The following is a 72,089-nucleotide window of genomic DNA, read 5'->3' on the forward strand; positions in this document are numbered from 1 at the left end:
ATAATTCCCCCAAGTTTTCAGTCAATAGGGTCTGTTGGCTGAAGACTTCAAATTAAATCCATGTATGGGCCGAAGTGGCGGTTGTTCAGAGGTGGTATTTGTATACCCTACATTGAAGCTTTGTAGGTGAAGCTTTGCAAGTAAAGCTTTGCAAGTAAAGCTTCGAAGCTAGAGCTCTGTAAATGAAGCTTTCGAAGTTGGAGCTTTGTAAATGAAGCTTTCGAAGCTAGAGCTCTGTAAATGAAGCTTTCGAAGCTAGAGCTTTGTAAATGAAGCTTTCGAAGCTAGAGCTTTGTAAATGAAGCTTTGGAAGCTAGAGTTTTTGTAAATGAAGCTTTTGAAGCTGGAGCTCTGTAAATGAAGCTTTCGAAGCTGGAGCTCTATAAATGAAGCTTTCGAAGCTAGAACTCTGTAAATGAAGCTTTTAAAGCTAAAGCTCTGTAAATGAAGCTTTTGAAGCTAGATTGACATGAGCGATGCTCATGAATGTTTATGTTGATTGACATGAGTGATGCTCATGAATGTTTATGTTGATTGACATGAGTGATGCTCATGGATGTTGACATGAGTGATGCTCATGAATTTTAACATGAGTGATGCTCATGAATGTTGACATGAATGATGGTCATGAATGTTTATGTATGATTGACATGAGTGATGCTTATGAATGTTTATGTATGATTGACATGAATGATGCTCATGAATGTTTATGTATTATTGACATAAATGATGCTCATGTATAAATTTGGAGTACTGGACGTACTTTTGATCACTTGGTTGATGATAATAGCGGCAAGGTGCCGAATAATTTTGAAGTACTGGACGTACTTTTGATCACCTGATTGGTGATAATAGTGGCAGGGTGCCGAATAAATTTGGAAGTACTGGGCGTACGTTTGATTACCTAGTTGGTGATAATAGCGGCAGGGTGCCGAATAAATTTGGAGCCATAGAGCCTGGCTTTTTTGGGCATATGGGCCTTTGCCCTCCACATAACATTGCATCCCATTATTTTGGGCTTGCCTTTTTTTTTATGATTACCCTCTGATGGGGTTATACAGATATCTCTGAAAGATAAAAAAAATAAATTACATCATTCAAAAATAAATCTGACCCTCTGTTCAATGGGTCATGCCCATAATTCCATTTTCTGCATGCCATCACCACCGCAATTATGTCTGCTTTTTTATCTTCTTTTGCTTTTGTTTTTTTGCTTTGCGTTTGCTTTCTTGCTTTGCTTTTGCTTTCCCATGTGCTCTGGCAGAGCAAAGCTTCCCTTTATTCCTTGCTTTTGCATGTGGGTGGTCGACAGCGCGCCCTCTTTTAGACAATGGAGTGGGTGGGCAGCCATGCTTGCTTTCTACTTCCTGTCCATTATTCTTATATCTTTTTTTCTTTTTCTTTACTCCAGTAAGATCAACTTGCCGATGTTACCTTCACAGAGCATAGGAAGCTCCCACGGGGACCAGGCAAAGTAGGACCCGCCATCGTCGCCGTACATCTTCTTGACCAACTTGGGTGAAAGATCAAGCTCAATTCTCACCAAATTTGGAGCCGCAAGCCTCCTTATTCCCACAAAACACCCAAGAATCACACAAGCAAGGCCCATCAGTCCTAGTACACATGGATTTACACGCCTTGCAGCATTCCTCAGAAGAACTGAACTTAAACTCAGAACCCCACTTCACAGCAGCCCCCCACAGCTCCAAATTCTCCGTCCTTCTGCAACACCCGCCTCCACTCTCCCCCTTCACCCCAACACCGCCGCCCTTCTCAACCAACGTCAACAACTCGAGCTCTGAGAATCCGTCCGAGAATGAAGAGGCGTCACTGGGTTTAAGCACTGCAGAGACGAATGTGTAGACCAGAGCACAGGAAACCAAAACCACCAAGAGGATGACGAAAGAGAAGTAATGGGTGGCTTCTGGGTCATTTTGCTTCTGACCCATTTGAGAATTGGGGGAGAAGAGTGAGACCCGGAAGGTGATTTAGGGTATGTGGTCTCGATTAAGGGTAAAGAATTGAGCTTGGAGATTATGGTGTTGACTTTGGAAAAAGATTGATCATGGAGAGAAATAGAGGAACACCAGAATAGGGAACTAGGCAACTGAGTCAATGCTCGCATCCAAGACCTCCCTTATTGCCAAAGGCTTCACCATGGAAAATGTCGGAAGAGGTGGTACGGAACCAGGGGAAGGAACCCTCATGAGATAAACTCTATCATTCTCCTTCACAGCCCTCTACAGTCGGCGTACTTAAAGATCATCTGGGCCCCACATTGACAACCGCATCAAGCTCAACGTTGGCAGTAAGTACTTCGAGTTTCTTCTCGAGGCCTCAGTTCCTCCGCCAAGACTTGGTTTGGAAGTCGAGTCTACAGGTCCGCCCGAAGTCCGGACGCCAACTCCCTACGGCTTCCCAGTCTCCTCATCCATCTTCAACACCAGACCCCACTCGGCAGCCCTCTGCACGACGTCGTCGGACGGCTTGTCGTTTGCATCGACAGAGGAGGAGGAGATTGTCTGCTGAATATTGGACAGCGGAGATGGGGTTGAGGAGTGGTGGGCCACGTCCTTGAGGGCCATCCATGAAGTTGTGATGTCGGCGGCGCTGGTGGACTTGGAAGCGAGGTTGGGTAATGGGTCGGGTTACGGGGTGGTGGCAAGTGGGTTTATCTAGCTCTGCCACGTATGCTGGGAGCGGAAGGTCGATGAACCGGTTGTAGTTTTTGTTGGTTTGGCAGCGGAAGAGAAGGTGGAGGGGTTGAAGACTTCGAGAGAGTCGCGGGAGTCTCTTGGGAATGACGGGATGAGGGAGGCGGGTGGCGTTGTGTCTGAGAATTGTTCATTTTCCATCTCTTGCCCTCAATATATGATTGAGCTTCTGGTATCTTTCTTTACAGACTGGAAATTGGTTGGCAGCAGCTAAAACAACAAAGGTAGGCGCATAAGTAGTAGTAGATCTAGGAGCCCTTCATCCGACCCGTATAACTCAATCATCAATGCTTCTTGTGTTTTTCTGTCGTACTAGATAGAAAGTAAGATTTCTATAATTTTGCACTGGGAAAGCTTTGGGTTGTTGGGTTTTTGCAGATTCACGGCGGAGATGAAAAATTAAGAGAGAACCGACATAGCTTTTCGTGTTGTTTCCCACAGATGGCACCAAATGTTGATGCACAAAACCGGAGGAGTCTTGGAACAACATAAATCCGACCGTGAATCTGCAAGAAAGTAAATAACACGAGAAGTATCGTGGTTCACCCCAATGTTTGGGTTACGTCCACACTGATATTGTATTTCTCTGTTTGTGAGAGGATTGTAAGGGAAATGGAGCCTCTGAAGGTGAGAGAATGAGAGCTTCTAAGGGTGAGAAAGCTCTCCCGAGTATTTATACGAGATCTAAATACGGAGGCCTTAAGTATGGTACAAACAATGCTTAAAGGTATTTAGACAGCTTTTTTAATTAATTATTAAACCCATATCAGCACATAACAATTTTTTTTACATAATTATGGCAGAAGGATCATATTGATTTGCGACACCTATTTTCAAGGACTACATTGATTGATTTTCAATTTTAGAAACCATATTGATGGTGTGGGTCAATTTCAGATACCATTTGTGATAAAAACTCATAAATCTTGTGGGGCCATTTATGTGTCACATCAACACTTAACGGAATTTTTAACAGAATGGTGACGAAATGACCACATTGATTTGCGACACCTATTTTCAGGGACTACATTGATTGATTTTTAATTTCAGGGATCATCTTGATAGTGAGGGTTAATTTCAGGGACCATTTGTGATAATAACTCAATTTTTTATATTTTTTAGATCTTTCAAAATCTCAATGCCTAAAGATGCTTCAAGCCACCTAATTTATGTTGTTCACTTGTTTGCTTACAAATCCGCTACATTAATAGGTTATGTGTAAATGTGAAGGTCAAAGTCTCACGTAGGTGATGGACTAAACCATGCAGTGGTTTAGAATGAGTTGAACTACTACTAACATTTCCATTGGGTTTTATAAAGAAACATTAACTATTTTAATAGTATTAGAGCGTAGGTTAGCCAACTACCACATGTGTTCCACGTCATTCAACTTGTGTTCTTCATATTTTTTATTTAAAAATTTATCAAACGTGAAGAGATGTGTGCGAATGTGAAAATGCAGTCTCTCATTAGTGATGTACAACACCTTACAAAAGAGATTTAAACGACTGTTTTTCAGTCTTTGAAAAGCATATTTGATTTGATAAATTAAGTTTTGAGACACTTGGCAATTCCATAAGCCATCCTTTCTTTTCTTGCCGAAATAAAAAAAATAAAAGGTTAATCTCAATTTACTTTCATAAATTTTCTTGGCTTTTAACATTTCATATATCAAATTTTTTTGTTCTAGTTTGGTACCTAAAGGCGTAATTTTGAAACGCTTTTGCACATCCGTTAAGTTTTTCTTCAGAGACTCTGTTAAGTGATGACATGACGCTCACGTGATTATTAAAAAAAAAAAAAAACAAAAAAAAAAAAATCACTCCTTCCACTCCTCTCTCCGCCTCCCTCAAAGCCCATAAGCCCCTAACCATAATCTGGTCCTCCCAATCCAAACCACCACCACCCAAGAAACGAGCCGCCGCCCACCACCACCCAACAACCATAATCTGCAAATGATAACAGGGGGCAGAAGAAGAAGAAGACTTGATTTTTTTTTTTTGTTTTTAAATTAATAGCTAAAGTTTTCTTATTAAGCGAGCCACAACCTTTTTGATTCATAAAGAAAGAAGAGCTCCACTCTTTCCTTTCCTCTACCCCTCTAATTGGCTAACCCCACCGCAATGGCGTCATGGGCCGTGGCTCTCGCTCTCAGCCCCAACTCCACCTGCCTTGACTCCGATTCCGTCGACCACGCCATCAAGCTATACATGTTTCTAGGTCAATATCTTCCTCCCATTTCTCTCGATTTTGGTTTTTGGGGTTTTTAGAAAGTGGGTTTTTCAATTTGTTTGAGTTTGTGTTTGAAACTAATATCAATAAGCAAAAATTAGATCCCTAATTCGATTGCAGCAACCGATCCATGGTCTGAGCCAGAATCCGACTGACTCCGAAATCGGAGATCTTGACCTAGTTCCTCGCGTTGATCAGAAGATTCGAGCGTTTGATATCGCGTTGGACGATCTTCCGGCAGTGGAGGTAGGCGAGGCCGTTGAGAATGGCCCATGAGCAAAAGAGAGGACAGGCGATGGTGGAGAAATTGGGGAAGAAAATAAAAATTTTTTTTTTAATTTTTTAATATTTACGTGAGCCAGATTGACACATTTCGTCTAGTTATTATCTATATGGTACCATGTCAGTTAACGAAAATTTTGACGGAAAATTTATGAAGTTCTAAAATTATGTATCAAACTGGATCGAAAAGAATTTAATGTATGAAATGTTAAAAATCAATAAACTTTAAGATAGTAATCTGAAATTAACCACAAAAAAAACAACCAAATCCAGTTAAAATGTAGCTTAGTCAGTGGAGATGCACGGCTACTTCGAAGCGTTCAGACAAAACATGAAAATAGCATATTGAATTCAATTTATACTAACAGTTGTTCCAATTTAATTCATTCGCTTTTCTTGTAAAGATTCTTACTTTCTCATTTTTCTTTTGCATGTTTGACGTTTCCCGTTATATATGCATTGATTCTTCTTTATAAGAATAAGAAAATATCTGTAAAGAAGAAAAAGTGAATTCGAAGATCACTTCCCGTTACTTATGGCCCCGATTCTGCGAATGCTGGGCCGCATCCCGCAGCATAGCTTGAATCATAGACAATGATTGCTGCAGCCATGCGAATTCTCCTTTGATTTCCCAGAGAAGACTGAATTCTTGTTCGGCAAGTGAAGCCACCCTCGTCAGCTTCCCCTCGGCAGCAAAAGTAACAAGTTCTGCCATCTTTCCTTACAAGCTGTTGAACGAAAAGAACACAGTGAATAATCTCAGTTCTGCGGCTGCCGGCACGTGGGTTGTCAGCAGAAGAGGTAGAGGAGCTGTCGGCTGGGCTGACGTCAGGAGGAGTGGCCCAGGCGCGGCTCAGAGGCGCCGAGCTGAGAGAGCTGGGGCGCTGTTCAGAGGAGTTGGGCTGGGGCGCTGGGCTGGGGCCATGTCAGGAAATGGACCAGCGGAAGAGGAGGAAGTGGGAACTGACACAGACCGCGCTGGCGCAGTGGGCTGGCAAGAGGATGGCCCAGGCAGCAAGAATTGATCATAATGGAGCATAATGATAATGATACTGTTGACTCGCCACTGCTGAAAATCTCAAAGCATATCATAAAGACAGAAGTCCGCAACAAAAAATACCGACAGAAAAAATCAGAGCATTGAGCAATGGAATTCCCAAATCAAAGAAACCACCATCACCGTCATCATGATCAGAGGGACGATGAAGAAAGACAGAGTTACCCGCCACCGGGAACTACGCTGTCTCCCTTTGATCAACCTCCACCTCCTCCAAGACCTTACCACTATGGAGAGGATCAACCTCCACCTCCTCCAAAACCTTACTACTATCGAGACGATCAACCTCCACCTCCTCCAAGGCCTTACTACTATGGAGAGGATCAACATCCACCACCACCACCTTCCTGCTACAGAGAAGATCAACCACCACCGATTTCATACTACGAAGCAGATAGACCACCACCGATCCGTGTGAGCCATGTGTCCCACTCTTCCCATGGTTATGCACCTCCAAGTCCACCCTCCCAATCCCAAGGGCTTCTCCACCACCAACCACCAGCGCCACCAGTACAGAATTACGACTACCCATCGTCACAAGCTACTCCAAGCCCACGGCCTGTTACCGTACACCATGTTGCTCATCAAGTTCACCATGAATCCCCTGCTCCTCAGTTTGGAACTGAAACCCATCACACCTCTCACTTGCCCTCTTCCTCTCCCCACAACTCTTACCTCTCGAACAAGCCCACTTTCAGAATCTTCTCAAAGGCCGACCCCAATTTATCTCTCAGCATCAGAGAGGGCAAGGTCATTCTTGCCCGATACCAACCAACCGATGACTTCCAGGTCACTAGTCTCTCTCTCTCCGTCCCTCCATTTGATTTATTATTTCTCCTTGTGTGTGAATGTTATTGGATTTGCTAATTTCTGGATTGGATTGATTGCAGCGGTGGTATAAAGACGAGAAGTACAGCACACAAGTGAAGGACGAAGAGCGCTTCCCTTCCTTTGCTCTCATCAACAAAGCCACTGGCCACGCCCTCAAGCATTCCATCGGAGCCACTCAGCCTGTATGATTCTTGTTTCCAAAACTTTATAATTTGCTGAATGTTGTTGAAACTTGTCAAGATTCGCCTTTTTTTATGGTTCCATGTATTTTGTTTGCCATTGCTAGTAGTAATATTGAAGGTCTAGCGGTTGTTTAATATGTCACCATCAATACCCCACTTGGACACTGTGTGGAAGGAAATCTTCAGAATTTCAAAGCCTTTCTCTTTTAAGTTTTTGTTTTTCCTGCCCAACATTTTTGTCTTTAATTGGTGTATGCTTTGCTCTGTGTTTTAGACTTGTAAAAGTACCAATTTCTATGCCAAAAAAAAAGAAATTTATAAGTGGAAGAAAAAGTTTCTTCACAGTGCCTCCAGTCTTGTGCACATGCAAATTATATTTCTTGGATTCTAAAATCTTTCATTGCTTGGTGTGGAGCCTAGAGATGCTATGAATTTTAAACTATCACTACTAAGTCTGTCTTGTTTCATGTTGCAGGTGCAGCTGAGACCTTATAATCCAGATGTTCTTGATGAGTCTATGCTGTGGACTGAGAGTGCGGACTTAGGTGACGGTTTCAGAACTGTTAGGATGGTTAATAACATTCACCTTAATGTGGATGCTTTTCATGGTGACAAGAAATCTGGGGGTGTTCATGATGGCACTACCATAGTCCTGTGGAATAAAAATAAAGGAGATAACCAGAGATGGAAGATTGTACCTCACTGTAAGTTTTCTACATATAACTCGAAAAACCAAGCAATTTCCTTGCAAATTTTTCATTATGCTTACTTGCATCTTTGGATTGCTTAACGGTTTTCCCAAGCAATGTTATCTCTCATTAAGTCATAAGATTCCTAGTAACTAATTTCATTCCCTTTTAATGATGCTAAATGCAGGATCCTTTTGCAGTAATGCTGCCATGAGTTATTACAACATCGCATGCTTAAAAAGGTATTAAGTTTGGAAGACTCCTCCTAGTTCTCATGGTGAGGGATTTGAGTTTGATGTTTATGATGTTTGAAACTATTGATGTATGATTAAGTGTCAACTACTACAACTGTGGCTCATACATATAATGTGTTAGCGAAAGCAAAGAGTTGATTATGTATTATAATCTATTGAAATAATTATCTACTGTTTTTGAACAACTTGTTGCAATGCCTAAATTTGTTCGCTGTCATTATTACTTGTTTCTTTACTTAGGATGCTTTTAGTTACACCTCGAGGTACCAATCATAAAGGCATAGGTTGATGTAGCGTGTAAAAGATAAGTATTGAATTCTTGAGGTGCGATTGCTCTTGATTATGGATCAAGTGCATGTGCTTGGGTTGCCTAAATCTCTCCTAAACCAATGGTTCCCAAGGTTCGGTTGAACCACCACAACCAAGGTCTTGTGACTGAAAGAGTTTCCGAGGAACTCATGCAGACAGATCAGTGAAGATACATGACTCGAGATGTTATTGAAATTTGATGCTTACCCATTTAGGTTAGTAAATTTTTATATTTATGGTTTTAGACTCTGTAAGGTATGAGAAGTTCTGGTGTTGAATCAAGAAAGATGATCTTACAATTACTGAGTGTCGGGCCTGTCTTTTCTTTGAATTCTTTTCGAGTGTATCATCCTTCGGGAATACTTTTCCCTTTTGAAGTCAATGCTCTGGGATGTGTTCGTTTTCCGTTTTACCGTTTTACTTGAAAATCTTAGTTACAAGGTACTTCTGAAAAATATTATACAGAGATCTGCTTCTCCTAATTCTGTCTTTTGAATTGGGATAACGTACGGAAGACCGACTTTGAGCTCTGTTGTCATATGATATGCATGTAAAAAGCCTCCTACTTAACCAGAGTCGAGCTCAAAGAAATCTTGTTTATTCATAATTTAACAGCCACCATCCTCTCAAAAAATGATTTAACAGCCACCATTAGTCGCTGTGTGCGGTTACACTTACAGCTACAAGCGTCATCTATTTGTACATGATTGAATCCCAGAAAAAGATGCCTAAAACGAAACAGGATGGATAACTTGGAGTGTTCGTGTACTCGTAAGAATTCGGACCCATATATGGCACGATCCATATCGGACCTAGACATCGGTCTGGACGTGGACTAAAGTTGGATCTAGTTAAACTTGATGGCATTTGCTATTTCTCTCCTCTTTGTAATGTTGGAACAAGTCGTTAAGTGGATTTAGGGTAATTAAAACTTTCGTCTTTCCTCTATTAGTAGCGTAAATGTGAGCCTTATGTGTGAGGCTAAGTTGGTCATTTCATCATCCTCATTAATGACGCTCCCAATTCCAAAGCACAAACATAATTATTTGATTGAAATCAAAGGTTTGTTTGTGTTTGAAAAGCCACTTCGATGGCTAAGAGAAGAGGATGATGTCGCACCAAAATACTAAGATATTGCTGCAATCTTGATAGCTTAATGTGATTTTTTCTGTTTTGAAAATGGTTTATTCGTAACCACCTGGTGTGGTCTTCTGCTTGAAATTTTTTTTCCTTTTTTTCCAGTCGGCCTTCTCCTTAGTTGGGTTGGATTAGAGTGGGGACAATATAGTGGATATATAGGAGTTTATGTCTACGGTTTTCAAAAGGAAGAAGGCAACAAAAAAGAACCAAGCAGAGCAAATAAGAAGCCAATTAGTTAATATGCTGGTAGAACGAATCCTATTGCTTTTTGGCTTCCACATTCCGATGGAGGCAAAGGATGAAATGAGAATTTCAGCATTCTGAATGGAGACCATGGAAGTGATGAAATGGAATGGATGAAATGACCATCTTATCCTCAAATGTAAGCTACACGTGCAGACTACTAACAGATGAACAACGAAAGTTTAAGTTTTGGGCATAAATCCTAACAGACTTTACTAGAAGGGTTTAAATCTGATTTTTTTTTTACAAAGATTATCTTCTGATTAGGCCTTCAAATTTTGTTGCCTAGTCATCAAAACACCTTCCTTCACTCCTTTATATTTCTCATTTCTATCATATAAAAAAATAAAAAATAAAAAATAAATGGTTACAAACTACCCTTTTGTCTCTAGAAAATCAGAAATGAATTTTACTGCAACTCCGATTTTTTCTATTTTAGTGTTTACTTTTGAGTTATTTACTTGCTAATTCCGGCAGCCTAATACAAAGACATTTTATTCATCAAATTGATTTTGACTCTGATTCCTTCAACTTAATATTAATGTAAACAAGTGCCCATTTGGCTACGCTTTCGAAAGTAGTTTGTAATTTTATCAAACATTGAAACAAATGTAAGACTACCTAGACATTTTTCTATTCTCCAATTATTTGATCTCCATAGAATGTATCGATGTCGCAACTCTAATTTTTGTTCTTGTGTATTGATGAAAAATTAGAGTTGCAACTCTAACTTAATTCAAGTGTTTTTCAATTTCATTTTAAATTCATTTTTATGTCAAAAATGCACTCAATAATTTTAATTAATTTATTGCTATTTTTACGGAGTCTCATCTCTTCCTCAATTTAAGAATTCAACTACATGTAGTGAGGGTTGAGATTAATTTGATGAAATATAATAATCAAATATATATCTAAAATATTTAAGAACTTTAAACATATCTAAATTATTTGTCACTTTGTTTTATACAAAAATTGTTTATAACTTTTTCTTCATTATTGTACTATTGTCGTTAATAGTTATTTCTCATTTTTTATTTTCGTCTCTAGAAATTCAAGTATGTTAGAATTGAAATTTACCATGTACCAACACAATTTATTCTCAAATTGAAACATAACTATGCCAAATTAAAACGTAATCATATTGAATTAAATGTATGCTTACTAAATTGAAATATACATAGCTGAATTGAAATGAACCATATTGGCTTGAAACATACCAATAGGTTTTAGTGTTACACATAACTTGCCGTTAGGTCTTTACACACCAAAATTATGATAATATAAACATATTGTAGCTTGGTATATATCTAAAAAAATAATAATAACATATCAAAAATACTAATTTGTACACAAATTTGGATTATATAATGTACCAATAACATACCAACAATGTAATATCATGTATGTAATATTATTTGGAGCATTGGTACTGTAACATCCTACATTGCCCAGGGGAGTTGATCATATAAGCTTTATATGTATATTCCCATCTCTACCTAGCATGAGGCCTTTTGGGAGCTCACTGGCTTCGGGTTCCATCGGAACTCCGAAGTTAAGCAAGTTTGCGTGAGAGCAATCCCATGATGGGTGACCCACTGGGAAGTTCTCGTGTGAGTTCCCGGAAACAAAACCGTGAGGGCGTGGTCGGGGCCCAAAGAGGACAATATTGTGCTACGGCAGAGTCGAGCCCGGGATGTGGTGGGGGCCCAGGCCAGGATATGACAATTTGGTATTAAAGCCAATCCCTGGCTGGATGTGTGCCAACGAAGACGTTGAACCCCTAAGGGGGGTGGATTGTAACATCCCACATCGCACATGGGAGTGGATCCTGTAAGCCTTATATGTATATTCTCATCTCTACCTAGCACGAGGCTTTTTTGGAGCTCACTAGCTTCGGATTCCATCGGAACTCCGAAGTTAAGCGAGTTTGAGTGAGAGCAATCCCATGATGGGTGACCCACTGGGAAGTTCTCATGTGAGTTCTTGGAAACAAAACCTTGAGGGTGTGGTCAGGGTCCAAAGTAGACAATACATCGTGCTACGACGGAGTCGAGCTCAGGATGTGATGAGGGCCAAGGCGGGGATGTGATAGTTACACTATCACAATTTTTTTTTATTTATTTAACAAAACCATCGCTTCTTTACACACCCACAATTCAACATTTGTTTTCGTTGTTATTATAGAAGTTTTATTTTCTTTTTTTCATTTTGAAATATATTGAATTAAGGGGACATAAAATAACAATACCTTCTTTTGCAAGATTTTAGGAATTTGTTATATAAAGGATTTAATTAGTAAATTAATTATAATGACAATTTGTGTAATTTGAGATTAATTAGTAAATTAATTAAAATTGTAAAAAATAGTTTGATCAAATCTCTAAAAGTCTTAGTTGTTTGGTCTAAGAAATTCGAAAACTAAGCATCTAGATCAATGTCCCTTTTTTTTTTACCAAAAATTGCTTCACTTATATTTAAGTAAAATAATGTAGGGAAAATATACACCTTATTTCAAAAGCAATGTCTGAAATTTTGATATTACCGGCGATATTTCGCCGATAATATCGTTTTTGTGAGACACCGATATTTTCACATATATCCACTGAAATATCATCCAAATATCGTGATATTATCGATAATATCGCGATATTACCGATAATATCGCGAAAATTTAGGCTGGTGCGAATCGGAGAAGAACGCCGGAGCTTTTATAGCTCCGGCCAACTGTAAAAGAGCACCCTAGACTCCGATCTAGGTATCAAAATGAAATACAAGATGAGAGGAATGTTTTTATAATTTTCGTTTACCGTGAAATGGTCGGAGGTGTTCGGAAAGTTCCTCGACAGTCACGGCCTCGTCGGAGAGTTCCTGGGTTCCACTATCCTAGCTGCACCGAGAGAAATGGAGAGAAAGACGAGGTTTAAATGGTGATGATGATGCCGTTGACGGAGTACTACGAAGGGCGTAGAGGGCGTAAAGGTCACGAGAGATGGAGACGGTGCTGACGAGGCGGAAGACGCAAACGAGGAGGAAGGCGAGGGAGGAGTAGAATGCCATGTGGGAGAAGGATCGAGAGACTGAGGTCTCTGTGCGTGTGTGTGGAAGAAGGGAGAAGGGATAAGAGAGAAGGATCGAGAGAGAGAGACTAAGGTCTTTGTGCGTGTGTGTGGGAGAAGGGAGAAGGGATAAGAGAGAAGGATCGAGAGAGAGAGACTGAGGTCTCTGTGCGTGTGTGTGGGAGAAGGGAGAAGAGAGAAGGATCTAGAGATCTCTGTGTGTGTGTGTGTGGGAGAATGGAGAAAGGAGAAGGGATAAGAGAGAAGGATCGAGAGAGAGAGACTGAGGTCTCTGTGTGCGTGTGTGGTCTCTGTGTGCGTGTGTGGTGGCGTGTGAGAAAAAAAGAGCATCCAAATAATTCAAAACCGTGACAACTTTTACAACTTGTACAATTTTTGACAAGACAAAAATAATGGTGGTTTCATCAAGATTCAAAATCGTGTGCCACGCGTGATATTCTTTCACATTCTCAGAGGTGGAGTATCAGATCATCACAAATTTTTTGACCCTTCGAAAATTGAAAAACCTCTATTACACCTTTTCGTTTCTTCTTCTTCCCTTAGCCTTTTCAGAGCCATTCCAGATCCATTCCAAAGCCATTTCAGAGCTTCAAATTGAATAAATGGATCTGCAGCTCGCGCCACTCCAAATTAAATGTTAAATACCTTCTTTCTCTCTCATTTATTCATAGACGGCAAGCTATAGAGGATCGTTGAGGTTTTGCTGCTACGTACGACATCGAAAGTTCCAGATTTGTTACATTTGTGTAATTATTATTTTATTGTTGCTCCACGCAGATTCTATTTGGCCTTTACACAAAGGGTTCCATATTTAAGGTTAGTTTACGAACTTATATTTATATTATTGTAATTTATTCAACAACAACAAAATTTGTGTGGACCCGTGCATGTGATCTAAGAACCAATTAATACTTGCATGTTAATTTTTTGAAGTAATTAAGTAATGTTGTATAATTATTCCCTAGAATAATTTTAATATGTTTAATGTTATTTATTATTTTATTATCAAATTGGATTATTATTCATTAATATTAGGTTTTATTATTCCATATTATTTTTATAATTACTTAAATTCTTACAATCATTTTCTTTACTTCCTATTTAATTCTTCTATAGAATAACTTTACTTCCTATTTTCTTTACTTCCTATTTAATATGTTTCCGTCACTACTATATTTTTTGGCCAAAAAATAATTGCCTAATTTTCATGAAAAATAAATATAGGTACGTTTAAGATGTCCAGTGGAGTTACTAAATGTGATCCAGCTTGGGAACTGATAGGAGCACATTTATGCGACTTAGTTGGCTTGTTCTTGTGCATTTATGTCGTGTTTCCTTAGTTATTTTAATGTTTAAAGTCATTTTCGTGTGTTTTCAGATTTTATGGACAAAGTATGCAAGAAGATGCATTTTGGAGGCCTTTGGAGCATGTTTCGGGCTTGGAACGGATAGCAAATGCATGGGCCAAGTGGATGGACGAATTTGAGAACTAAAGAGGCCAAGAATATGAAGAATTATGGTCCAAAAGATGAAGAAAACAGCCCAAAAATCTGTCACCCCAACTTGCATTCCTTGCCATGCAAACCACATAGAATTCCCTTTGGATTCCATGCCATGCTTGATCACTCTTGTCCACTACATAATTTCTAATTTCATGCTTCAATTCATTTAATTATTACACTCAATTGCTTGATACCTCTTGTTCCCTTCACTCATTAGATTTTAGACAACATTTACATCCATTACATGCACCAATTGATGCTCCATCATTCACATTTGGAATCCAATGCCATGTGCAACACATGTTGTTGCACCTTTGACCCATTTGTTGATACATTTCACCTCCCTTTCCATCTCTATGCAATGTACACAATCATTCATGCTCCCTAGCTACAACACCACTCCATTTTACCCTTCACACTTTGCATCATTACTTCATTTTCACCCTTGGACCATTGCACACCACACACACAAATTGCCATGCATTTCATCCTTAACCTAACCTGATTTTCTAAGGTTTTTGGGGCCTATAAATACATGTTTACACCCCTTGGCCAAAGGGAATCCCCCATATTCATCATTTTATCACAAAAATTCGTCCATACACACCCTAGGAAGCAAAACACCCCAAAAACACCATTCTAGTGCCTAGAAAACATAACAGCCACTCCACCTTCTTCCACCCTCTTTGCCTAGTTCTCCACTACCTTCCAACCATCAAACACTCTTCCACACTCACCCTAAACCCCTCCATATCATTCCCCATCCATTCTACACCATAAATCCACCCAAAAATCTGTCCATAAGCTTCATGCCGCAACAAGGAGGAAGGGAGATCCATTGATGCACTTGCTTTCCAAGTTGGAGCATTTTAGGTGTTTTCTTTCCTTGGATTTTAATGTCTAATTTTATGTATCTTTGTATTGCAAGAATGAGGAACTAAACCCCCTTAGTTGGGGGGGGGGGTGATTCGAAACCATGTACATGCTTGCAATATGATTTGATTACATTCAGTTGTTATTTCATAAGTTGCGGATTCAATTCGTTCATCTACTTGATTGATAACTTATTTGTGTATGTTGATTGAGAGTGCACGCTTAGTTTTCATGCATGAATATGATGCTAGATTATGAGGGAGTTTCACCTAATAGTTACAATCTTATAATCACAAGTAGTGAAGGTCGCTTGAAAACGATCGCGTTGAATGAATTCTTGGCACTAGTTTCATGCTCATCATAGTAACGAATGCCTCGTCAACACTTATAGTTCTCATTGTGCTTCATGATTCTTGATTGTATCTTTATTGTGCTCATCACGTAAGGAACCTTTGAGGAATGCTTTGAATTGTTGTGTGCGCTTTTCCATCCAATTCATTAACTTAAGGAGAACTTGAAGGTTAATTTAAGCGTATCTAATTAACTTGGGGTGTTGAGTTTCATAATTTATTGAAAGAACAACTGAAAATCATTTTGTTTGCAAGTGTGTCATGTGTGGAGAAGAACCTCCTAACTAGCCTTTTATCCATCCTTTTCATCCAAAAACGTTTTACAATCTGTTTTGTTTTCAATTTTCGTCCAAAACAAATCCCCCTTTATTTTGAAGTCTTAGATTAGTTAGAAAGTGTTTTGATTTGTGTTTCTAAGTGTTTTGATTCAAGTTTTCATCCAACTTCGTCCAAGTTCTTGTTAGGTTCTCAAAACTGCCCAGAAAGTGGTTTTTAGGCAGTTTTGAGTCATTAGGTTGCTGTTTTGAGTTTTATGTTTGTTTAAGTATTTTAAAGTATAGTTTTGCATTCTTTGAGTCTAGTTAGTGTTTTAAACTTTGTTTTTACGTTTTCAAGTCAGTTTCCAAGTGATTTAGCAATCCCTCCTAATCCCCGGCCTAGAACGATCCCTACTTACATACTTTACTACAATTGATAAAAAGATGGTTTAATTTTGTGTGTTAACTTATTTTACGCATCAAATTTTGGCGCCATTGCCGGGGATTAGCAACTTTGCTAATCTCTTGGATTGTTTTCTTTCGAATTATTGTATTTTGTTTAAGTTTCTGTTTAAGTTGCTGATTTGTTTTGTTTTCTTTGTTTTTAGGTACTAGTTTATGACCCGTAGCTCACAACCTGTTCGTGAGCATATCTCCGACTTTGACGGTGATTTTGAGAGGACTTTGAGAAGGAAAAAGAAATTGCAAGAGTCTAATCCTCCTAGTCCCGAGCCTGAATTAGAAGAGCAAGAAGTTAAGGTTGAAGAGAAGGCCACGGCACAAGTGGGTGGAGAAGAGCAAGGTATAGCCATGGACAACCGTACGCTCAAGGAGCTTGCCGCCTCGGGTTTGGATAATGCCGCACCATTGTGTATCCAATATCCCATGGCTGCTCAAGGTAAAACCGAAGAGTTCGAGTTAAAGTCAAGTTTGCTCTACCACATTCCAAAGTTCCATGGGCTTTCCATGGAGGATCCGAACAAACATTTGAAGGAATTTGAAGTGGTGTGCTCAAGTATGACTCCGGTTACCGTTGACGGAAGTATTTTAAAGATGAAGGCTTTTCCATTCTCTTTAATGGACAAAGCCAAGGATTGGTTATACGAGTTGGCTCCCGGTACAGTTACATCTTGGGAGAGTATGAAGAGGGCGTTTCTGGAGAAGTTTTTCCCAACTTCTCGCATCATTCTTCTTCGTAAAAAAATAAGTGGAATTCAGCAAAGCCAAGGTGAATCTTTTCCATCTTATTATGAACGATTTAAATCACTTGTTGCTTCTTGTCCACAGCATCAGATGAAGGAAGAGTTACTTCTTCAATACTTTTACGAAGGTCTTTTACCACTTGAACGGCAAATGTTGGATGCTTCCGCGGGAGAAGCTCTAGTGGATAAGACACCTAGGGATGCCAAAACTCTCATTGCGAATCGAGCACTCAATGCACAACAATATGAAGGTGTTGGGCAAAGAGACACCCCACGGCCACATCATGTCAATGAGGTAAGTTCTATTTCTGAGTTACAATCCCAAATGGCTAACCTTACGTCTATGTTATCGCAGTTGGTTGAAGGCCCCAAAACGCAAGGAACTACAATCTGTGGTGTATGCTCCATTCAAGGACACCAATCTGATCAATGCCCTCAATTAATTGAGAATGGAGGATAGGAATCGGCCAATGCTGTGGGTTATGGGAATCAAAACCAACCAAGGAATGATCATTTCTCCAATACATACAACCCGGGATGGCGTGACCACCCCAATTTCAGATGGAGAGATGCACCATAATATGGCCAACAAAGTGGATTCCGACAACCCCCGGGTTTCTTTCCAAGGCCAATGGAACCACAACCACCTCCTCAGGCACAATCTTCCCAAACTAACCCAGGTACGTCTATGAATGATGATAAAACATATCAGTTACTAACCACCATGGCGCAGGGAATGCAGAACCAAGCAAAGGAGGTTAATGAGCTGAAGAAGCAAATGGGCCAAATGGCCGAATTTTTGGGGCAATTCCGAGAAAATGGTAAGTTACCAAGCACTACGGTGGTCAATCCAAAGGGTGGCTTCGAATCTGCAAAGGCTATCACATTACGAAGTGGAAAAGAGGTGAGAAACAAGGAAGATGAGAAGATACAACTCGAAGAAGATGAGAACACCTACCCCACGACAAGGGTACCATCACCCATGCCGCAGCCATCTAAGACATCCCATCCATCCACCTCAGGTAAGAATGTTCCAAATGTTGTGATTTCGAACACTAATCTGCCCAATGTCCCCTTTCCTAGCAGATTTTTGCAATCAAAGAACGAAGAGGAGGAAAAAGATGTTCTAGAGACATTTAGAAAGGTGCATGTCAACATTCCCCTCCTTGATGCCATAAAGCAAATCCCGAAGTATGCCAAGTGTTTAAAGAAGCTTTGTACAACAAAGAAACATGTCCGGGAGAAAGAGGTGGTACATGTAAGTGAGAATGTCTCCGCCATCTTGCAACATAAACTACCCCCCAAATGCAAAGATCCGGGGAGTTTTACAATTCCGTGTGTCATTGGTAATACCCGTTTCAAATCTGCCATGCTTGATTTAGGTGCTTCTATAAATGTTATGCCATATTCCATTTATGCATCTATGAACTTAGGAGCATTGAAAAATGATGGTGTAATCATACAATTGGCCGATAGATCTAACGCTTATCCAAAGGGAGTTTTGGAAGACGTTTTAGTGCAGGTTGATCATTTAATCTTCCCGGCAGATTTCTATGTCCTCGAAATGGATGAATCGGACCATGCCCCTTCATTGCCCATCCTCCTTGGAAGGCCATTCATGAAAACGGCTCAAACGAAGATTGATGTGGCCAAAGGATTAGTCACTATGGCATTTGGTGGTGACATGATTAGTTTTAAAATTTCTGAATCCATTGAGACTCCTAATGTTGTTCATTCTTGTTGTGCCATTGATAAAATTGAAAAGATAGGACTGGACTGTTCAGCACCAGGCACAAAGGATGCATCAAGAACCATGTAAGACGAGGGAATTGGAGTGGCGCACAAGGACCATACGGCCACTGCTCTCAAAATGCTCAAATTGGCCGAATGCACCATGGGGAAGAATGTTCACGTTGCTGCCACTTCATCACAACACATAGGTAAGCCACCTAATCCAAATCCAATTTCCATTAAAGTTGATAGGTGGTTCCCTTCTTTGGTGCAGGTACCCAAGCAAATCCCCGATGGTGGGCGTATGAACATGAACCTTAGGCAACACAACGCACCCATCAACAAACATCACTATCCATTTCCGTTCAAGGATGTAATCTATGAGAACTTTGTTGAGCATGTTGTGGAAGACATTCCCTTGCATGCCGTGGGCTCCAGTGGCGAGTAATTGTGTTCATCGTCCGGCTGGAAGACGTTAAAGCAAGCGCTTTAAGGGAGGCAACCCATTTATTCTGCTTGATTGTCAATTTTATTACTTGTTTAATTATTTTTGGTTGTGACTTTCTATTTTGAAACATTAACAAATATGCAAAGGATTTTAACATTAAACTTCGTGGAAATGAACAGCAAACTGGGAAATAAAGAAACATAGCATAATACAAGAGAAAGCCTTCACAAAGGCTGCTTGGGAGAGGTCGTAGTAGTCGGCGGAGTCTCAGCAGTCGGTGGGGCCACGGAAGGAGGAGGTATCGGAGGTTGATCAGTTGGAGCTTCACTACGCGGTGCCGCCCCAGAAGACGAAGGCAGATGCGGTTGGAACAAACCCACAAACCTCCGGTGATCAAGTAAAATATGACCATCATTTTCCTGCAGCTGGTCAATTTTCCTCTTCATGTTTGTGGCATAATTGTGTGCAAGCTTGTGCAATTGTTTATTTTCATGCTTAAGTCCTCTAATCTTCTCTTTGAGACTCTGTATTTCAGCCACCAACGATTCAACGTGACGAGTTCGAGCAAATAGGCGTTGAGCCATGTTGGACACAGAACCCGCACACTGCACGCTAAGAGCCAGAGACTCCTTAACCGCCAATTCATCAGACCGTCTAGCGAGCAGTCTGTTATCTCTGGGGGTGACAAGGTTCCGGGCCACCACCGCAGCAGTCATGTCATTTTTCATCACCGAATCCCCAACGGTGAGAGGACCAGTAGGGGATATGAAGGACGGGCGCCATATGTTGTCTGGAGAAGGCGGGGCTGCACCTTCACCAAGGTTCAAATCAAAACGACGATCAGAAGGGCCAGACATTTTTCAGAGGTTTTGGAGAAAGAAGAGATCGGACAGATTAAGATTTCGGAAGTGCAAGAAGGGAGTGTTTACAGGAGGGAGCTCAAGTGTGTTGTGGAACAAAATTAATGCCTCTATAAAAAGAAGAAATCAAAGAGGCGCTCCTCAGAAATCGAAGAAGCGTCCTCTCGCAAATCGAAGAGTCGAGGCTCATTTCTCAAAAGCCGGATTCTTTTCTCAAAAGAGGCGTTTCATTTCTCAAAAAATGGGCTTGCTCAGAAACCACGAGCCGAACCCCGGATTTCAAAAGATCAATTTGTCCAGACGTGTCGTCACTCGTCACATGCAACTTGCAGCTTTACGGAAATTACGGGCAGCTTTGTCAGAAAGCGCGTAATTTGAACTATTCATCCATCCACCGGCTGCCAACAATGAGTGAGAGAATAGTTCCGGTTGTGAAGAAAAGCCCTATAAGTATCTACCTTCGCCTTCCACAGCAAAGGCACACCCTCTCAGCACTTCTTCATCTCTCTGAAATGGCTTTCCAACAAACCCTCTCAAGTCACTCTGTATTTTTCATCCCCTGGGATACCCCTGCAAACAACCCATCCAGAGCACGAGTATTTCATATCATAAAGGTTGAGAGCACGAGTATCTCATATCATGCTTTCTCCCTGTCCTTTCTCCAGCCAGCACCTGCTCTCGAGTACTCATCATCTTATGTTTCCACTTCGTCTCTCACGTATAAGGGAAGTGAAGATGATACCTCGAAGCATGTGGAGACAACGTGCTGATTCATCCTCAACTAGGGACAAGGAGAAAGAAAGCAAGAGGTGGGCACTTGGAAAGATTGAAGAAAGAAACAGACCAACACCTCTCCCTCGTGCCTGCCCGTCGTGCAGAAGAAACAAGCAGAGAAGAATGCAGCTTGCACAATCATCCCAGCGGAAGGAATCTGAGATGAAGAACTAGAGAAGCTGCCACATCTGCTTGGAGAACAAATAAGGAACTGCAACATCACCAAAGAGCAAAGCTTCGCCGTACAATTCCAATCCAGTTCAAGTTCAAAGCTGTGGAAAGTCAACAAGATCAACTATCTCCAAAACCAGATTTGCGTTCTTAAACTCTACTCTGTCTGGTTTTTACTTTGCCATATTTGCCATGTTTATTTGTCGTTTATTATTTGCTTGTTTTTTGTGTGAGTATATGCTTGAAACATTGAGGACAATGTTTGATTTAAGTGTGGGGGGGGTAACCATTGTTTTGCATGAAATTCGTAGAGATTTATCACCCATTACTTCTAGTGTTGCTCCTTGTTGTTTTAAGTATTTTTTTTTTTAAGCTTTTTGACATAAAAATCCGAAAATTCATAAAAATTTGAAAAATTGTTTTTGAAAATCCAAAAAAGAGTTGCTTTTGTGCACTTATTTGTGTTTTAGGGTACCTTCCAACACAATGATGAGGATTCGGTTTGTAATTGCATGACTGTTAAAGAGAGTTATAAACATGGATGAAAGTTTGATTTACTCTTTATTTATGCGTGGTTGTGGTTATAACTTATGAAATCACATGTAATCATAAAAGAAAAAAAAAATTAGTTTTTGTAACATGCTTGAAGGAAAGAACTCAAACTAACGCTACAACCTTGTGAGACTTGAGCCTAAACGTTATTTGGAGAGTTGATAATCTGTGCATTATTGTTTTCTAAAGTCGTTGCATGATCTCATTTTTCTTTGCTTGGTTACTACTTAGAAGGCGTTTCATCATTTAGTTCCAAATGCTAGAACTCATGCCCATTTCATTCAAAGCATGATATTGATTTGCATAACACATATTCAAGATGAAGTTGTGTAGTTACCACCACCAAAGCCAAACTGCCATGTATCCCATATCGTTATATGTTTAAGTTAACCCCATTGAGCCTTGTTAGCCTACATTCTTTGTTAAACCACATTATCCTTACCTAGCCTAGTTTAGGACCATCTATACCCTTGTTCTTGAAGCATAGTAAAGCATGATTCAAATTGAATTTCTTTTGATTAATGTATGGCAGAAAACAAGTGTGGGGGAAGTGTGAGTTATTATGCTTGTTGAAAAGAAAAGAAGAGTTGAAAAAAAAAAAAAATGCGAAAAAGAGTTTTAAAGTGCTGCTTGTTGAAGAAAGGGTCCAAAACATAGAATTCGGCCCTAAATATTGTTTGAATTTTCCCTTCGTTTCTAAAAGCTGATTTCTGCAATCTAAGTGAATTCTAAGTTTCAATTTCATTACTTTACTTGCTATTGCTTTAAGAACGATTGTTATCCTTATCCTTCATTTGTTAGCCATCACCCCAAGCCCCGTTACAACCCTTAACTTCATCTTGAGTGTCATGCGTTTCAATATGTGGAGTTTGAAATTGATATGAGCATATGGTGTCACTGGTTCTCGCATCTAAGTAGTAGCATTCCATTCATGAGATCATATCTAAACATGCTTATTAACTCCAGAAATTGCTTTCTTTGTGATACATATATGTGAGCGTTCGTTTTCATATCTACATCAATCTTCTCACATATAACTAGTATAGAGTGTGTAGTTAGAAAATCTGAGTGAAAATTGAGTGCATATCTTGTAAGGAATTGAGTGAATTCTCTAAGGCATGTTACTACATCAAAAACATTGTTTTAATTGATTAATTGTGAACTAGTAAGTGGTAACTATGATTAAGTATGTGCTTAAGTGTAAAGATGACTCAAATATGTGGGGATAATGATTTTTAACATGTCATGTGCATTGGAAATCCCTGAGGCAAATGTTGGAAGGTTTAGGTTGTGTTTTATTTGTTTTGTTTCGTTTTATTTCTTTGTTTTGCTCGAGGACTAGCAAAAGCTAAGTGTGGGGGAATTTGATAGGAGCACATTTATGCGACTTAGTTGGCTTGTTCTTGTGCATTTATGTCGTGTTTCCTTAGTTATTTTAATGTTTAAAGTCATTTTCGTGTGTTTTCAGATTTTATGGACAAAGTATGCAAGAAGATGCATTTTGGAGGCCTTTGGAGCATGTTTCGGGCTTGGAATGGATAGCAAATGCATGGGCCAAGTGGATGGACGAATTTGAGAACTAAAGAGGCCAAGAATATGAAGAATTATGGTCCAAAAGATGAAGAAAATAGCCCAAAAATCTGTCACCCCAACTTGCATTCCTTGCCATGCAAACCACATAGAATTCCCTTTGGATTCCATGCCATGCTTGATCACTCTTGTCCACTACATAATTTCTAATTTCATGCTTCAATTCATTTAATTATTACACTCAATTGCTTGATACCTCTTGTTCCCTTCACTCATTAGATTTTAGACAACATTTACATCCATTACATGCACCAATTGATGCTCCATCATTCACATTTGGAATCCAATGCCATGTGCAACACATGTTGTTGCACCTTTGACCCATTTGTTGATACATTTCACCTCCCTTTCCATCTCTATGCAATGTACACAATCATTCATGCTCCCTAGCTACAACACCACTCCATTTTACCCTTCACACTTTGCATCATTACTTCATTTTCACCCTTGGACCATTGCACACCACACACACAAATTGCCATGCATTTCATCCTTAACCTAACCTGATTTTCTAAGGTTTTTGGGGCCTATAAATACATGTTTACACCCCTTGGCCAAAGGGAATCCCCCATATTCATCATTTTATCACAAAAATTCGTCCATACATACCCTAGGAAGCAAAACACCCCAAAAACACCATTCTAGTGCCTAGAAAACATAACAGCCACTCCACCTTCTTCCACCCTCTTTGCCTAGTTCTCCACCACCTTCCAACCATCAAACACTCTTCCACACTCACCCTAAACCCCTCCATATCATTCCCCATCCATTCTACACCATAAATCCACCCAAAAATCTGTCCATAAGCTTCATGCCGCAACAAGGAGGAAGGGAGATCCATTGATGCACTTGCTTTCCAAGTTGGAGCATTTTAGGTGTTTTCTTTCCTTGGATTTTAATGTCTAATTTTATGTATCTTTGTATTGCAAGAATGAGGAACTAAACCCCCTTAGTTGGGGGGGTGATTCGAAACCATGTACATGCTTGCAATATGATTTGATTACATTCAGTTGTTATTTCATAAGTTGCGGATTCAATTCGTTCATCTACTTGATTGATAACTTATTTGTGTATGTTGATTGAGAGTGCATGCTTAGTTTTCATGCATGAATATGATGCTAGATTATGAGGGAGTTTCACCTAATAGTTACAATCTTATAATCACAAGTAGTGAAGGTCGCTTGAAAACGATCGCGTTGAATGAATTCTTGGCACTAGTTTCATGCTCATCATAGTAACGAATGCCTCGTCAACACTTATAGTTCTCATTGTGCTTCATGATTCTTGATTGTATCTTTATTGTGCTCATCACGTAAGGAACCTTTGAGGAATGCTTTGAATTGTTGTATGCGCTTTTCCATCCAATTCATTAACTTAAGGAGAACTTGAAGGTTAATTTAAGCGTATCTAATTAACTTGGGGTGTTGAGTTTCATAATTTATTGAAAGAACAACTGAAAATCATTTTGTTTGCAAGTGTGTCATGTGTGGAGAAGAACCTCCTAACTAACCTTTTATCCATCCTTTTCATCCAAAAATGTTTTACAATCTGTTTTGTTTTCAATTTTCGTCCAAAACAAATCCCCCTTTATTTTGAAGTCTTAGATTAGTTAGAAAGTGTTTTGATTTGTGTTTCTAAGTGTTTTGATTCAAGTTTTCATCCAACTTCGTCCAAGTTCTTGTTAGGTTCTCAAAACTGCCCAGAAAGTGGTTTTTAGGCAGTTTTGAGTCATTAGGTTGTTGTTTTGAGTTTTATGTTTGTTTAAGTATTTTAAAGTATAGTTTTGCATTCTTTGAGTCTAGTTAGTGTTTTAAACTTTGTTTTTACGTTTTCAAGTCAGTTTCCAAGTGATTTAGCAATCCCTCCTAATCCCCGGCCTAGAACGATCCCTACTTACATACTTTACTACAATTGATAAAAAGAGGGTTTAATTTTGTGTGTTAACTTATTTTACGCATCAGGAACATGGAGACCCAATAGACGGAAACAAACATGGCACAATTTGCAAATATTGTGGTCAGCTAATGAAGAGTGGTGGAGTGACACGACTTAAGTACCATCTTAGTGGATTAGATCCAGGAAATAATGTCCAATGATGCGATAATGTCCCCCCCCCCCCCCATAAGTGAAGGCATTCATCACCACATTATTAAAAAATAAAAAATAGCATGAGGAAAAGATAACACATGGAAAGGAAAATATTCGAGCTGGGCTACGAGGAGAAGTCATTGGCCAAATGGTTGACAGTGATGATGATGACGATGAGGACGAATGTGATGATGACATGGGACCTCAAGAACGATGCAGTTTTAAACAAGCATTACGTGCCTCCAAACAGTCAGCATGGGAAAGAGAACACCTTCATAAAATTCTAATAGAGCACAAGGTTCCGGGACAAGTGGTGGTGCACAAATAAGACGAGGAGCAAGTGTTAGAGAATCACAACCAACACCACCAATAGCCCCAAGTTTATATAAGTCATCCAAAGCACGTCAAAAGAGTGTTTGGAGTTATTTCACTGGAGGTAATGTGAAGGAAGGAATAGGGCGTCTAATTAGCAAGTTCTTTATCTATGAAAATGTCCTTGCTGAGAAGGCATCATCACATCATTTAAAAAATATGGTATTGGGATGTCAACAGGCTGGTGTTGGAGTACAACCTCCCACTCCCTATGAGGTAAGAAACAAATATTTGGAAATGAAGTATAAAGACATTGGCGAGTATGTTAACAAGTTGAGGTCAAAGTGGAAAACTAATGGTTGCACAATCATGTATGACGGATGGACTGGCCCAACCAGATTGTCTATCATAAACTTCATGGTATACTCCAAGGGAAAGACAATTTTTTTGAAGTTTGTTGATGCTTCAGACCATATAAAGAACTACAAGTATATTTACAAATTATTGATGGATGTAATTATGGAGGTGGAAGAGCATAATGTTGTCCAAGTCGTGACCAACAACGGTTCTGCATTTGTCAAAGCTGGAAAAAAGTTAATGAAGCATCATAATGTGTTTTGGACATCATGTGCAACACATTGTATTGATCTCATGTTTGAGATAATGGGGAAGAGAGAATATTGCTACTGTCGTAAAAAGAGCTAGAATGATCACAAATTATATTTACAATCACGGTTGGTTGTTGACAAAGATGCGTGAATTTTGCAAAGGAGAAATTATTCGTCCAGCTACCACTCGATTCGCCACCAACTATATTACATTAGACAGCCTACTTAAGAAGAAAGCAGGGTTGAAGCAATTATTCACTAGTGAGGATTGGGCCAACCACAATTTAAGCCGCTCAAATGCAAGTCGTATGGTGGAAAGTATAGTGCTTGATCATGCTTTTTGGACTTAATCAGAATATGTGTGCCAAGTGTTTGAACCTCTTTACAAAGTTTTACGGATCGTTGACATAGAAGTGTATCCTATTATGGGGGCAATATATGAGTTGATGCATGTAGTGAAGGATGACTTGGAAAGAAAACATGGTGCAAGATGGGTCATAAAGATAATTGATGACCGATGGTATAAAACATTATACCACGATTTGCATGCAGCAGGTATAAATTATGTCATAATTTGCAATTCGTTTCTTTAGTTGCATAAGTATTATTTTTCTTATTAGAGTATGTGTTTCTTTGAACAACATATTATTTGAATCCTTGATACCAATACAGACCCGGTGTTGGAGATGATGGTACCCTTATACGTGCTGTACATAATGTATACTATAAATTAGACCCTGCATCACCAGCAGTTGGCCAATTTAGAAATGAGGTCACAATTACTTAAAATATAATAATTACTTTGTTGGATTAAACTAACACGATTTATTGAATTCAGCTAACATGATTTAAAGATGCAAGAAGAACTTTTGGAGAACCAACATCAGTTGCTGCTCGAACAAAAATGTCTCCTAGTGAGTGTAAACATATTTCACTATCAGTTTATAATAGAATTTGTTGGAGTTATTAGGCTTATCAACATTGTTTTTCATTATAGCTGAATGGTGGATCATGTATGAGACTGATGTACCAACTGTGAGAAAGTTAGCAATCAAAGTATTATCACAAACAGCTTCCTCATCTTCTTGTGAAAGAAATTGGAGTACATTTTCACTCATACACAAAAAGCAAAGAAATAGGTTGGCTCATAGTCAGTTGGAAAAATTAGTTTATTGCTACTACAACATGAAGCTTCAAATTCGAGATAAGGAAGCAGAAATATATTATGTCGACCGTGGTGACCCACTAGATGTGTTTGATATTGTTGCTGAAGATGATGATACATAGGGTAACCAACTTTATCAATGGATTAGACCTCTTCATTTAGATGATTATGAAGGCAACCTAGCTCCCAAAGTTGTTGAAGAAGCACGTAATGAAGGGATACAACAACAACAACAACAACAACAACAAAGCCTTTTCCCACTAAGTGGGGTCGGCTATATGAATCCTAGAACGCCATTGCGCTCGGTTTTGTGTCATGTCCTCCGTTAGATCCAAGTACTCTAAGCCTTTTCTTAGAGTCTCTTCCAAAGTTTTCCTAGGTCTTCCTCTACCCCTTCGGCCCTGAACCTCTGTCCCGTAGTCACATCTTCGAACCGGAGCGTCAATCGGCCTTCTTTGCACATGTCCAAATCACCGGAACCGATTTTCTCTCATCTTTCCTTCAATTTCGGCTACTCCTACTTTACCTCGGATATCCTCATTCTCAATCTTATCCTTTCTCGTGTGCCCACACATCCCACGAAGCATCCTCATCTCCGCTACACCCATTTTGTGTACGTGTTGATGTTTCACCGCCCAACATTCTGTGCCATACAACATCGCTGGCCTTATTGCCGTCCTATAAAATTTTTCCTTGAGCTTCAGTGGCCTACGACGGTCACACAACACGCCGGATGCACTCTTACACTTCATCCATCCAGCTCGTATTCTATAGTTGAGATCTCCATCTAATTCTCCGTTCTCTTGCAAGATAGATCCTAGGTAGCGAAAACGGTCGCTTTTTGTGATCTTCGCTAGATTGCTCCGGTCATTAGTGTGGATAAGTATATAAATGGATAGAGATAGGAAAGCAAACACAAGATGTACGTGGTTCACCCAGATTGGCTACGTCCACGGAATAGAAGAGTTCTCATTAATTGTGAAGGGTTTACACAAGTACATAGGTTTAAGCTCTCCTTTAGTGAGTACAAATGAATGATTTAGTATAAATGACATTAGAGTACAAATGACATTAGGAAATATTGTGGGAGAATGATCTCGTAATCACGAAACTTCTAAGTATCGGAGTGTGGTATCATCTTGACTTGCCTTATCTGTCTCATAGGTAGATGTGGCAGCTTCTCTGGAAGTACTATTCCTCCATCCAGGGGTGGTATCTTTAACTGGTGGAGATGCACAAGGTAATGTATCAATTTCACTTGAAGCTTACTTGTAGTTTCAGGCTTGGTCAAGCGCGATACAAACCATGTAGTAGGAGTCCCCCAAGTCGCCGAGCTAGGGGATCTACTGAAAGAGGTGACAGACAAGGTAAGCAATCAGAGCTCCGGCTGATTGTTCACCTTCTCCCCATCTTGCAGCAGCATGAAGGATAAAGAGAAGAAAAATGAGAAGAGATGATATGGGATACTTTTGCTTTTGAAGAAGTAACTTTCCACAGGCTTATTCTTGAACTGAGCTGGAGGGTTTTCTGGTTTCCTCCAGAGTATAAGGCCGACTGAAGAATTTGAGGGTCAAAACAAGTCCATCAAATCTAGAGTACGTTCGACCCTGCTGATATGGGATACTTTTGCTTTTGACAGAGTAATGGATGTATAGGCACGTGTGCTGTTACGCTTGTCTCCACATGCTTCCTTGTATCCTTCGCACTTGCCCTATCTGTTCCTCAAGCAGATGCGGTATCTTCCCTGGAAACATAAGATGTTGAAGATGAGTACTCGAGAGCAATGCCAGGTAAGTAATCAGGTAAGGGGTTCCAGGCAGTCAGTTCCTGGTTGGGAGCTTGATTTCAAGTGCTGACTGATTGCTCTCTTTCTCCTTGTCTTGCAGGTAAAAACAAGGCCAAAGGAAAAGACAGGGAAAAAGCATGATATAGGATACTCTTGCTTTTAACCCTGATGATATGAGATATTCTTGCTCTAGTATAGCTTGTTTGCAAAGGTATTATCGGGGGGAAAGAAAGCTGAATATTTCGAAAGGCTTCGTTGGGAGTGCCCTCTCAGATATGAGGAAGGGTTAAGCATTTTTGCAGGTCTGCCTGTCCGTTGGGGATGGAGGTCGACATATATAGGAGTCTCCCTAACAACAAGTAGTAATGCTATTCCTTTACCCTGCTTGGTCATAGCACGGTAGTGGGAGCTGCCAGCTTCACATGTTTTAACTCTGTCAGAGCACTTTGAAAAAGTGGTATGTGGTATCTGGCTCTCGAGATTCGGAGAACGATGCTTCTTTGATTTTTGAGAAAGCAATCATGCTGGGGGTCTGGCTCTCGAGATTCGGGGAGCAGTGTCTCTTCGATTTTTGAGAAAGTAATCATGTTGGGAGTCTGGCTCTCGAGATTCGGAGGGCGGTGCCTCTTCGATTTTTTTAGTAAGCAATCTTGTTGGGAGTGTTTTCTCGGATGTGAGTAAAGGTTGGGCATGTTTGCTAGTCTACCTTGCCACGAGGCACAGAGGTTGACACACAGGGACTTTCTAATTATCCAGCAGTGGTACTGTTCCTTTACCCTTGTGGGTAATAATATGGTAGCTAGACCTTCAAAATTTATGTGTCTAAACTTTGTTAGTGCTGTTTCTTTGCTATTCTTTTACCTTTCTTGGTCAGAGCGATATAGTTGGAGCTGCAAGCTTCACGTGCTCAACTTTGGCAGAGACTTTGGCAAAGTTATCTGTGGTATCCATGAGCTATTGTTGCGTGTGGGAAGTGGGTGATTGAACAGTAAGATTCATGTGCTTTCGACTTCACCAGAAGTCTTCGATAGAATGCCCATAATTTCCGCAAAGCTGAGTGTGCGTGTGACAGGTGCTGACAAGGCTAGAAAAGTAGGTGCCTCTTCGATTTCTGAGATCGGCCCTCGTGATCTCTGAGCAGCCCAGCTTTTGAGAAAGCGAGCGCCTCTTCGATTGATTCGGAGAACGATGCCTCTTCGATTTTTGAGAAAGCAATCATGCTGAGGGTCTGGCTCTCGAGATTCGGGGAGCAGTGTTTCTTCGATTTTTGAGAAAGTAATCATGTTGGGAGTCTGGCTCTCGAGATTCGGAGGGCGGTGCCTCTTCGATTTTGGAGCAAGCAATCTTGTTGGAAGTGTTTTCTCGAATGTGAGTAAAGGTTGGGCATGTTTGCTAGTCTACCTTGCCACGAAGCACAGAGGTTGACACACAGGGACTTTCCAATTATCCAGCAATGGTACTGTTCCTTTACCCTCTCTTCGATTTTTGAGAAAGTAGTCATGTTGGGAGTCTGGCTCTCGAGATTCGGAGGACGGTGCCTCTTCGATTTTGGAGCAAGCAAGCTTATTGGGAGTGTTTTCTCGAATGTGAGTAAAGGTTGGGCATGTTTGCTAGTCTACCTTGCCACGAGGCACAGAGGTTGACACACAGGGACTTTCCAATTATCCAGCAGTGGTACTGTTCCTTTACCCTTGTGGGTAATAATATGGTAGCTAGACCTTCAAAATTTATGGGTCTAAACTTTGTTAGTGCTATTTCTTTGCTATTCTTTTACCCTTCTTGGTCAGAGCGATGTAGTGGGAGCTGCAAGTTTCACGTGCTCAACTTTGGCAGAGAACTTTGGCAAAGTTATCTGTGGTACCCATGAGCTATTGTTGCGTGTGGGAAGTGGGTGATTGGACAGTAAGATTCATGTGTTTTCTACTTCCCCAGAAGTCTTCGACAGAATACCCATAATTTCCGCAAAGCTGAGTGTGCGTGTGACAGGTGCTGACAAGGCTGGAAAAGTAGGTGCCTCTTCGAATTCTGAGATCGGCCCTCGTGGTCTCTGAGGAGCCCAGCTTTTGAGAAAGCGAGCGCCTCTTCGATTTCTGAGATCGGCTTTCATGGTCTTTGAGCAGCCCAACTTTTGAGAAAGCAAACACCTCTTCGATTTATGAGATCACCCTCGTGGTCTCTAAGCAGCCCAGCTTTTGAGAAAGCAAACGCCTCTTCGATTTCTGAGCATGCGCCTCTTCGATGTCTGAAGCTCCGTCGAGTGCAGCTTTTTATAGGGGCTGGCATTAAGTTCCAAAGCACACTTGAATCTCCACCAGTAGAAGCTCCATTCTTGCACTTCTAAGATCTTGATTTGTCCGACTTTTTCTCTCTTCAACACCTTTGAAAATGTCTGGCCCCTCCGACCGTCGTTTTGACTTGAACCTTGTTGAAGAGGCAGCCCCGCCTTCTCCAGATAACATATGGCGCCCATCCTTCGTCTCCCATACTGGTCCTCTTACCGTTGGGGATTCCGTGATGAAGAATGATATGACCGCTGCGGTGGTGGCCAGGAACCTTCTCACTCCCAAAGATAACAGACTACTTTCCAAACGGTCTGATGAGTTAGCTGTTAAGGATTCGCTGGCTCTCAGTGTTCAGTGTGCAGGTTCTGTGTCTAATATGGCCCAACGCCTATTTGCTCGAACCCGCCAAGTTGAATCATTGGCGGCCGAAGTGATGAGTCTCAAACAGGAGATTAGAGGGCTCAAGCATGAGAATAAACAGTTGCACCGGCTCGCACATGACTATGCTACAAACATGAAGAGGAAGCTTGACCAGATGAAGGAAACTGATGGTCAGGTTTTACTTGATCATCAGAGATTTGTGGGTTTGTTCCAAAGGCATTTATTGCCTTCGTCTTCTGGGGCTGTACCGCGTAATGAAGCTCCAAATGATCAACCTCTGATGCCTCCTCCTTCTAGGGTTCTGTCCAGTACTGAGGCTCCGAATGATCCCCCTTCGATGCCTTCTCTTTCTGGGGCTCTACCGACTGCTGAGACTTCTCCTAAGCAACCTTTGTGAAGGCTCCATCTTGTTTGTTTATTTTGACTCATGTATATGTACATATTTGTAGCTTATTGGGGATATAAATAAATAAGTTTTCCTTCATTTCAACGTATTGTGTTAAATACACCAAAGCCTTCTTCGCTAAGTTCTTTGAATTTTCTTTTGTTGAAGCTTGTATGTTGAAGCTTTCTGAGTGGAGCATGTAGGTTGGGGTAGTGTTCCCTTAATTTTCCGAGTGAGGAAAACTTCTCGGTTGGAGACTTGGAAAATCCAAGTCACTGAGTAGGATCGGCTATATGAATCTTAGAACGCCATTGTGCTCGGTCCTGTGTCATGTCCTTCGTTAGATTCAAGTACTCTAAGTCTTTTCTTAGAGTCTCTTCCAAAGTTTTCCTAGGTCTTCCTCTACCCCTTCGGCCCTGAACCTCTATCCCATAGTCGCATCTTCTAATCGGAGCGTCAGTAGGCCTTCTTTGCACATGTCCAAACCACCGTAACCGATTTTCTCTCATCTTTCCTTCAATTTCGGCTACTCCTACTTTACCCCGGATATCCTCATTCCTAATCTTATCCTTTCTCGTGTGCCCACACATCCAACGAAGCATCCTCATCTCCGCTACACCCATTTTGTGTACGTGTTGATGCTTCACCGCCCAACATTATGTGCCATACAGCATCGCCGGCCTTATTGCCGTCCTATACAATTTTCCCTTGGGCTTCAGTGGCATACGACGGTCACACAACACACCAGATGCACTCTTCCACTTCATCCATCCAGCTTGTATTCTATGGTTGAGATCTCCATCTAATTCTCCGTTCTTTTGCAAGATAGATCCTAGGTAACGAAAACGGTCGCTCTTTGGTATTTCTTGATCTCCGATCCTCACCCCTAACTCGTTTTGGCCTCCATTTGCACTGAACTTGCACTCCATATATTCTGTCTTTGATCGGCTTAGGCGAAGACCTTTAGATTCCAACACTTCTCTCCAAAGGTTAAGCTTTGCATTTACCCCTTCCTGAGTTTCATCTATCAACACTATATCGTCTGCGAAAAGCATACACCAAGGAATATCATCTTGAATATGTCATGTTAACTCATCCATTACCAACGCAAAAAGGTAAGGACTTAAGGATGAGCCTTGATGTAATCCTACAGTTATGGGAAAGCTTTCGGTTTGTCCTTCATGAGTTCTTACGGCAGTCTTTGCTCCTTCATACATATCCTTTATAGCTTGGATATATGCTACTCGTACTCATTTCTTCTCTAAAATCCTCCAAAGAATGTCTCTTGGGACCCTATCATACGCTTTTTCCAAATCTATAAAGACCATGTGTAAATCCTTTTTCCCATCTCTATATCTTTCCATCAATCTTCGTAAGAGATAGATTGCCTCCATGGTTGAGCGCCCTGGCATGAACCCGAATTGGTTGTCCGAAACCCGTGTCTCTTGCCTCAATCTATGCTCAATGACTCTCTCCCAGAGCTTCATTGTATGACTCATTAACTTAATACCCCTATAGTTCATGCAATTTTGTACGTCGCCCTTATTCTTGTAGATAGGCACCAAAGTGCTCGTTCGCCACTCATTTGGCATCTTCTTCGTTTTCAAAATCCTATTGAAAAGGTCAGTGAGCCATGTTATACCTGTCTCTCCCAAAACTTTCCACACTTCGATTGGTATATCGTCTGGGCCTATTGCTTTTCTATGCTTCATCTTCTTCAAAGCTACAACCACTTCTTCCTTCCGGATTCGACGATAAAAATAGTAGTTTCTACACTCTTCTGAGTTACTCAACTCCCCTAAAGAAGCACTCCTTTCATGTCCTTCATTGAAAAGATTATGAAAATAACCTCTCCATCTGTCTTTAACCGCGTTCTCTGTAGCAAGAACCTTTCCATCCTCATCCTTGATGCACCTCACTTGGTTTAGGTCCCTTGTCTTCTTTTCCCTTGCTCTAGCTAGTTTATAGATATCCAACTCTCCTTCTTTGGTATCTAGTCGTTTATACATATCGTCGTAAGCCGCTAACTTAGCTTCTCTGACAGCTTTCTTCGCCTCTTGCTTCGCTTTTCTATACCTTTCACCATTTTCATCGGTCCTCTCCTTGTATAAGGCTTTACAACATTCCTTCTTAGCCTTCACCTTTGTTTGTACCTCCTCATTCCACCACCAAGATTCCTTTTGGTGTGGGGCAAAGCCCTTGGACTCTCCTAATACCTCTTTTGCTACTTTTCGGATATAACTAGCCATGGAATCCCACATTTGGCTAGCTTCCCCCTCTCTATCCCACACACATTGGGTGATTACATTCTCTTTGAAAATGGCTTGTTTTTCTTCTTTTAGATTCCACCATCTAGTCCTTGGGCACTTCCAAGTCTTGTTCTTTTGTCTCACTCTTTTGATATGTACATCCATCATCAACAAGCGATGTTGATTAGCCACGCTCTCTCCTGGTATAACTTTGCAATCCTTACAAGTTATACGATCCCCTTTCCTCATTAGAAGAAAATCTATTTGTGTTTTTGACGACCCACTCTTGTAGGTGATCACATGTTCTTCTCTCTTCTTAAAGAAGGTGTTGGCTAAGAAGAGATCATATGCCATTGCAAAATCCAAGATAGCTTCCCCATCCTCGTTTCTCTCCCCAAAACCATGGCCACCATGAAAACCTCCATAGTTGCCTGTCTCCCTGCCCACGTGTCCATTTAAATCTCCTCCTATAAATAACTTCTCCGTCTGAGCAATTCCTTGCACCAAGTCTCCAAGGTCTTCCCAAAATTTCTCCTTCGAACTCGTATCCAACCCTACTTGAGGTGCGTACGCACTAATCACATTGATAAGTTCTTGTCCTATTACAATCTTGATTGCCATGATTCTATCTCCTACCCTCTTGACATCTACAACATCTTGTGTCAAGGTCTTGTCCACGATGATGCCAACACCGTTTCTCGTTCTATTTGTGCCCGAATACCAAAGTTTAAACCCTGAGTTTTCTAGATCATTTGCCTTACTACCAACCCACTTAGTTTCTTGTAGGCACATAATATTTATCCTTCTCCTCACCATAACTTCCACTACTTCCATAGATTTTCCCGTTAAGGTTCCTATATTCCACGTTCCTAAACGCATTTTGCTCTCTTGAACTCTACCCTTCTGTCCTAGCTTCTTCACCCTCCCCCGTCTAATAGGATCAAAGTACTTCTTTTGTGTGTCCCGTGTAAAGTTGATAGGAGCATATGCTCCCAAACAACTTTGAGTGGAGTCATTCGAAAAGAAGTTTCTACGGCCCCCTTGCTCATTTAACACTGCATCCGGGTGCCGATGGAGATACAGCGACCCTTGCTCACTTATCACTGTGCTCGGGCCACACACCGCGCCACTTACGGGTGACGCCCTAGCTTTAGCGCGATTTTGTTCTGGATTCATTTTCATAAGGATTCGACGTGATCATGGAGTGCCGGCTGTCGACTACCTGACGCCCTCCCCCTCCTCCTTTATCCGGGCTTAGGACCGGCAATGTAAAATTACATAGGCGGAGTTCACGTAATGAAGGGATAAATGTAGAAAAAGTATTAGAGGAGGAGGTGGGATCTAGCAACTCTGACTCTTTGGAAGAACTTTTGCGCCCAAGAGCAAGAAACACTGGAATTCCACCTTCTTCCAATCCTACACAACCACAAGATCATGCTGATACTAATGATAGCTCTACTATAAGATTAGGAGACTCACCTACCACCGGAGGTGGGAATGATGAAGGATATAGTGGAGCTGGAGGTAGTGGTGGATATGGAAACTATGTTGGACCACCTCCCGGATTTATGAGCCCCTTCACTAGAGAGGCAAACTTCACGTATGCAACACAGGATGAGGACCATGACAGTAGGCGGGCAGGACCAGGAATTGGTGCCATATATAGGGAAAGACTATACTCGTAGAGAAAGAGGCAAGGGGATTTTGTCAAGTCAAGAAGATGACTCGTTATCTATAACTTCGGGCTCTGTTGGAGTGAAAAGTAGTAACTATGGTTATACTCATAACCAACCATTTCCCTACCCTTCACATCCCATTCCTGTTGGGATGGAATCGAGCTACTCATGGAAAGAATCTGAGACTCAATCTTCAAATGCTTTTGCTTATGGACAACGTCAACCAATCTCGGATCCATATGGGTGGCATGTTAACAATTATATGCAAAACTATTTTGGGGATTTATCATTTGATGACTACTCTTCACAATACACTTACTCTACACATAGAGATGATGAAGATAGTGAAAATTTTGAACCTCATAGGAACTCTATGTGGTACTAAGTCACTCATGTATCTTACCATGCAATGTATAAAGTGTAAAATATTGTACTAATTCATTATATATAAATGATTATGGTGTGTTTAAACTTCTTTCATTAATTATTACATATTTTCTACACTCACAATGCTTGCCAGCTAACTATATAATCAACTTAAATCAGTTAAATCCATCATGCAATGCATTTCCTTCCAATTTTTTGTGATAAACTAATAGATAATTGACTAAATAAACATCCTGCAAAGTTTCAATAAAAATTTCCAAGTTTTTCTTACAATTTCCGTGGTTTTTATTCAATTTTTATCGATATCGATAATATCCCGATATTTCCATCGATATTTCCGTGTTTTTGGACTACCGATATTTCCAATATCATCGATATTTTATACCTTGTTCAAAAGTAAAGGCCTCTTGACAACAACTTTTAAAATGAGCATGTAAGTTGTTTTTAAAGATGCTTTCATAAAAAACGGAGTTGAACTTTTAATGAATATTTTCAATTTCCTGTAATACCCTCATTAGTTTTTTAAAATGACATTATTTATCATTCAATACACGTTTTATCATGTGGAGAACAAAATGACTATCACAACCTACCACTACAAACACTAACCTTACACCACCATCGACATTACCACCACCACAACCACAACCGCTACTACAATCGATGTCCCTACCAACATTGGTACCTCTACACCTCAACCATCACACCTTGTCAAAAACCATCATTGCTTTTGGGCAACAAAAAAAAAAAAAAAAAAAAAAAGATACGTTTGGTAAGACCTCAAAACATTTCATTCATATTGTTTATTCCATTTTCATACATTGCTACCACACATGATTTCAAGATTTTCGGTTTTAGAAAATCTTCATTGATTAAATTACCAAATTCATTTTAGATTTTGAAATGCAAAATTATATATCTCGCTTTTTTTTTTTTCAAGAAAGTTATGTTATAGAACCTTACCAAATGAGCTCTTAAATTTTATATAAGTATCACATGACTTGCAATACAAGTAATCCATCTTCAACAAGAACTTAACCTATTTAACCACATTCGGGCTGTAGTTGGGCCTCCTGACTTGAGAGACACGACTCATACAGCTATGGCTTTCCCAGTTAGCCTTTGGAAGAATTCTTGTAATCCGGACTTAGGATGCTATGTGGCAATATTCTAAAATAGTGGGATCACAATTATATATCAAATCGTCATCCAAGTTAAGTTGAACTTAAGACCTTATACTTAAAAGTTGAATTAGACAACTATTCAGTTTTAAATTTATGATTGTCCATGACTCGATCATGTATCTCTTTAGTTTAGATTTACACAAAGTTTTCAAACTTAAAACTGAAAAACCAAATGACTATATCACTTTTGTTAAGCTGTGTAAGAATTAAGATGATGAACTTTTTCATGGTAAGGACGTAGGCAGAGAGGTTTCTTAATATCATTGCCATTGTTGTTGATGTTATATTCCGTTAGAACATCTTTAACAGTTTTGTTAAATTTTTGCTAGTTTAGCGGGGTCAACAATGCCAAAAAATTATTTTATTAATCTCTTTAATTTTTCATCTCCAACAACACTTTAATTTAACAAACTGACTTTGAATATTTTCTTATCAATCATTTTAAAAAGAAAAATTACCTTATTAATCTTTTTAATTTTTCATCTCCAACAAATTTCCGCCTTGAAATGAGTTGAAGAAAACCTACACACACAAAGAAAATAGACAAATGAAGTTAGAAGGTGTTAGCCAAAGGGCATTCGATGCTTAAGTCAGAAAGATTATAGAAAGTAATAAGAGTGTGATGGTAGATCTTGATTACCGAAATGAGGTGGTTGGCCATGGCTATTTATAGAGAACTGAGGAGTTAACCCTAGCATCCAGTTTTGTTGAACCTATTAGTAGAGTGTTACCTAGTCTGCAGATTGATTGAGAAATATTCCTCTAATATTCATGGAATATGCTTCAGAGAGTCTTGGCCTACTATCTCCAATCAAATGAAGGCCAGAGGGCTCTCTTTAGCCCTATAGCCCTCCAAGAAATTAATATTTTAATTAACAGTCTCAGGCCATATTTCTTACCATCCCCAACTGAGGGGGCCAAAGGGCCATAGGCCAAACATAGCCTTGTGACAAAAAACCATCTCCAACCGAGGGGGACAAACATAATTTATTATTTTAATTGAATTAATATGGTTACTTAAATTAAACTACCTCAATAATTTTTCGAGATGTAATCTCAATAATTTTTCGGATAGGATTTTAAGTGACATGTGTCGCTAAAGTGAGTAACTCTCTAGATTTCTTATCGATACGTAATCTTAATAATTTTTCGGATAGGATTTTGAGTGCCACGTGTCCAGATGTAATTGGTTGTGCAAATTTTAGATAGGATTCTCATTTGCGTAGCACTTCTTATCTTCAGCTTCCAATGTCCATAAATAGGGTGGATATTGGGGTATAATTTGCACACCTTTATCGTTGCCTTCTCCAATATCTCTTTCAATTCAAATTTGCAATGAATTCCAACTATGGATCCTCTTCGCATTCCAACTGAGAGTCCTCATCTAGTTCCAAATTGGAAGATAAATGGGCACATATGAGACGAGAAGATGAGGAGTCCAATGAAGAAGATGAAGCATAGCGCAACACAACATATATGGCAGCGATGGCTGGGGTCATGATGTGTGAGGTAACTAAAGAAAAACCTCAATGGGGTGGTTCTGTTGCTGGTCGTTCTTACAAACCACGAAATATAGAGATGGCACATGAGCCTCTGATGAACAACTATTTCAACCCCAACTCGGTATACACCGAAGAGGATTTCAGATGCTAGCCTATGCCTCCCCAACTGATGTGATGGATGATACATATGGTATGTTTGAGTCTACATGCCTTGATAATCTTGCTGAATCCTGTCACATAATTATTTAGATTTACAAAAAGGGGTACCTCCGTGAACCAAATCAAGCAGATCTAGATCGGCTAATTTGCAAAGCTGAAGACTGTGGCCTTCCTGGCATGATAGGGTCATTAGATTACATGCATTGATAGTGGAACAACTATCCCACCGAATGGCAATGAGGCTTTAGTGGAAGATCGAGAAAGTCAATTATTGTGTTAGAGGCGGTTACCTCGTTTGACACATGGATCTGACATGCTTTCTTTGGAATCCTAGGATCCCAAAATGACATTACAGTACTTGGGCATTCACCCCTCTTCAATGACCTGATGGAGGGTAAATCACCTCAACTTGACTATTTCATTAAGGGGCGTCAGTACAATATGAGATATTACTTGACAGATGACATCTACCCGAAGTGGGCGACACTTTTCCAAGCAATTGGAAACCGTGTGGATGACGCCCAAAGGTGGTTTACCTTACACCAAGAGGCATACCTGAAAGATGTTGAGAGAATTTTCGGTATTCTATAAGTACGGTAAAAGATCATTAAGGAATCATCAAGAGGATGGAGTCGAGATAAATTGAACTCCATCATGATGTCATGCATCATATTACACAACATGATTATGGAGGATGAGCAAGATGGGTATATTGATGGAGAGTCTAATGTCGACCAAGATAATCCAAATAGGTCAAGGAGGGATCGTGCAAAAGTATATGATAGGCCTAATTTGCCTTTGGATCCAATAATTGGTAATATCTCTTTAAATGAGTACATGAGGTGTCATAGGATGATACGTTCGCGTGCCACAAACAAGTACCTACAACAAGATCTTATTGCACATTTTTGGGCCAAAAGAAGCATGGAGTAGGTGTTTAAGTTTTATGTTGTTAAATGTATTTTTTTAATGTTGTTTAAATTTGAATAACTCTCCTAAGTAGTACTAGGGTGGAGATTGTGTTGTTTAATGGCTTAGGTAGTTATAGGAAAAAAAATTAAAATTAAAAAAAAAAATTTGTCTGAAAAAAATAAATTCAAATCCAACGGTAACTTGACGTCAGTTAGCCATTGCTAGCTGGCATCATGTTGACGCTAGGTAGCCGGTGACATTTGAATTTTGAGCCGACCCGGGGCTAGCTCGCTGCCTGGATTAGGCTAGCCGATTGGCTTGATTTCCCCTTTTTGGCCCGATGTGACCCACGAGCTCTTTGGCTTAGCCCTCGATTGGAGACGATTTTCGTGTCATTTCAAGCTATTTTTAGCCCTATAACCCTCTGGCCGGGTCGGTTGGAGATGGACTAAGAGACTGATAAGCAAGCTCATTTCATATCATCAAGGTAATTTGCATAGATCGCGTGGTGATCAACTTGGACCGTTGGCTATGATTTGGGTTGGGAGGTGTGTTGATTGTGGGCTTCTAAGGCCTTCGTAGAGAATGTGGGCCCGTTTGTCAGGTTTTTGACTAACGGTATGTGTATTTTATCAAGGATAGAGTACTCATATTTGATAAGTTATGCACGTGACGTGTTTTCATTGTCAAGATATTTTATGTTCCCACATACAATGACTCTACAACTCTATTTTACAGCTTCTCTCGGAGATACTCTTTGTCGGATATAGTTGGGGCAGTTAGGCATGTAGGCTATAAGTGTTTTGTTTAGAGAGAGAGAGAGAGAGAGAGAGAGAGAGAGAGAGAGAGAGAGAGAGAGAGAGAGAGAGAGAGAGAGAGAGAGAGAGAGAGAGAGAGAGAGAGAGAGAGAGAGAGAGAGAGGGGGTAATGCTAGGGAGACCATCTAGTTAAATCATATTTTGTAAATCATATGACATGATTGTTGACGATTGAATTATCAAGTGTTGATTAACGTGTTTATTTCCTACTAGTGACACATCACATAATTTACAAATTTGGTGTCGGTCTACATTGCATTATCAAGACAAAAAAAAAAAAATTAGTCAGTATTTTAATTAATTAAACATTTCTAAGCTTCCATGTAATAGGTTTTGACTAGTTTTTATGAATTCTTTAATGGTCAAGTTGCTGACCTCATGTCCTCTATGACATATTGTATTTTTCTTGATTATCAATCAATTCTCTTGAAAATTTTGTTTTCATGATAGCAATGCTAGAGTGTGATAGTTTTTGCGGCCAAATTTAATTACAAAAAAAAAAGACACATTATTAATGAATCAAAATGCCACATTAAATTCTTAATCAGCAACTTATATAATAAACGATCAATTTCCCTTATCTTATTCCAACTATATTATATTATATCCAAAGTTTGTTTTTTCTATTTGTTTTCCCCTCTTAACTCAACTGAATGAAATAGATATGGGTGGATTTGTAATCCCCTCTCTGTCTGAATGAGAGCCAACTGTCCGATTCCGTGAAACAAATAGGTATAATTAAGAAAGAGGACAAGGACAAGGACAAGGACAAGGGCAAGGGGTGATGATGATCGAGCTTACATTTTCATAAGTAAAGGTAATTAAGAATTCAATACTAATTAATAATATTAATAGGTGATGTTGATGCAGATCCCACTTGCCTAATCGATAATAGGGAAAAAAAATATATCTACAATATCAAAGAATTGGTTAGGGTTTAAGATTGGCCATATGGCCCAAGCATGTAAATTCTCAAATCTCAAGTTATACATATTTGTGAGTTACATACCCTAATAATTGTAACCAACTTGGCTGTGCACAAGCAATTAAAATTGTAGATCATGGAATAGAGAGAGATAATGTGTCTCACAAAATGTCAACTAAATGTATGGGAATTGTTTAGGTTTTGCATTGCAATTTCGTTGGTTGTACAAAAGTCAATACGATAGAGAGAGGGAGAGAGAGATTGGCAAACGCAAAACAAGCTTTGCAGCACTTTCTCAAGCCTTGTATTCCAATCCAATATATTCGAGGAAATACGTATTCCCTCCTACTAGTAATAACAATATTCAACTGCCAATTATAATAAGGTGTGATGGGTCCACGCCTACGCGTTTGAACATTTCTTCTTCTTTGGATTTAAAGTAATTTTATTTTCTTTAGAAGATTATTAAAGTGATTTAGTATTGGTTTGATATTAAGGTGCTTTTATAAAAAGTCGGTAAAAAAAAAGCTGAACTCAAAAAAGTGTTTGGTAAACACTTAAAAACAGCTTATTTTCACAGTTTTGAGTGAAAAAAAAGTTGAAAACGTGAAGCAGCAAAAATGAGCTTATTCTCACAGCACAACAAAAACATTTTTTTTCAGAGTAGAGCAATATCAAGCCAGCCCTTAATCCGCTGGAATTACTTCTGTATTTATCTATGATTTTTTCTAATTTGGAATTAGTAAAATTTGGGTTTTTGGGAAGTTGATGACTATTGACGACTCGATGAGGTGGTAGAAAAAGATACTCTGGGCCTCAGGCTAAACAGAGATTGGGACATCGGTTAAGGAATTCATTACGTTTAGGAAGAGGATTTTCTCTGGGTTCACTTTGTGGGAATTCTAGAAATTTTCACATTTTCCACGCCTACGCATTTGAACATTTCTTCTTCTTCGAGTTTAAAGTAATTTTATTTCCTTTAGAAGATTATTAAAGTGATTTAATCTGCCGGAATTACTTCCGTATTTTACGTCTTTCTACGATTTTTTTCTAATATGGAATTAGTACAATTTGGGTTTTTGGGAAGGTGATGACCATTGACAACTCGATGAGGTGGCAGAAGAAGAAACTATGGGCGTCAGGCTAAACAGAGACTGGGACATCGGTTAAGGAATTCATTACTTTTAGGAAGAGGATTTTCTCTGGATTCACTTTGTGGGGATTTTAGAAATTTTCATATTTTAGCCGTTTATCATATATTGTGTGATCAGTTTTCGTCATATACTATTTGTGTTTAAATTTAAATAATTTATGATCGTACGATATATAATGAATGACTAAGATCCCCACAAATGGATCTTGATGAGATCCAATCCCCTTAATTCGGAGAATTGGTTATGATAAAATAAAAATATATCCAGCTCAGCATGGAAAAAAAATTCAAGCGGAGAGGATGTCAACACATGGGGTGGGATGGGATGTATTTGGTTGGCCACCAGTCTACTCTTACTGTACTTTAATGCAAACTTAAATGTTTTAAAATAATTGAAAACACATGGAAAAAATATTTTAGAATAAAAAAGTATTTAAAATTTTTTCCTTACACAAAACATTTTAAGTGTTTTTAAGAATATACTTGCATTATTTTTAAAAATTAATTCTAAAGATATCCAAAAGCTCTTTAACCATTTTAAAAAACTCACAAACAAACACAAAATTTCATAAAACCAATTTTATAAAACCTAAAATTTTTAATCCATAAACTATTTTTTTGCTCCAACTCTTATAGGTTAAATTTTTAGTCCGGAATTATTAAATAATGAATTTAAGATAATTTTTTTTCTTAAAGTAACTTTTTTTTAAAAAAAAAATTTAATAAATTATGTAGACTATCCTAATTTAATTTTATGAACATTTTAACCTAAAAAAATATTAAATTTCTGATAAATATTGAACAATCACTAAATCGACACTATGAAACTTGTGAAACACTATGAAAGAATATAAAACACATGAAATAATTGTTTTTAATTATTTTAGTTGTTAAATTTAAATTTGTACTGTTGTATTTGATCAAATTAGATTTAGCCATTGAATTGAATGAATTTATAAATATAAATATAAAATTAAAAAAAATGCACATATGTCAAGGGGAATTCTAGCTCAAATTGCCTCAAAAATGAGTTTTGGGTTAAAACTCATATTTGGCCCAAACGTTGAAGCAAAATGGGGTAGGTTTAGATCTTAAAATTTGAGTTTACTCCAAAAGATTAGAGTAGGTCTAATTGTATGGGCATTGATCGTCTTTGATTAATTTATTGTAATTGTAATGGTGAAATGCTAGTAATAAGAGTAATGCTAAGGAAACTAAATTTCTAGACAAAATTTGTAAATTAAATGACATAGAAGTTCATGATTGGATTATTACTTAAACGTTGATAAATATGTTCATTTTTAATAGTGACATATTATTTAATTTGTAAATTTTATTTACAAATTTTATTTCTCTATCATTATCTTTTCGTAACTTAAAGACGTATTTCATTTGAAACCACTGGTTAGATGGGGGCTAGTTGCATTTTCGATGCAAGTGCTAATTTTGATACAATCATTCAAGAACATGAGACACCAGTAAACGAGGCGATGTTTAGTTTTGCAAAAGCCGGCTGATCTCTGTCGGCAATAATCTTTATTTTATTTTATTTTTTTACATTTTCTTTAATCATATATCATTTGACTTCTTTTTCAGTTTTTGAATATAGGCATAACTAGTTGTAAACTACGGTTATCCACTCATTTCAGATCTGGAAAGATTATAGGAAATTTCACCATGCATGTGGCCACAGTCAAGCATACTTACTAGCTCGGAGCATCAAATTCGGAACCTCTCACATTCTTTTTATTTATTGGGCCAATAAAAATGTTTATCGTGTTGGAAAACAAACTTTGTAGGGATACATAAGGAGTTGAGTTACTTTTTATATCATCAATTAATTTTGTGTTTGAACATTAACATTCTTCGTAGTATCATAATCAATTTGTCTATTGTGTGAACTGTGAAGCTCAATGCTTACAGATGCTCACTTGATTTATGTTTTTCATGTGTTTGACTAAAAAATTTGCTACATTAATAGGTTATGTGAAACTATGAAGGACAAAGTCTCGTATAGGTGATGGACTAAACCTTGCAATGGTTTAGAAGGAGCTGGGTTACTCCTCATATTGTCATTGGTTTTATAAATGAACCTCAATAGTATCAAAGCATAGGTTAGCTAGCTACCACACGTGTTTCACGTCACTCAATTTATATTGTTTACGCGTTTAACTTAAAAGTTTATCAAACGTGAAGGGATGTATGCGAATATGAAATAGCAGTCTCCGATGATGAACTACACCTTGCAATGCAAAAGAGATTTAAGTGAATGTTTTTTAGTCTTTAAACTTTTAAGCCATATTTGATTAGATAAAATAGGTTTTGTGGCATTTGTCACCATTAATTAAGTTCCATCAGCCACCCTTTCTTTTCTTCCTGAAAGAAAAAAAAACAGCCTAATCCAGTTAAAATGTTGCTTATCAGATTTAGTCAGTGGGATGCATTGCTACTTTGAAGTGTTCAGACAAATACATGAAAATAACGTATTCCAATTTAATTCGTTTCGCTTTTCTTGTAAAGATTCTTACATTCTTATTTTCTTTTGCATGTATCTCGCTTCCCGTATATATGCACTGATTCTTCTATATAAAAAACAAGAAAATATTTGTAAAAGGAGAAAAAGTGAATACAAAAATCACTTCTCATTTTATTTTAATTTTTTACTACATTGTACTTCAATACATACAGTATATGAAAGATAGAAGAAAATTTGTAAAACAAAAGAAGAAAAGATATGAAAGCAAAAGATTTCCCATATATTCATTTCATCATCGTGGTCGATCGATCATGTTCTCCCTAAAATGCCAGCTACTAATAAGATGGAAAATTCTTAGAAAATTCGTTCTTTTTTTCGTAGCACTTTTGACTTTCCCCTAGCTAGATTCGCTCTATTGGGTACTCGTTTTCCTGTTTTGCATTTTGTGGGGAATGCATCCATCTATTCATTATCAATTAATTAATAGAATTTTAAAGAAAAGCTTTCGATGTTATTCATTTTAACGAAAAATTATATTTTTACACTAAAAAATCAATCATGATACTATTCACTTTACCTTTTATTTTGTTTTTATTGTTAAAACTCAAAAATTTCAAACTCTTTTCATTAGTTTTCCTATTAATTAATTAATAATTTCATGCTCTGTCATGTTATGCATATATATGATATTACATAATTGCTACATACGCATTAGAAATGGGGGCACATATGTGGACCGGTTGATGTGCATACTTAATTTACTTTTTCGAAACTGTATCTGTATGCGGAAATGATTTACATGAGTTTTGAAGCAGTTCACGAGCACCTCTTAAATTAAGTACTCATTAGAAAAAATTCATAATTAAAGCTGATAATTAAACGCGTATAGCAGGCTACCTAGTAACCTAGCTACATATTTATGTACATTTATATTCATTAATGTATGTACATGTATATATACTGTTGTAGAAAATAAATGATGGAATGAAAAGGGGAAGAAAGTTGTGATCATTTTCCACAGTTTTGAATAGAGAGACTTTTTGGATAAAGGATAGATTTTAACTGATTGGAACATGTGACGCAATCAAATTCCAAAAGGGGTTACATTCAGAAGCTTCCGATAAAGGCCCTTTTTTTCAAATTTATTTAATTCAAATTAATAGCCAATATGAAAGGGTACTGGGTACGATGGAAACATGGGTCCCTCCAACATAGAAAACTCCTTTTTTATACAATTCATTAGCGTTTGTTTTTATTTCTATTGGATTACGCAAATTCGCCAAAAACCAAAGCAAAACGGTACATATTAATTATAATAATGGAAGAAAAAAAAAAAATAATAATAAAAAATTATGTGGCTTCCCCAGTAAGGTGCCTTGCGGACCACGGATCTTGCGAATATGAGTTGTTTTGGAGAAGAAACCCGTCTCTTGCCTTCTCTATAAAAGCTCTTTTTTTCTTCCTTGTTCTATTTTCTTAACTGCTCTCTTACCCTTCCTTTCTTTCTTCTTCTCTGACTTGTCTCTCTCCCTCTTTCCACTTTAATACTAACCTCCGCTCTCGATCGGCTAGCTGCAGATTCATTCGTTAATTTCCTTTTCTTTTCTTTTCTTCGGTTTCATAGTTGAAATTAATTGTTGGTTGAGAATACTGGATTTTGTTGTATTCTTGCTTAATCTTAACTAGCTTGCTAGGCAGCCCTTATACATATATAAAAGGAGAAATTGTCAGTCGTACATATACATATAACCAAAGAGAAGAGATGGATCCGTCGATGGAAGCACAAACAGAAACAGGCATGGTGGTGAATAGAGGAATATCAAACGAGCTCAAGGGGTTGCCTCCGGGTTTTCGGTTTCATCCCACGGATGAAGAAATTATAACTAGCTATCTCATAAAGAAGGTCATCAACAGCCGCTTCGAAGCTGCTGCAATTGGCGAAGCTGATTTGAACAAGTCCGAACCTTGGGATTTGTCTAGTATGTATTACTTGTCTGTCTTCCATGGTTAATTCGGGTCAGTGTGTATATATATATACATATGTATGTATGTATAATGAATTTTCATATATGGATATATATATATATATAACTTGAGCAGAAAAGGCAAAGATGGGAGAGAAGGAGTGGTACTTCTTCTGCCAGAGAGACAGGAAGTATCCGACGGGGATGAGGACGAATCGAGCGACGGAATCAGGGTACTGGAAGGCCACAGGAAAAGATAAAGAGATATTCAATAAGATTAAAAAGCAGCAGCAGCAGGGTGGGAAAGGTGCAGGAGGAGGATGCCTGGTTGGGATGAAGAAGACTCTTGTGTTCTACAGAGGGAGAGCCCCCAAAGGAGAGAAGACCAACTGGGTCATGCATGAATACAGGCTTGATGGCAAAATCCCACCCTACAATAACCTCTCCAAGGCTGCAAAGGTAATTAAAATCCTATTCCTACCTATTTTTAATTTTATACCCATTGAACATCCCTGGCCCCCTCTCGAATTTTGTTATGTTGGTTGAGAGTTTCCTTTCAAGGAGGGATTGGGGCTTTTAGCTAGATTTTACTTTAATTTTCAAAATCTAATTTTCTTTTCTTTTCCTTTTTTTTTTTTTTTTTGCAAGTCATCAATATTTGAAAATCAATCAATTTTATTTTTAATTTTATTTTAACCTTATTTTTGTACATGTGTGTTGCTGCAGGACGAATGGGTTGTGTGCAGGGTTTTCCACAAGAACATGGGGCTCAAAAAAACCCTTAGCCCGACTAGGATGAACTCTTTTGGGAATATTGGGGATCATGATCTCCTGGATTGTTCTTCCCTCCCACCTCTTATGGATCCTACTCTTGATACTTCCAACATCATGACCAACAAACATTCTTCAGGCTATGGAGACAATGACTTCAAGCCCGATCCCATTATCACAGTGGCACCACCATCGGATCATCATGGAATCAGCACTAACAGTTACCTCAACTACCTTTCATTGGGGGGAGGCGGCAGCGTTCAAGCCCTCAAGCAGAGTTTCAACTTTCAGCTGCATCCTACCAGTAACGACAACAGTCACCAAGCCAGTAGTCTCAGTAACCCTTCCAATATGTTATATCCTCCACCTCTTTATCATTATCATCAGCATCACCAGTTTCAAAATCCTTCTAGTTTCTCTAATTTCCAGCCAAATCAGATGATGAGCAATTCTGATTATTTTCAACAAGGGATGATGAGAGGTGCACAAGGGCAAGGGTCCGTGTTTCGAACAAGTACTAGTACTAGTAGTGACCATGATGACGATGATCAGGCCATTCCAAGAGCAATAGCTAAAGACAACAACAAAAACAAGATGAAGAATAATATTGAAACATCATCATCTGGCTTAGGAGGAGGAGGCTTAGACAGGCAGTGCAAGGTCGAGCAGTTTTCGACCAACCAGTCTATGTTTAGCCTCTCCCAAGACACCGGATTGAGCACGGATATGAACACTAACGAAATATCATCATCATTTGTTTCAAAGCAAGAATTGGGCAGCACCAACAACTCATCTTATGACCAGGATCCATCTGTTGTTCCCCTTTCCGATATTGAAGACTTGTGGGACTTTTGATATTCATTCAAAAACAAGTCACACCGCCTTTTCGGCTTAATTGTTGTTTCTCTAGCTAATTAGGATTATTAAGGGCTTATTTCTTCTTTATTTTGGTAGGGAGGTTAACTAATCAGAAATTGTTGTTGCATACACGAATACTGTATAGAACTTTCATGGTTTCCGGACCCATTTTAATTTTCATGATTATTGCGAATTTGTAACCTCATGTAAATCTTCTATTTTTATTTTTTAAATTTATTATTACTATGGTCACTGCAATTAATCATGTTGTAATTTTAATTTGCTCTCATCCTTTTCCTGAATTTAAATTATTTAATTTATGATTAACTGCTTTTGAATGGAATGCACAAGGTGATCGGCTTCTGTAGATGAAGCAGTTGAGGATGAAGTTGCCGAGATCGGAGCTGCGGTGGTGCAAGCTGTTGAAGGCGCGGTGGTTGTTGAGGAGCCAGAGACCAACCAAACTGCTAATGAATAGTCTTTTTGTTTAGTTTGTGTTAGATTTTGGTGGCCTTCGTCAAGTTTATTGTAATACCCCATCCTTAATTTTATGTTTTTCTACTATTAATGGTGTGAATTTACCAAATGCCCCTTGGGAAAAGAATGTTGACTTTCGTTGACCTTTTTGTCATGACACGAATGACTCATTTCCTTAGTTTATTCTTATTGTACCCGTCGCCACGAACGTGTGAGGTGGCGGGTGGCCTCCTGGGCCCCCGCCCCGTGTCAGCAGGTAGGGAACCCGAGGTCCTTCCTTAGGTTTTTCAACGTCCCAAATCTGACTTCGCCGTTCATTTTCCCAAATTCAATCGTCTTATTAGGGTTTTACTAATTAGTCATTTTATGTGCTTAGGTACGTTGTTAAGGTGACCCTGTCCTCCCTACATTTGAGCTGCTTTTTGGTAACAAAATATCAGTGAGTGGACCCCTTTCTAAATGCATGATTTTAATGCTAGTAATGCATACACGAAAAGCATGATTTTATGACTTTACATGTTATGAAACGTTTATGAATTATTGGATTTATGTTTTTATGAAACATTATGCTTTATTGAATTTACGTTCTTTGAAATATTTATGAATATGCTTATGAATATGGTTTATGATGATCTTTTGAGCTAGAACGCTCATGTGGATTTATGATATGATGTTTGAGCTATTGAGCTCAGATGATGTGATTTGGAAAGACTATGTTCATATTTTCTGTGCTTTATGGCCATATGACCCAGTTTACATGCGTTGAGGTTTGAGGTACCTTATGATTGCACTCCCAGCTTCACTAGTCAAGGCTAGTGTCGGTGTGATATGTAATTTCTTCTCTGGCGTAACCCAGAGTCATACAGCTTCACCTTCGGATGATGGACCATATTTTCTTCACTAGTGTAACTTAATGTCGTACAATTCTTATTTCTTCTCTAGCGTAACCCAGAGTCATACAGCTTCACCTTCAGGTGATGGACTATATTTTCTTAACTGGTGTAACCCAGTGACGTACAGCTTCACCTGTGATTGATGGATTTGCCTTTGGATGACTATGATACCACTATTAAGCACATTATATATATATATATATATATTTTTTTTTTTTTTAGTTTTACGAATGTTTTATGACATGTTAGGGTTTTCAGAAAACCTATTACATATTATGATATATGAGTTCTCTAAAATTAGAGGTTAGTACGTTTGAAGAAAAGATTGGTTTTAGTTATTATTTATATTAAACTTGGTCCACTCACCTTTTGCTTTGTGCCCTTTAAGGACCTAGGAACGAGGCGTACAACTTGATCATCGAGGAATTCCCATAACAATGACTTCGTGTCCTTCCTTATGCATAGGACCTCTCTTTGTAATTGCATTTTTATAATATTCTTCCCGCATGTATTCCTGTTTAGTAGTATGTTCTGAACATGTTCATACATCATCACTTTTTAATGTTGACAGTTGAATATTCTCCTTCTGTTATTGATCAAGACCTTATTATTATCTCGTCAAAGTTTTGTATTTCATTTTATGTTTCTTGGTTTCGGCACAATTGTTGCATGGTTTACATGTTCTCGGCACATGCATAATAAAATGGTTTTCGTCACCCTCGGGTGTCGGCCAACACGTGGGCATCCCGGTGTCATTCAAACACCAAGATTGGGGCATGTCATTTATCAATTTGCGAAAAATTTAGTAAAATGTCTTATTCGCTTTACTCCATCATCCGAATTCAGTTACCTCAAATGTTCTTGAAACTCTGCTTGCTTGAAGTGTCTTGCAAAAAATTTAGCCATAAAAATGCGAACTAATCACGCGACTTTGATAAGAGTAAGTGCTCCTAGTTGGCGTGTCTAGGTCGTGAGTTTTGGCTTTAAAGGCATTGAGCTACTGAATTCAACATGCGTTGCTGCCCCCTAACCGTGTGATTTTGGCGCTGCCGAGCTAGTCGCTGACTTCATTTCTCAAACGAAAGTTGTCTCAAATAAGAAATTGTTTGTATGATTGAGGCAAGGTTCCATAGGCAGTGCATTTTGAGCTCATGAGAACTTGTACTTCACAAGGTTGAGACATGTTTCACAAGGCCAATGCGTGTGACATGACAAACTTTTTTATGAGCTACTGAAAAGCTGGACTATACTTGTAATTTGAGGTCACCGATCTTTTGAGCTGCGTAGCCTGTAACACAACATAATAAAGATTTATGAGACACGAAAAATCACTAACTAGTCGCATCAAAAGTGTTGTATGGAAATATGCAGGCATCGATTCATGGAATGCACTGCACCTTACGTCACCAATTTTGTTGGCCTTGTAGCTAGTAGCACAACATGATAGGGACCAATGTGGACATGAAAATCGCTAACTGGTCATAGAAAACATGAGCAGTTGTGTGGAAATTCATAAGCAGCTCAAGCGACGTGCTGCACTTTTGGGCTCATGGATCCCGTAGGCTACGTAGCTAGTAGCACAACATTATAGAGTTCCATGTGGACGCAAAAATTGCTAAATTTTCACAACAAACATGTGCAATTGTATGCATTCTTGTAAGCAGCAGTTTAGGAAACGTACTACACATTTGTTCTTTTTCTTGTAAATATTCTTGGGTCCCATGGATTGGCCCAATAGCCAAAATCCTTCAATTAGCTAAGTCTTGATCAATGTCTAAAATATCTATAATATCGGCGACGTTTTTGTGAGAGTCCGATATTTCTACATATATCCACTTGATTATCGTCAAAATATCGAGATAATATCGATAATATCAATATTAGCGCGATATTATCGATATTATCTCGTCCAACGCTGATGGAGTAGATGGCGACAGGCATGAGGGCCTTGAGCATCTGGATAAAGGAGACGGAGAGGAAGATGTAGGCGGAATTGGAGAACCAGAGGGAAAGGGCGTAGAGGCGCCGATAGCGAGATGATCTCCAGGATCAGACTCGAGAGCACTAGAACAAATGGCAAGGAAGCTCACGTATGAAGGCTAGGTTGTGCAAGGTTGAGAGAGAGCACGGTACCACATTGCTGTTGAACTGAGATGGATGAGCAGCTATGGTTCTCCATTGGAGAGAGATGGATGAGAGAAATGAAGAGCCTTTTTCGGTTTTTGAAATAATGTGTGAGAGGGTTGTTTTCAGAAATGGGAGAGAGATTTGACCTTTCATTTGGTATCCTAAGGATGCACTACACTGATGCTTGCCACGTGTCCAAGACTGGTGTTTCCTATGTTTGTTTTGACATGAGTGTTTTGAATTAAAAGAGGGAGAGTCGTTCGGCCCTTGGCTCGAGATTAGTAAATGAGGAATCCAATGTTTTCTTCCTACCGGTGCTAGGGCTTTGACACACATGTGTCGTGCACATGGGTTCGTGTGGGCTGGGCAATCGTTTTGCAGGTTGGGTTTTACCACCAATTGATCTTCCATTGGCGGTGTATGTGTTTCTTCCAGGCCCCACGTTTGTTTCCCAACTGGAGTCCATTTCCAACTCAGGTGTGTCCATTTCTTATTTTAATTTTTAGATTGTTTTGAGTTTTCTTTTATTTTATATTTGTTTTTTTTTAATATGTCGTTTTTCTTAGAGTCAGTTAGCTTTAGATGTTCTTTTTTTTTATTTATTTATTTTCTCACACCTTGAGGACAATGTGTGATTTAAGTTTGGGGGTGGGAGAATAAAATTTTTAATTTTTAATTTTTGAGTCAATAAAAATAAAATTTTCATTCTTTTTAAGTTAATATCCATAGATTATTTTAAATGTTAGAACAAATGGACAGGGTGAAGATTAATCCCACAATATCGATAATATCGTGAGATGAAACCCAAAAATACTTAAAAAATGCTGAAAAGTCTCAATCTTCAAATGATTTTGCTTATGGACAACGTCAACCAATCTCGGATCCATATGGGTGGCATGTTAACAATTACATGCAAAACTATTTGGGGATTTATCATTTGATGACTACTCTTCACAATACACTTACTCTACACATAGAGATGATGAAGATAGTGAAAATTTTGAACCTCATAGGAACTCTATGTGGTACTAGGTCACTCATGTATCTTACCATGCAATGTATAAAGTGTAAAATATTGTACTAATTCATTATATATAAATGATTATGGTGTGTTTAAACTTCTTTCATTAATTATTACATATTTTCTACACTCACAATATTTGCCAACTCGCTATATAATCAACTTAAATCAGTTAAATCCATCATGCAATGCATTTCCTTCCAATTTTTGTGATAAACTAATAGATAATTGACTAAATGAACATCTTGCAAAATTTCAATAAAAATTTCCAAGTTTTTCTTACAATTTCCGTGGTTTTTATTCAATTTTTATCGATATTGATAATATCCCGATATTTTTATCAAAATTTCCGTGTTTTAGGACTATCGATATTTCCGATATCATCGATATTTTAGACCTTGGTCTTGATGAATACTATTGTGGCTAATTCAAGGAGCATCGACGCAGATTATCATGCGGCTAGTTACACTGGTGCGGATTCGTGGCATGGTTTTTTAAACAACTTTTAACAAACATTTTTATGGGCCCACTCCGTAATATATTTCTACTATTTAAACTATCTATTTTTTAGAACATTATTCATATATCATCATTGCAAAAGTTATACCAAGTTAAAATGATTACTATTGAACCTGCTGCAAAAACCTCGTCGAAATGTTAAAGAGAATTAGTTGAGATGAATGAAATGGCAATTTAGATATAGGCATGATGAGTCACGTGAATGGTTCCCTCATGCAGCAGATGCTCTTGGCCACGAGAAAGGTTCATTCGAATTCGTTTCGTTCAAATAATTGATCAATTAGCATCAGCTAGCCTGCTTGTTTGTAACAATCATTGATTTCTTGCTTCAATAACGTACGCTATAGTAAATCTTCTGTCAAACGAAACTTAATTAAGTTTTCCAAAAAAAAATAAAAAAATACGAAACTCAATTATTTATTACTTGTACCTTTATCCAATTACTTGGACTTTTCTTTCTTCACACGTGTTATGATTACTTATTATTTAACGTGTTTTTCACACACACAACCAGACATATATAAGTATATGTACTCGTTGGCATGTATATTGTTGTTGTAGTAGTTAATTACGTATCAAACTTGTCACCTAAATAAATCGAGTCTGAAACTTTCTATTTTTGTTCTGTGAAATACTAGTAGATCATAATGTTACTAGTATGTATATGAGATCAAAGGAAAAAAAAAACTAATATCTATGATCGAGGTAAATTAAAAAAATGTGTTATAGGTAAATAATACCATAATTAGGAGTAGCATGCTGATACTATTAAAAAAAAACAAAAAAAAAAGAATAAGAAAAAGCGAGCACAAAAACACAGAGAACGATTGATGAGGAAGAATGATACGTGAGGAAAAAAATGATGAATGTCCAATAAATATAAAGGAGGAGGGAGGACACCAAGAAGAAAAGTGAGAAAAAAAAAGAAAGATAAGTGTTGCAGTCCTATTAGATTATGAATGTGATTGTATAAATCCTAGTATATCTTGGAATATCTCTTATATTCCTATTAGGAGTTGATTACCTATTAAGAGTTGTAATCCTAAAGGTTAAGAAATTAACCTTCCCTACTACTATAAATAAATGCACAAAGGGGTGGAATAACACACCCACAATTACACATCTCTCTCTTCTTCTCTATATGCCACACCTTCCCTCTCTCTCTGGCCTCCATAATCGTTCAGTAAATTATGCCTACAACACGTTATCAGCACGCTCTTGACGTTGCACTAAAGAGAGTTTATTCTTCAATCAGGGGAGTATTACGTTTTAATCATTCTTTTTGTGATTAATTTATTATTTTGAATTGATCTACATGCTATTGATTCAATTTCATTTTTCAGTGTTGAACGTGATACAACGCATTGGAAATACAATTTCATTTTTCATTGTATATGTTCATATATTTGTTTCATGCATTATGCAATTTTTGCTATATGGAATTTGTGAGTCAAAGAATTGAAAGAAATTAGAAGCAATTAGGATTTTTCAAACCCTAGATGTCGAAAAGAAAAAAAAGGAAAAATCGTTGAGCCTCGTCCAGTTGGCCTGAAGCCAAGCTAGGACAATAACTCATTTTTGGGCTTTATTGTGCGTGTGACAAACCAGGCCAAACGCCTAGGTTACTATTGATGGGCCTGCAGCGCCTCCAGCCCATGCTTAAGACTCTAATAGCTAACTGGGCTTGTCCTTTTATTCTCCCTTAGCCTGCTCCAGCGCCTGAAGTTTTCTGGGCTTCCTTTTTCCTCTCAGCCCGAACCTCTGTTGCAGTCTAAAGCTTACAGAAAGCTTGCTAGGTCTTGCTTTTCTCGGCCCGTGACTGCAGCTTGCTTTGCAGGTTCCTAGGTTGCCTACAGTAGCCTTTTCCAAGCCCAAAGCCTGCAACCTTTACTGCAGGACGTCATTTTGGACAGCAGCTAACATAAACTTGCTGGGCTGCCACTGTTCTCTCAGCCCAAATGCCAATTTTTGGCCCATTACTTTGTTGTCACACCTACTTATGTATGGTGTCCTAGCCTAAAGCCAAATGCAGGTTATATTTTCTAATCACATGGTCCGCAGCCATCTAAAGTGAATATGACATTAACGTCATTATTTTTGCTTCTACGATCGACCCTGAATGGTCCCAATCTATTGAATTAATTAAATGTGACCTGCAGTCCATTAATCTAATAATGAATCCAAAATTATTGACCTGAAGATCACTTTTGGACATTAACGATTCAATAATTTATTTCTATTCTTTGAACCGCTGACTCACTTTCGTAGTCTTGAAGCATTCACACTTGAGTTCATGAAGCAACCCAAATCCACTACACTTAGTTGTCTATTGCATTTTGTGTTCTTATAGGAACATCTCCTTTATGAACTAAACGTTCATAAACTAAATTGAACCTATAGTTTCAAATTTAGTGCCTTTGAAACCTGAAGTTTTAATAAAACAATACACCTGAAAACCCGACGTTTTTCATGAAAACCATGTCTTAGAACTCGAATGTTCTAACTTTGATGATTATGGATGATTCATTCCCATAGCATCAATCACAATCTTATTCCCTCTAATTTAGTGGATTGTCGAACCATCACAAGTTCGATTTTCCTTATTTGGACGTTTCTAATAGAAACCGCTTTATGTGGGGTACAAGACGTGAATCTCCACATGACTATCAAGAAACTAAGAACCATTGAAGCCAACAATGGCATGGAAAAGTTGAATAAGAATCCGCCATGATCTTCATTCGAAGACTTATGTTCAAAGCATTACAAATGGAAATACCTCCCGATCAAGGATTCCATGACTATTTGGCTCGTTCCTACAGATTGTCTAATCATGAAAGACATTGCCTGAAGCACACCACGATTATGTCCATGAATGAGTACAATTCTGAAGTTTATAAATCCGATCGAATTTTGACTGGAGAATACTTTTCTCGTCCTTCCTTGTTTTTAACTCGGCCCTGGAGCAGCAGTGTAGAAAGCGGAAGTTACCACAAATGTGAGAGAATGGTATGGGCCCAGTTCGGCTAGAGTCTACCGAATAGCTTGACCCAGTTCGGTCAAAGCCTACCGAATGGTGATGCATTGCTTCGGCAAGGATACACCAAATGGCATATTCTTTCACAATCCAATTTTGAGTTTGTTTTTACAACGTATGATGGAATCAGGGCCTGCTAAGGTGTGGCATCATGCCCGAAGCATGATCCTTGGTACCTAAGACCTAAAATTTCAAGAATAAGGGAAAATATTCCCGAACCTTAACCCTGCAGAATCTATTTCCATCTCGATAGAATAGACCATTGGTTATGCACCTATTTGTGCCTCTACTAATGTTGTTAAGAAGTACCATTCTAGTAGTCAATACGTGAGACTAATTTTGCTCCACCAAACACCATTAGAATAGCAGAATTTTGACATGGATGGCATTGTTGGCTGAATCCCCTTAGTAAACCATTTACTTTGTGAACATTTTTCTATGTTCTTGGATTCAAGTTCGGTGTATGTTTTACTTATAGATAATCTTATTGATATTGTCCTCGAATATGAGTTAATTGAATCATGTTTCTTAATACATGTGACAGATTCAATTCAACACGTGATTAGGAATGTGGGAAAGTTAGTTGTCTGGATGAATGTGTACTATACACACTAACTTTACACCTAAATCACACCTCTAACAATGACTTCAGGTCTATCCAACCTGATTAAGAGCATTTGGCACGCTCCTCGTTGTATGAATGGTACTGCATCACCATTTAAGGGACTTTAAATTCTCCCTGACGTTGAGTTTTTAAAGATATTCGAGATGACAATGATCATAAATGAAACCACTGATGAAAATAGAGTGAAATATCTTTGCACCACCTCCAAAGATGAGCCTAAAGCTTTGATTTGGGGCCAATGGGTTGTCTCCTAATTGGAAACACGGCACATGTGGCCGGCCTAGAGCCGGATGATTAAGCAGTTTACTTGCTTTGACATAACCTTTTGGGACACTTAGGTCGAACAATGATGCTACAACGCATCTTTTTACCCGAAGTAAGGATCTTCTGCCTACAAGCACATTTTGCCAAGCCTGCTCATTAGGGAAATTGATTTTCTAAATCATCCCTCGCAAAGATACGAAATCATAAGTAGATTCAAGGGAATATATATGGACTAATCCAACCAAAATGCGAACCATATAAATACTTATGGTTTTGGTTGATGAATCGACAAATTGGTCACATGTTTGTCCACACACATTGCTGCTAAACCTCTTGGCTGATTAAGGGTTCACCACCCTACTTATCCCTTAAGGTCCGGAAGACTAGACAATGCTAGAGAGTTTATATTGACGGTTTTCGATAAAGTATTGCATGTATTTTAGGTTTATAATTGAACATTGAATTCCTATGTTCACCCCAAAGAGCCTTGCCTAGTGATCATAAAGCTCGATCCCCATATCGCACAAGTGTGATAAGCAAGTGCGATGAATTCTAGCTTTCAGAATGTTGTTGCAGACGCATTCCTCTGATCTAGCTAAAGTGGCGAGATCATATACCAGCTGCAAACATGGTTGCAAGGATAGACGTACTTAACGGACGTCGAGTTAACATCCTTGGAGGGTGTGCTGCCCCTGTTGGACAGTTTGGACGTCCCTATTAGACGGTCTGGTACACCGGCAGATAGCCAATCAATCTGTCTTGGCCTGGAGCATGACAGATCATTCGGTTCATTGAATTCACTTCCCTAGAAGAGGAAGACATGGCACAAAATGAATCTAAACTCAATCGTTGTCTCAAATTATTTCCATCTTATGAGATTAATTTGGATTTCTCCCGAGACTTAAAGTTCTTAGTCTAGTATACTAGTTTGGATGAGCTAAATGGAATTGAAATGAGATTATCATCGATGATGTTTTCACTTATATGGTAGCTACCGACATAAATGAAAAGCGATGATATCGAACCGTGTTCTATTGATTAAGTGACAACGTAGAACTGATTGGACAACTAAAGTTACAATCCAGGTCAAATTCCTTACCAAAGTGTGTATTGGACCTATTGTCCCTACACTGCCCAAGATAACCCTGTTGTGTTATAAGTGGGAAATGAAGCGTTATAAGATGAATGAAATAGTGTGATATGATGCACGCCTTACGGCGTAAGGTTTCTCTCAAACGTCATGTGATTGATAGCAGCATTATGAAATGTGGTTAGTGTTTTCTCCATAGGGTTATAGATATGGAGATTTACATGTAGGTTCCTGAAGAATTACATGGACTGGTTCAAATAGTTCCAAAACCACGGAACACCCTCTTAACTTGTTTTGAGGCGTTCACTACAATCCGACGGATGTGGTATACCTGTCTACGTGATTATTTGATCAGTCAGGGATATGAATTATGCCCTTACATGTTAAACTATGAAGTCTTATTCTAAATTGCTAGAGTTACAATTTATGTCATTAACACGAATCTCACTAAAACTCCGGAAGAGCTTGAGAAAACTACCTCGCACCTAAAGATGGAATTTGAGATGAAGGATCTTGGAAAACTCGTTTATGCCTTGGCCTGAAGTTGAAGCATAGTTCTGACGGTATTTTGGTCTACCAGTCAAACTACACCCCGAATGTGTTACCTTTGAGTATACCTATGATCGTCCATACGTTACATGCAAATGAGACCCTTAAAAAGGTTATGGAATCTGAAATTCCATATCTAAGTTCAACTTTGTGCTTCGTTGTACTTAGCTTATTGTATTTAGACAGGACATCTCATTCGCTGTTGAGCTTGGTAAATATGCAGCATCGTGCCTACACGCATCCACTGAATTGGTATTAAAGACTACCCTGAAGGTACTACATGGGCAAATCCTAATGCATCTCAGCGGATCCAACCCCCCTGATCCTTGGAATGATGCTTGCCTTGTTGTTATGCTAACACAGGTTACTTATCAAACCCGCACAAGGAAAAATCCCCAAATGGTTATGTCTCTACCGTTAAGGGATATCGCAATATCTTGGAGGTCCACGATATGACCTTAGTTGCGAAATCTTCGAATCGTTCCAAGACTCACCTCACTTCACTACGCCACAAATGAGACATGATTAGGAGTTCTTGTTGAGTATATTCGAAGTACTTGCTGTGTTTTCATCCATCGTTAAGTCCGGACGATGATCCATGAAGATTATGCTGCATGTATCAACCCGACCAAGCCATGATACATCAACAAAGTTAACACCAAGACATATTGCGTCTACATCAGCACAGCATCAAGAGATTGAAATCATGCAAGCTGATCCTATACAACCTTGCCAACCTCTATACAATGTCACTGCTGAAGTCAACCTTCCAGAAGCTTGTCCGAGGAATTGGGATGCCTAACTATCATATGCAATGCTTGTAATTCTCATTTGGAAGTTATGTCAAACTCAGTGGGAGTATCTAGAAGTATACTCACTTGATCTTAATGTACTCTTTTTCCCTACGATTAAGAGCATTTTCCCACTGGGTTTTTGCTACCTAACTAAGTTTTAACGCGGCACCCATCCTGGGCTAATCATACCCTTGTGAGCTCTTCTACTTGCGTCCAAAAGACGTATAGTTTTGACTTAATGAAACTTCTCACTTTTCTCCTTAGTCTATAGGTTTTTCCCCCATCTTAGGTTTTAGCATAGCGAGGTTTTGTGAGTTTTACCTTTTTATGCAGTTTTCCGTTGATTTGAGACTCGCATTCGCTCATTGTGCTAACGACTTCATCAACTATACTTGCTTCATCACTTAAGACCTGATGCATCATTTACTTGAGTATTTACACACTCAAGGGGGAATGTTGCAGTCTTATTAGATTAGGAATGTGATTGTGTAAATCCTAGTATATCTTGGAATATCTTGTATATTCCTATTAGGAGTTGATTACCTATTAAGAGTTGTAATCATAAAGGGTAATGAATTAACCTTCCCTACTACTATAAATAAAGGCACAAAGGGGTGGAATAACACACACCCACAATTACACATCTCTCTCTTCTTTTCTCTGTGCCACACCTTCCCTCTCTCTCTGGCCTCTATAATTGTTCAGTAAATTATGCCTACAACAATAAGGACTTTTTTTATTTTTGTTTTAGTGCACGATATATTTTACATTAAAGGGAGGGAGTGTTTGATTAAGAAGCACAATGAGCAATCAAATTTTGCATCTAATTCACTATCTACAAGATTCGAACATAAAACCCTTCACTTACAAGTAAATAGGAATACGAGTTTAAAGCATGAGAGTTAAATGACCATAAGCAAAGAAAATGGAGGAAACGAACCAAATCAATTGGAGAAATTATAGAAAGAAAAAAATTAAAATTTCTACAATTAATGGAAGGGATAATATTTATTAAGAAATGTAATCATATAATGAAGGAATAATATTTAGGCTTCTTAGTTGATTTGTCTTTTAAACTACCATTTAGTCTCACTTTGCCTCTTAAAACATGTTTTGTCTCACCTTGTCTCTTGAAACTGCCACTTTCACCTCATTGAGTCTAAGTTCACCCCATTTTTGTCATTTTCAAATAAACGTTAAATTAAAGGGTAGTACGTATATTTTATTTTTGACACAACTCTTTCCCTCCAATTTGCCTGCTAAAACAATCCCAATTCTATTTTCAATAATCTCTAATTCAAAGCCCCGTATGTCTCTCTTGCTGATTGGTGTGGAGTTGTAGCTGCAGTCGTTGGCCAAAGTAAATAATAGGTTGTGTTTCAAAAGCAAATAATGAGTTGCGTTTCAATATCTAATTCAAGCCACTCATTGACTCCAACAGTTGCAATTACACATTCACATCAATCTACAAGAGAGAAGATCGGGGTTTGAATTAGACTTATCAAAAATTTAATTGAGATTGTTTTAGCATGCAAGTTGGAGGCAAAGTCGTTCTGTGAAAAATAAAGTCTCCACACAACCCTTTAATTTTACGTTTATTTGATGGAATGAACGAAAATGGGGTGAATTGAGACTAAATGAGACAAAAATGACAGTTTCATAGGATAAAGTGAGACAAAACTAGTTCCACATGGTAAAGTGAGACTAATTGGCAATTTTAGAGGAAAAATTAAGGGAAGTGTTATTGGCACTCCAAAAATTTCATTCTACACTCCTCACAATTGTATTTTTCTTTCTAAATATAGAAAGTTTGGAGTGTAGAATGAGAATTTTGGAGTACTAATAACAATTCTCAAAATTAAATGATAAACCTAATATTTAATTACTTTATTAGTACTTAAGGGTAAATTAGGAATGAAAATAATAATAAGATAGCGTGGACTGGACTTGTTGAGTCGTAATATGACTCACAAAATATGGCTCTGTATGAAGTTTACTCTTTATGCAATTGAATTTGCTTCGCCGCTTTTCATCCCGGAAAAAAACTGAACTTTCCATTCAAAGCAAAGCGTCCGTTGGATTTTGATTCTTGCAGGCAACTTAACCGCCCTTTTATAGCTTTCATTGTTTGTTTGCACTTTACCCTTCTGGACAATGATATATATATATATATATATCATAGTATTTTTGTTAATTAATTTTCTTCCACTACTGAAATCAAATATAACAAACTTATTTTGTGTTAACTGTTAAGCAACAAAATATTTAAATCGAAGAAACTAGTTATTTACTATTTAGTTTGTAGCAGTAGCAGCGTACGTATGCTGATTTGTTGCATGAGAACATGGAGATGGAGGTGGCCGGCCCTCCACAACCAGTCCCCCTCCACCACATACTCTTCATAATCCTTGTTAGGTAGACGCTGCATCGCTTTCTCTTCTATTTCCTATTACTATATATGAAAACCTAACTTCTTAATTTGTGCCATATATTTGGGGTTGACATATTTATTTATATTATGCATATATATCATGCCACATGCCTACTCACCTCTACTTATGTCATCTCATATGTATCATCACATCATCTTCTATTCTTACAATTCCACCGCCATATATTTGGGCTTAACTAATTATTATGTTGCTTGCTTCAATCATCCCATAATTTACCAGCAAATCTAACGTACATTTCTCATAATTAATAAATAATCAATGAGTTGTTTCTAGAATAATTGTAATAAACACAATAATGTTTCACACACTTATTTGTTTATGAAAAATGTTGAGGAGATCACACTCTGTAAATCACATTTAAATTATTTCCTTAATAGAGGTGAAATCTACTTGTATTGTGGACCTGTTGACCCTAAAAACTACCAAGCTTACGTGGCGCGCAGACTAAGTAATTAAAAAGCTAACTACGTCCTTCAATTGTGTGCGGGGCGTGCCAACTCTTCGACCAAGCTTGGCCAGGGAGTAGAATATGTGCGTGGCATTGGGTGCGTTGCTGACTTCTTAATCTTGCGATTGCAGCCGAGGAAGGAACACGTCTCGACCTTTGGGTTCTAGAGCCTGAAGACAAGGCTGCTAGTTCTGTGAAGTTCACAAATCGTCGACGCCGGATTCGGTCACAGTGATTATATTCGTAAAAGTATAAGCACATCGAATCGACACCAAACTATATGGGCACAAGTACTCAAAGCCAATGTATGTCTTAATCGTAAATGTAGTTCAACCATCAGAATGCCGAACTCTAAATCCCACTTATGAATATCCAATCATAAAACAACTCGACGTTCGATGCGCCGAGCCCAATAATCTGTAACACCTCACTTTGCCAAGAAGGCGAATGAGATGACCTCTGCCAATTAGGATTCGAAAATCCTTCTCGACCGAGACTTGGATAGATAATCAATCGGCCTGTCTATCTAAACTGAAGATGCTCCGCGGTCGGCTAATTCTACGACAACAGTGCTGTTTATCCAAACTGAAGGTGTTCGTCGGTTGGCTTCACATTGATGTTTATCCTGACTGAAGATGTGTCGACGAAAAAGAAAATAAAAATCTCAAGGTTGTTAAGAGGTTTCCTGTAGAGCAAAAGTTTGCGCAGGGCAGTTTGTGTGTTGAATTGGAGGGGCTTAGAATGATGCACCCCCTTCTTATTTATAGCAACCAATCTTATCATGGCCAAACCAGGACTATACTCGAATTAGGATTCTCTATCCTAATCAAACCAAGTCTCAGCCAATCCTACCTCCACTAGGACCTTGAACCAAGCTCTTTATCCGGCCACATTCACTTCTCAAATCCTGACATCCTCATTCCATTAAGACTCCTTATCATACTAGGACTCAGCCCATTCGTTCTTATCCAGATCACTCATTCTTGCAATAGGACTTAACCGACCTAACTGGGCGACTCATGACCACTGGACGGCCCATAGTATTCTTCGAAGAGATTTGGACCGAACATAAACCTACACTTAGCCCAATAATATTATTTTGGGCCCAAACATTGCCCCCTCGCTTCTAAGATCTTCGGCCTAACACTCCTTAGACGAGTTTCAACCTTGAAGCAGTGAAATCAAACCTTAAAGGTATCTTTAAATGATGACAAAAGGTCTCAAATATTCCACCAATCAGGGCATTTATGAAGCACGATCGCACGGTCCTAATTTTGTCAGACATTTTGCCACGTGGCATCCTCTGGACACATTTTTCCTCACTTAAAACTGAAACGCCTACGCCATCATTATAACCTTGATTCACGCGAATTTCAGTCTTGTGCATATTCTCAAACGTCTCTTCATAATTAAACTTGCCGTCGTGCAGTCTCGATTTGCAAGTTTCTCGGTCCCTTCACCTGATATCTTTGAATATTCATCATGATTACCAAATACCCGGTTGGTCTTATCCTCAATTTGAAACTTTGAACTGTTGGGTCTTCCCCCCAAAATGCCTATAAATACTCTCCTCTCTTCATTCAAGCTTTTACGCTTCTAGAACCCTCAAATCCCTTTGCCATTTCTTCTCAAATCTCCTCGCCATTTTCTCTCGAAAACCAGAAAAACAGTCTTTTAATACCTAGAAAAACTTCTCTAATGGCTGCCAACGTTTTCATTAACAAGTTGACCGATGAGTGCAACAAATGTCAAAACATCACCGACCGAAACACGATAAAAACCATTCGATTTGAAGATGAACCAAACATCTCCCATCAAACCCTAGGCCCATTGTTCAAAGGCAATGTTCCAAAAGAAATCATCAAAATGCTTAAGGAGCACTGCCTAAAACCCTTATTCCAAGGGTATGACTGGTCAAAATGGGAACTGGCCAAACCCCAGGGTGTGTGGCCCTCGACCACTGCGACCTAGGTTACTCAGATGGAGTCATATTTTGGTGATGAGTGGCAAGCTCTCAGCATTTTTAATGCCATCAAACTCTCGACCATCGAGATGAACTTGGACCGAGAACTTGTGATGGTTGCATTAAATTTTTAGTGCTCTGTCAACAACACGATGGTTCTCCCTTTCGGTCCTATTGGTCCAATGATTCTAGGTATAACCGCCATACTTGGCACCTTTCCAACCGATCTCTCGATCGATACTTCTCTCGTCAGGTACAAATTTGACTCTGACTTGAAGATTTAGACATTAATTCGGCCTATGATTTGGCTTCAACCCACTTAGTGAAGTAGTCGATCGCCACGAGTATCCACGAATGTTTTACTGCTCCAGAAGACGGCGTTATTTTGCTGATTACGTCCATGGCCCATCCTCTAAACGGCCAGGGTTTGGTGACCGAGTGAAGTAGTTCGGCCGGGACTCTTTGTATTGGCCCATGAATTTGACATTGTACACATCTTCGTGCGTACTCGATACAATCTTTCAATATATTAGGCTAGAAATATCCGTGTCGACGAAGCAACCAACGCATCTTGCGTCCAGATTGATGAGCTCTGCAGATTCCTTCGTGTACTTCTGTAATTGCTTGGGCAGCCTCTTGTGGGCCGAGGAATAATAACAATAACCCATCCTCACCTTTTTTATACAACTCATTATGGTATGACACATAGTTCGTGGCGTGAACCTTTGTCTTACGGTCGTGTTTGCCATCGGGATTGTCAAGATATCGTATAATTGACTTTCTCCAATCATTTGGCATTGCCTCGACTGTGCAAACCTTTATAGGGTCCTTCCTCTCCAACAATGAAGGTAAGGACATACTCGTGTACGAATCACGCAATCTCATTGAAGAACTTGTTGATTAACCAAAGTGGAGTGTGTTCGTCGTGACACATGTATTTCTCGGCCTAGTTTGCCCCCAAAAAGTTATGCTCCGGAGGCTATTTGAGCTAATTCGTCGACGTCAGTGTTGTGAACTCGTGAAATGTGTTTGAAAGTAACGTCGTCGAAAGACTCGGCCAAATAGCTGGCAACCATGTGATAGGGCGCCATAGTACAACTCATGCAACAAAAAGTCATATTAAGTTGGATCATAAGTTCGAAATCATCGAGGATAAGGACACGAGTTGCCAGTAAATCATGGAGGACATCAAGGTTGATGATAAGGGCTTCGTATTCAGCCTGATTATTCGTACAATCGAAATCGAGCTTGAAAGAAAAATACCAGCGACTATGATTTGGGGATTGAATAACGATCCCAATGCCAACCGAGACTGATGTACTAGAACTATCAAAGTACATCGTCCAGTAATTAGCATGTGTTTCCACCATGCCGATTTCAACGTCATTGCCCTCAAAACCATATGGTGAGGAATGTTGGGCTAAGAAATCGGCCAACGCTTAGTCTTTGACAGCTTTCTGAGGCACATATTGCAAACTGAATTCAGACAGTGCCATTATCCACTTTCCAATTCGGCCTTTTACTATCAGCCGAGTGAGCATGTAACGAATGACATCGGTCTGGGCGATGACCTGAGTGACCGACGGGAGCATGTAATGCCTGAGTTTTGATGCAGCGAAAAATAAGGCTAGGCAGAGCTTCTCGACGGCGGAATAATTAATCTCCGGTGGGTTGAGATTTCAGCTAAGATAAAAAATGGCATGTTCTCACCCAGCATCATTGTCTTGTGCAAGAAGGCATCCGATGGATTCTTCAGCCACTAAAATGTACAGCTTGAGAGGTCTGCCACGTTATGGTGGGACCAGGACTGGTGGAGTCGTGAGGAAGACCTTGATCTACGTAAAAGCCTCTTGGTGTTTGGCACGCCATTCAAAGATGTCAGAATCCCTAAGTTTCAAGAGCGTGGAGAAGGATTTCATTTTTCCCGTCGAATTAGCGATGAATCGACGAAGAAAGTTCATCTTTCCGAGCAACGACTGTAGTTGTTTCTTAGTCATCGGGGGTGAAGCGTTAATGATTGCTTGAGCCTTATTCTCATCCACCTCAATACCACGATGGAATCCTAAAAAATTACCGGCTAATACGTCGAATGCATATTTGGCAGGATTCATTTTAAGGTTATGCTGGCGCTGATAGGATTTTTACTACTCATGTGAACGGGCTTAAATCTCCTATTTTACTTGCAAGAATCACAAGGTTATTGTAGTATAAATGGATTTCGCAAGGTCATCTCCACAGGGATTATTAAATAATTCGAACTAATCAGATTCCATTTAATTATTGTAAAATAGAAATTGAGATGATTGATTTTATAACCTACTTAAATTAAAAACAAAATTAACTATTAATGATAAGACAATCTGCAATATTAGGATTAGAGAGAAGAAAACAGTTTTGAGAAAATCAAATTAAGAAAGCACTAGGGTTCCACCATCACCTAGCAATCCTATGAATTTTTACCAATTACTTATGATCTACACATGCCACTTTGAAGGTTAGATTTTCCTAATTCATATTCTACTTGGAACCTCCAACATAGAACGTATATCTAACATGCAACCCGTCCGGACGTTCAGATCAAATCTAAACATGAAAGACTCATTATGCTTTATGAAAATCCTTTGAAAAACCATGCAATCCTTAAGACGTGATATTCATCTTAAGAGAAATTACAATTATTAATCACAAGAAGCCAGCGTCAATTTCAGGGAACCTTCCGACCAAAATTGCATCAAATTACTTTTCTAAAGATCCTAATGGTGATCAGGCATTAAGACAATTAGATAGTTTTTATCCCGGTGATTAACAATTCAAAATATGCATGCAATCAATCATAAGCAATTAAATAAAAATCACATATTCATGCTAAGGCTCAAGGCTTCGCCCTAGCAAAACTAAAATTAATAAAAACCCTAAATAAAAATAGTAAAATTCGTCTAAAATCTGAACAGCCACGTTTTGGCCCATAAGCTGCTCCAAAACTGGCCCAATATAGCTGGATTTAATGTTTGGAATATTCTGAACACTTCTCCAGAAGGCCACGAACCCATCCGAGGTCATTTTGGGCTCCAAAAACGCAATTTAAGCCCAAAAATGTCATTTTCCAGCACTGCGCACTGCTTCTTTATTTCATCGCCAGAAAATCACCGCTTGGTGGAAAAATCCCAAATTTTGATACGATCAAGCTAAGTGACTCACGAACGTCCTCCAACTGAAATTACTCCAAAATGCGTCCATTTGGTCCTGTTTTGCTCCAGAGGAAGTCGAAAGTCCTATATTGAAAATACAATTCAAAGTATCAAAATTCTTCCAATATATTAACCAAAATATACTAAGATTAGGGTAAAATATATAATATAAAATCTACTCATCAGGCGCATACGCAGGAAAGTTTGTCTGAGATAGTCTAAATATGTTTGTCGATGTTTTGATTTGATTATGACATCGTCAATGTAAACTTTGATGGCAGTACCAATCAAATCATGGAATATAGTATTCATGGCTCGTTGGTATGTGGCACCGGCATTCTTGAGGCCGAATGGCATGACGACCCATTCGTATGTGCCGAGTGCCCCCGAACAACGAAAAGCGGTCTTATGGACATCAGCCTCAGTGATGAAAATCTAGTTATAACTATCATGTCCATCCATAAAGGATAAGATCTCATGGTTTGCTGCCGCGTCGATTAACAAATCTGAAATTGGCATTGGATATTCATCTTTGGGAGTTGCTAGGTTCAAATTTTGAAAATCAATACAGATACGCAGGGCACCACTTTTCTTTAATACTGGGACGATGTTTGCCAACCATTCGACGTATTGAGCCGTCTGAATAAACCCAGCTTTTAAAAGTCGAACGAGTTCATCTTTTATGCCGAGTTGTACTTCGGTTGAGAATCGTCGAGGTGGTTGGTGGAATGGTTTACACCCAGGTTTGACGTGTAATTCGTGTTCAACCAGCATTCTATCCAAACCAGGCAACTCATGGTAACTCCAAGCAAAACCATCCTTAAATTCTTTAAGCAAATTACATAGCTCGGTTTTTACTTGTTGGGGTAACAAAGTACTGATGAACAAAGGCCATGGATCTTCAGCTGTTCCAACATTTATTTCCTCTAAAGGATCTTTAACTTAAGGTTGACTATCCTCAAGCTCGGCCAGTGTAGCCTGAACGTTGTCTAGTGATAGTATAAGGTCGTTGTCTCATTCGGCAAAAAATTTGACTAAGTTTACGCCCAAATTTGGTTGCTTGAAAATAGCATACCAATGGGCCAGCAGTCGTTCCATGGTAGATGAAACCACGGCCCGGCGTCTGTCCCGTTTGTCTTCAGATATCAATATCTACGAAAAGGTCGGCCAACCCAAGTCTCGTCGAATCCTGATGGACAGTTTCAGCGTCTACCTCGATTGCTTTCTATACCAAAATTCCAGTCGGTCATTCTTCCTCATTCAAACCCTGTAAGGTAATATAGCCAACGTGATCATCGTAATACCGTGCCTGAATCATATTGGCTTCAAACAGCTGATTGTCAGCCGAATAAACCACAACGGATTTGTCTTTAGTCTGAGACTTGTCGACCATAAAGTTGCTCATGGTTATTCCTGATAGAATGAGTTCGTCGTTAGATCGTCGTAGTGCCTTCATGACGGATACAGACATAATATTGACCGTAGCCCCACAATCGATGAAGGTTTTGGAAATTGGATAGCCTTTAATGTGAACCGTGACATACAATGGCTTCAAATGTTGAAGATTAACCGAAGAATAAGGAGGAAACAGTACAGCTAGAGTTACTTTAAGTTTGTCGGCTTTACTCATTTGCTTATCTTCTTCGGTAGTGATGAAATCTGTTTATACCATATTTAGGGCCTCTGTATTTAGATCTCATATAAATACACAGGGGACTTAAATGTAATTATGTGATAAAAGAATGGGTAAATATGTAATAAGCGAAGAGTCTTTATTCTATAAAAGGACCACTCACCCTCACAATAGGGGGAGGCCATTTCTGGAGCCTTCTCACCCCTCTCACATCTCCTTTCGTTACAGAGGTTCTCTCCCTCACCTCTCAGATAAATACATAATCAGTGTGGACGTAGCCCAAACCTTGGGGTGAACCACGATACATCTTGTGTTATTTACATTACATGCAGATTCACGGTCGGATTTACATTGTTCCAAGAGCTCCGATTTTGTGCATCAAGATTTGACGCCGTATGTGGGAATCGACACGAAAAGCTATGTCGGTTCTTTCATTTTTTTTTTCATCTCCACCTTGAAACTCCAAAATCGCAAAAACCCAACAAAACCAAACACCACATGAATATTCTAATTTATCCTCCTCACTGCCATTGCTTTTCTATTTACTTTCCGATCCACATTCTCTTGCTTAAACTGAACTCCATCAGAGGAGCAATTGGATCACAGGCGCCATCCCTCTCTCTCTCTCTCGTTCATCGGAGACTTCCTTCTTCTCTGTTCTTCTCTCACTCATCCCCCCACCAAAAATAAAAAACCAAAAACCCCCACTGTCAAAATTGCAATTACAGTGTTAGGGTATTTGTGGATGTGACAGATTTAAAAGTGGTTCAACTACTGATGTTATTCAAATAATCCGACCTCTTCTACTACCTGAGTAACTGATTTGATTGGGAAAGGCGGGAGCGGAACTGAGAGATGGAGGGAGAGTCGTACGACGTCGTGGCCTGCTCCTCCGTCACCGTCGATTCGATCATCCACATCAAAACGGCCGGTGCAATTTGGGGCTTGTGTGCCAGTCCCCACGATGCTCGTAAACAAGGCGAGGTCGGCTGGAACGTTTGGAGTTCAATATGAACTTGTAGCTGGAATTTGTACTCTTACTCACTATGAGTTTCAACGATATCAGGGAAAAAGCGATTGGGCGAACCAGAGGCGACATCCGGAGAGCTTTCACTCGCACCAGATTCATAGCCAGCAGCAAGCAACCCACCCATTTTCCTGTGCAACTTAACGGACTCGGACATTGCCCGACCCAGATTCAGTTTCCCTTTTTCTGGGTTCGAAGACAGAGACGAGAACTCTAGGAGAATAGCTGTCTCTGCAATTCCTCTGATCTTGAACACGACGCCAGGTGATAACATTGTCAAGAGATGGGCAGATGATGGTGACGATGATGATTGGGCGTGTGTTCAAACATTAGGTGAAGCTAACAATGGTCACTCTTCTACTGTCCGGGCTCTATCGTTTAATGCCAATGGAGACAAAATGGTTACCTGCAGTGATTATCTTACTTTAAAGATTTGGAGATTATTAAAAATTGCACCTAAAGGATTGCATCAGACAGGGATGGGGAACATGGGTGGGTAGAGAATGAGCGGGGAGAACAAAAAAGCAGAAGCATGGCTACCCACTGAGGTAATTGCAGAAAGCAGAAAGAAAAAAAAAGAAAAAGCAGAAAGCATGGCTACCCTTTCAACATGAGATCTGTGG

At 39.0% G+C, this 72,089-nt stretch overlaps 3 protein-coding genes across 5 annotated transcripts; all 3 read left to right on the forward strand.

Annotated features, from left to right (window-relative positions):
- Positions 1-4,694: 4,694 nt before the first annotated feature.
- Positions 4,695-8,426, forward strand: LOC126593672 (ricin B-like lectin EULS3). 3 transcript variants are annotated; one of them, XM_050259773.1, is made up of 5 exons: positions 4,695-4,934; positions 5,048-7,074; positions 7,176-7,298; positions 7,774-8,002; positions 8,175-8,426. In XM_050259773.1, coding segments are annotated over exons 2-5 (1,053 nt in total). In that variant the 5' UTR covers positions 4,695-4,934; positions 5,048-6,375; the 3' UTR covers positions 8,177-8,426. The 3 variants fall into 3 exon arrangements, with proteins under 3 accessions (XP_050115730.1, XP_050115729.1, XP_050115731.1); XM_050259772.1 differs by having other exon boundaries at positions 5,067-7,074; XM_050259774.1 differs by having other exon boundaries at positions 5,706-7,074.
- Positions 8,427-16,495: 8,069 nt separating this feature from the next.
- On the forward strand, positions 16,496-40,075 carry LOC126593561 (uncharacterized). The gene is made up of 3 exons (XM_050259658.1): positions 16,496-17,220; positions 17,323-17,445; positions 39,819-40,075. The coding sequence occupies exons 1-3, from the start codon at positions 16,611-16,613 to the stop codon at positions 40,073-40,075; spliced, it is 990 nt and encodes a 329-aa protein (XP_050115615.1). The 5' UTR covers positions 16,496-16,610.
- Positions 40,076-47,234: 7,159 nt separating this feature from the next.
- Positions 47,235-49,623, forward strand: LOC126593668 (NAC domain-containing protein 87-like). Its single transcript, XM_050259769.1, has 3 exons — positions 47,235-47,747; positions 47,869-48,191; positions 48,459-49,623. The coding sequence occupies exons 1-3, from the start codon at positions 47,531-47,533 to the stop codon at positions 49,356-49,358; spliced, it is 1,440 nt and encodes a 479-aa protein (XP_050115726.1). The 5' UTR covers positions 47,235-47,530; the 3' UTR covers positions 49,359-49,623.
- Positions 49,624-72,089: the final 22,466 nt, after the last annotated feature.

Source organism: Malus sylvestris, chromosome 12 (genome assembly GCF_916048215.2).
Source record: "Malus sylvestris chromosome 12, drMalSylv7.2, whole genome shotgun sequence".
Lineage (NCBI taxonomy): Eukaryota > Viridiplantae > Streptophyta > Magnoliopsida > Rosales > Rosaceae > Malus > Malus sylvestris.

What these genes read in the sequence shown, in the direction of transcription:
- LOC126593672 (XM_050259773.1), top strand. Translation starts at nt 6,376, where the DNA reads ATGGAATTCCCAAATCAAAGAAACCACCATCACCGTCATCATGATCAG. An exon ending in AACCAACCGATGACTTCCAG is followed by an intron (nt 7,075 to 7,175) that starts GTCACTAGTCTC and finishes GATTGATTGCAG; the next exon opens with CGGTGGTATAAAGACGAGAA. An exon ending in CCATCGGAGCCACTCAGCCT is followed by an intron (nt 7,299 to 7,773) that starts GTATGATTCTTG and finishes TTCATGTTGCAG; the next exon opens with GTGCAGCTGAGACCTTATAA.
- LOC126593561 (XM_050259658.1), top strand. Translation starts at nt 16,611, where the DNA reads ATGACCCGTAGCTCACAACCTGTTCGTGAGCATATCTCCGACTTTGAC. An exon ending in TGGAATTCAGCAAAGCCAAG is followed by an intron (nt 17,221 to 17,322) that starts GTGAATCTTTTC and finishes ACTTTTACGAAG; the next exon opens with GTCTTTTACCACTTGAACGG. An exon ending in CAATGCACAACAATATGAAG is followed by an intron (nt 17,446 to 39,818) that starts GTGTTGGGCAAA and finishes TTGGAATCCTAG; the next exon opens with GATCCCAAAATGACATTACA.
- LOC126593668 (XM_050259769.1), top strand. Translation starts at nt 47,531, where the DNA reads ATGGATCCGTCGATGGAAGCACAAACAGAAACAGGCATGGTGGTGAAT. An exon ending in CGAACCTTGGGATTTGTCTA is followed by an intron (nt 47,748 to 47,868) that starts GTATGTATTACT and finishes TAACTTGAGCAG; the next exon opens with AAAAGGCAAAGATGGGAGAG. An exon ending in ACCTCTCCAAGGCTGCAAAG is followed by an intron (nt 48,192 to 48,458) that starts GTAATTAAAATC and finishes GTGTTGCTGCAG; the next exon opens with GACGAATGGGTTGTGTGCAG.